This window comes from Ahaetulla prasina, chromosome 4, assembly GCF_028640845.1.
Source record: "Ahaetulla prasina isolate Xishuangbanna chromosome 4, ASM2864084v1, whole genome shotgun sequence".
Lineage (NCBI taxonomy): Eukaryota > Metazoa > Chordata > Lepidosauria > Squamata > Colubridae > Ahaetulla > Ahaetulla prasina.
Genome location: NC_080542.1, coordinates 42774260 through 42838512, shown reverse-complemented (window position 1 = coordinate 42838512; position 64253 = coordinate 42774260). Strand labels below are relative to the sequence as shown.

Sequence of the window (64253 nt, the reverse complement as noted above, 5' to 3'; positions counted from 1 at the left end):
GTTTTCCCAAAATGGATTTGTTATTGACGTAATCAACATACAACCATGTGATTTGTTCTGTATTTAGTTTAGCCTCAATATATTTCAGGGTTATTAACAAACTTTTACACCCTCTAAAATTCCTGTAGAACTTAAGAAGACTTTGCTTGTGACTTTATGTCATTTATGTTCAAAGGGAGACTTTTGCTGATGTTCAGATTTTGATTTCTTATCCTTTAATTATTTTCATTCAGAGCTGGACAGACTGAAGCCCCATGAACACATGTGGCCTTCAAAATACTTATGCCATCCAGAAATTGTCAAAAGTTGCTACCAAATTTTAAGATGGATGGTGATAGAAAGGGGAAATTATTAAATGCCTAAGTAAAGAATAAGTACATGAACTCAACTTAATTTTAATTAATTAGAAATATAAATGATATTATTTAATTTTTGTCTTTTACCAATCAAAGGACATATGAAGCCTTATGAAATGGCTACACTTTTGCTACATTATACTACATTTTGCACACAATGAAGTCCTTTGGGGCACACCAGGAAACTTCCTCTGACTGCCCTCTAATTTCTTAAAGTATTTGGGCAGAGGCCAAACATAGCTTCACGCTGAGAAGGAGGGGAGGCACCTACCAAGGGCTGAACTCTCGGTGACCTGAGGATGGGCTGCCTCTGATATTCCCAGGGATAAATCATTGTTTTGTTTTCAGCTCAGAATCTTTTGGGTGAGGAATGATCTGCATTCCTTCCACTTGAGTAGCTTCATCTTCTTCTCTGCATACCTCTCTGGCACAACCTGAAGCAACAGATTTCTGGGGGGAAAAAAACCAAATGCATTTAAGTGCTCAAAACACAATTCGTTGCTCTTGGAAACAAAATCAATGTCATCACAGTAGAGAAGAGTCTTTGCTTTCTCCTAAAATAAGATGCCCAACATTTTCTTATCCAAAAGACAAATTTGTTTTTGGAATAGCATAGCGTAATGGTCACTCTACAGCAAATCAGGGTAAGGCCAGGGCCAAAAATAAATATGTTCCAAATTCAATATAAAATAACAATTTCATCCTGATTTTTGTGTATTGTTTTCTGCTTCACTGCATTATAAATTAAAATTTAAGAGCAACCTTTGTAATAGCTGTTCCAAAGTAACAATAATTGGATTCACTCAGAGCTGCAGCAGCTTGAGTTTCAGCAACAATCTTTTCCCACCAAGTGTGGGGCAATATTGTAAACTGAAGCAATGGAGGCTCGTAATAACCTTCAAATAGATGCACAATGTCCCAAGTGGTTTTTATGCATCATTCAAAGGGTGCAAGATTATAGATGATAAATATGACTTCTGTAACAGAATCATCAGTGCTTGGAATACTTTATCTGATTCTGTGGTCTCTTCCCATAATCCTAAAAGCTTTAACCAAAAACTTTCAACTATGGACCTCACCCCATTCCTAAGAGGACCATAAGGGGCGTGCATAAGCCACAAACGTGCCTACCGTTCCTGTCCTGTTGTTTTTCTTTTCTTCTTCCTATATATACCTCCTTATACCTCCTAAATAAGTGTAGATGTTGCAAACCTGATGGGTGAAGCCCATTTCAAAATGTATTTTTCCTCAACAAGTGTGAAATATTTTATTAACTTTTATTAACTGGATAACAAATGAATGTACAACTGAACCAATCCATACTACACTATACAACACTGTTACAGACCTAGGTCTTGAACAACTAGTAACTAACAATACAAGACTCAACAACTGCCTTGACCTCATCTTTTGCAATAACACAAACTCAATTTATGGACTACAAATAAAAGAACACTTTTCCAACAGTGACCACTGCATGATAGACTTTTGTCTCAATATACACCCTCACATAAATCGTCATAATAATAGTACTCCTAACTACAATTTCAAAAAAGCCAACTATGACCTTATAAACAACAACCTCTCATATCTTGACTGGCAAAATCTATTCTCAACCTGTATCACTGCTGAAGACCACTACAGAGTTTTCCTACTTGAAATCAATAGAATCATCAAACAATACGTACCACAAATCACACCAAAATTAAAAAAAACACAAATTACCCATATCAATAAAGAAGCTTCAATCCAAAAAAAAAATCCCTCTAGAGAAGAAACAAAAAGGGCCATGTAGCAAACTTCAAAAACCGCTACAGAAATATTTGCAACCAAATAAAAACTGAATGCACCATTTACCACACAAAGCAAGAAGAAGATCTTCTGCGCACAAATTCCAATCGTGCTTTCTATAATTTTGTTAACAATAAACTTAAAGAATCAAGATCCATCCCACCACTAAGAGAATCTAACGGCAATGAATATAACGATGAAACAGTTAAAGCAAACCTCTTTAACACATTCTTTGGCTCAGTCTTTGTTAACAGTGATGGCTCATATCCGACATTCCCCAATCGTACTAACAATGATTACAACGACTTAACTCATATAGACTTCACAGAAGATTATGTTGAAAAAGCTCTTTGCAAACTGAAACCATCTTTATCTATTGGGCCTGATGGACTATGTGCATGCTTCTTAAAAAAAACTTTCCACTAATATAGCAGAACCCCTAAGCATAATCTTTGATAAAGCTTTCACGACTGGTTCCCTTCCCAAACTTTGGTCTCTAGCCACAGTCATCCCTATCTTCAAAAAAGGAGATCCCAGCCTAGTTGAAAATTACAGACCAATCTCTCTATGCTGCATCACCTGCAAAGTAATAGAATCTATCATCAACCAATCCATTACCCTCCACCTAGAAACAAACAACCTACTCTCTAATAAACAATTTGGTTTCAGGAAAAATTATCTGTAACTTACAACTTCTCCACTGCAAAAACATATGGGCTACTAATCTTGATCAAGGCAAAGCAATAGATGCAATCTACATAGACTTCTGCAAAGCTTTTGACTCAGTAGTACACGATAAACTTCTCCTAAAACTAAAATCCTATGGCATTTCAGGACCTCTTCACAATTGGATAACTGCTTTTCTGTCAAAAAGACAAGTGGTCAAAACTGTCAATGCTCTATCAAATCCGGTCCCTGTCAAAAGTGGTGTTCCTCAAGGTAGCGTTCTTGGACCAACGCTCTTCATACTATACATAAATGATCTCTGTGACCATATCTCAAGTTATTGTGTTCTCTTTGCTGATGATGTCAAACTATTTAACACCACCAACAATAGTACTATCCTTCACAAAGACCTTGATTTTGTATCCGATTGGTCTAAAACTTGGCAACTCCAAATCTCAACCAGCAAATGCTCAGTCTTACATATTGGAAAAAGGAACCCAAATACTAAGTAAAAGCTTAATGGACATTATCTTACAGATGACTCCCACCCTGTTAAGGACCTTGGAGTTTTCATATCAAATGATCTAAGTGCCAAAGCCCACTGCAACTATATAGCAAAAAAGGCTCTAAGAGTTGTAAACCTAATTCTGCATAGCTTCTTTTTCAAAAATTCTACACTACTAACCAGAGCATTCAAAACATTTGCCAGACCCATTCTTGAATACAGCTCATCTGTCTGGAACCCATACCACATGTCTGACATTAATACAATTGAACGAGTCCAAAAATATTTTAAAAGAAGAGTTCTCCACTCCTCTGTAAACAACAAAGTACGTTATTCCACCAGACTTGAAATCCTGGGATTAGAAAACTTAGAACTCTGCCGACTCCGACAAGACCTGTGTTTAACACACAGAATCATCTATTGCAATGTCCTTCTTCTTCAGCTTCAATAGCAATAGTACAAAAGCAAACAATAGATTCAAACTTAATGTCAATCACTTCAATCTTGATTGCAGAAAATATGACTTCAGTAACAGAGTTGTTAATGCTTGGAATACACTACCTGAGTCTGGTCTCCTCTCCAACTCCTAAAAGCTTTAACCAAAAACTGTCTACCATTGACCTCACCCCATTCCTAAAAGGACTATAAGGGGCGTGCATAAGTGCACAAAAGTGCCTACCGTTCCTGTCCTATTGTTTCCTTTCAATATATGTTCCTGTATATAATGTTGTGACAAAATAAAATAAATAAAAATAAATAAATAAAATAAAATATTGTAGTAAATGAAATCATCATTTCATATTTGTCAAGACCAATTCTACCACCGGGCAGAGTGAGGCAGTTATCTCAGATGTAGAAGCAGACATAAGATAATGATGGGCAGCATATACATTTAATAATAAATTAATAAGAATGTCCATACTTAGCTTTGTCCAACTATATGGCTAACCTGCTGCTTTCTGATGTCACAGTAGATCCTGCCAGTGTTAAAGAAAGATTTGCATACTAATATACTATGTTTTTACACTTGTAAGGGGAGAAATGTCATATTATTCATTGACACACATGAAAGGGAGGATATCTTTGATCTCCAGATCTTTAAAGCATCAACTATTCCTGATTTACAGTACATTTATTATATTAATTAGAAATAATAATTAGAAGGCAATACAGGCTTGAAACATGTGCAATGAAGGCATATCTATGGTGTTGAACTATTGAGGTATGTGTGCCTAGGCCACTCCATCTTCTTACTTTTCCTCCATTTATTCGCTTCTCAGCCCCATAATAATTTTGTTATCTTCAGGTGCAATTGAGCCCAATGTTATACACCAGAAATAAGATCTCAGTTTTCCTTTGAATCATAGAATGGAAAAAGGCATCATTTTACTGTCTTCTTGGAATGACCAAATGAGTCCAGTGAATCCTTGAAGCAAATTTTGGGAGCAAACTTTCCATACATGGAGCAAGCAGTGGGATTTTGTAGATACATGGCTGGAACATAAATTGGATTGTGGGGGCTTTTCATTATAACAGAATCCATAAGGCAGAGGCAGAATCATAACAACGGGTTCTGCTTCCAATCTCTACCTATTTTATGGAAGATGGGACTAAGACATCACACAGTACAACTGCAAAAAAAAATTCTATAGGTAATTCCAGATAACTAGCCTCTCCCACCCCCATTTCACAGTGAACTTGCTTTTTCAGATCACACATTTTCTACTTCATTTACTGATGATGAAGGAAAAGTCGCTTGAAGAGAAACCTGCATTAATTGTGTATGACTTCCCAGTTTAACCTAAGACTTTAGTATACCTGCTGGTCTCTCATTTAAGTAGTAGCCAATCTTGCTCAGCTTATACATCCAGATATGGTCAGCCATCTGCTGCCATCTGCTGCCACATCCTCTCTTTGTGACTGTGGAGGTATCTTCATTTATACATACGTAACTAAACAAATAGATTCAATATAATATAATATAATATAATATAATATAATATAATATAATATAATATAATATAATATAATATAATATAATATAATATAATATAATATAATATAATATAATATAATATAATATAATATAATATAATATAATATAATATAATATAATATAATATAATATAATATAATATAATACAATATAACAACAGAATTGGAAGGGACCTTGGAGGCCTTCTAGTCCAACCCCCTGCCCAGGCAGGAAACCCTACACCATCTCAGTCAGATGGTTATCCAACACTTTCTTAAAAATTTCCAGTGTTGGAGCATTCACAACTTCTGCAGGCAAGTCGTTCCACTTATTAATTGTTCTAATTGTCAGGAAATTTCTCCTTAGTTCTAAGTTGCTTCTTTCCTTGATCAGTTTCCACCCATTGCTTCTTGATTTTTTTTTCCCCTCCAGGAAAAGCCCAAGTCCAGGATGTTGTTCTTCATGCTGATGTGTTATTTGTCTGGCCTAGGGTGAAATATTGTTGTCTTCTGCTGGAATCTGGCTGGTATTTGTGATTTATAGTTTTATTTTTAAAAATGGCTGCCAATAGATGCGGACTGACAGTATTGTGTTTGCTGCACCACCTTGTGGTGCTGAGGGCTACATGCTGTCCTAAACCAGCACAAGATGTTGAATGACACATAAGAAGAGATGTTTTGAGGACCTGTATACTGCACGAATCAAGAAGAGGGCCGTGAAAATATTTGCAGATCCCTCGCATCCTGGACATAAAATGTTTCAACTCCTACCCTCAAAACGATGCTATAGAGCACTGCACAACAGAACAACTAGACACAAGAACAGTTTTTTCCCGAAGGCCATCACTCTGCTAAACAAATAATTCCCTCAACACTGTCAGACTATTTACTGAATCTGCACTACTATTAATCGTCTCATAGTTCCCATCACCAATCTCTTTCCACTTATGACTGTATGACTATAACTTGTTGCTGGCAATCCTTATGATTTATATTGATATATTGACCATCAATTGTTTTGTAAATGTTGTACCTTGATGAACGTATCTTTTCTTTTATGTACACTGAGAGCATATGCACCAAGACAAATTCCCTGTGTGTCCAATCACACTTGGCCAATAAAATTCTATTCTATTCTATTCTATTCTATTCTATTCTATTTTGTACCTTTTGCCTGGAAGGAAATATCTTTTATGACATCTCACAGGGCTTATGAGAGGCCTCATTCTCCATTTCCTGCAGGTGTCACTCTTGTATTTTCATACTAGATATCTAAGGGAAACTGCCAATGCAGTAGTCCATCAAGAATATGATTTACTCTGATTTAGATGATAATTCATATCAGTGTATCTGAAGCTTTAATCAAAATCAGATCAAAATATATTCTATTTTTACAATAGTTCCTTGGCTTCATCAGAATGGTTAATTCGACAATAATGTTGTGGTGAAACAATCTGGGATCAGATAATGGAAAAAATCAGGCCAATTTTTCAAAATACACTTGATTTGGAAGTGATAAAAATGAATTGTTTAAAGGAATTGTTTAAAATATTATAAAGCAGAAATACATAACTCTGGCCCAAAGCTCTCTAAAGTTTTGATTAACACTCCAAACCATTTTTTAATTGAGTCAGGAAGGAAATGTGATTTAATATCTGACAAATAATTACATCAGTTCAATTAATACCTTATTATTAATTTATGTTTATTATATTTAAATTCAATTGAATTTTGTTTTTGCCCTGATTCTTCTAAAAATCACCCCATGTAAAACTTAGATCATTAAAAAAATTTAGTCTTAAGATTTATTTGACATAGCTTGAAAAAGAAGTTGCTAGTTATATAGATTCCTGATCCTGAAAGTATTGTGTAGTGTGGGTCTGAAGTAAAACATCATTAGGATTCCCTTCACATTCTGAAGATGATTCTCAATGTTTAGCAGGGTTTTTCAGAATGAAGAGTGTGAAACTTGCAACTGGTCCACTGGTTCAGCAGGATACAAGGTGATTGTGACGCAGTGGTAGTGGAATAAAGTCATTTTGCATTTATGGAAAAGCACTAATCTCTCTTTCAGTCTCTACATTATATCATATTTTGTAAATTGAGCTATTGGGTCAGGAGCCTGAATTTTATAGGTGATTACACTTAAGTTCAGTGGTGTTCATTCACAACTAGAGGCTTTAGGCTAGAATTTGAACATGGCACAAAGTAAAAGAATAAATAAGAGGATGTCCTTTTCCTGGTTAGCTGGGCAGGTCTGAATTCCCTAAGTCACCAACTGATGGTCCATGGACCACTGCTGGTCCGCAAGAAAGCTTTGGTGGTGTGCAGAAATTTTTTTTGCATTTTTTATATTGCACTAAATCAGGGGTCCTCCAACTACAGCCCCTGGGCCAGATACATGCAATGAACATTTGTGTTGCTGCAGAGAGTCTCCCCCTTTGGGGTCTTTTTGTGAGGATCAGAGGGGGGGCAGAAATTCCGACTTGGGGTCTGCTTCAGCCTCCTGGTGCGGGGCTTTGGCCAAAGGCTGGAGGGAAGCACCGCTGATGGCGAATAGCCGGAGGGCTTTGTTCCAGTGGACTGTCTCATGGCCTGGAACTGGATGACTATCTCAGCCCGCTGAGCCTGCAGGTGCCAGAACCTGGCCTTGCACTCCCACAGGTCTTCCCTCTGCTTGGAAAGCCTCTGCTCCTAGTCCTCAGTGAGGTGCTTCTTCTGAGCCTCCTTCTCTGTCAGATCCAATTTGAACTGAGCCAGCTGTTTTGCCAACTCTTTCTCATGGTGGCTGCTTAGCTCTAACAACTGCTTCCTGTTGGGGCCCTAAGGAACCCAGGTGGAGAGGCAAGGAGTGGTTGGTAAGGGAGGGGTGAGTAGAGGCCGGCAAGGCGCTCCTCAATGTGAGTGACACTGAGTTTATTTATTTATTTATTTATTTATTATTCGAATTTATATACCGCCCTATCTCCCAAAGGACTCAGGGCGGTTTACAGGCATATAAAACATCAATATCAATATACAAATTAAAATAATCCTTAAAAAACTTATTCTAGCGCCCAAATTATTAAAAATAGAAATATAAATATCAAATATAAATATTAAAATCAATTTAAAACCCCTCTAAATTTAAAAATCTAAGCCAGTCCTGCACAGATGAATAAATGTGTCTTGAGCTCGCGACGGAAGGTTCGAAGGTCAGGAAGTTGACGGAGTCCTGGGGGGAGTTCGTTCCAGAGGGTGGGAGCCCCACAGAGAAGGCCCTTCCTGGGCGTCGCCAACCGACACTGCCTAGCTGACGGCACCCTGAGGAGTCCTCTCTGTGAGAGCGCACGGGTCGGTGAGAGGTATCTGGTCACAGTAGGCGGTCCCGTAGATAACCCGGCCCTATGCCATGGAGCGCTTTAAAGGTGGTCACCAAAACCTTGAAGCGCACCGGAAGGCCACAGGTAGCCAGTGCAGCCTGCGCAGGATGGGTGTTATGCGGGAGCCACGAGGGCTCCTCTATCACCCGCGCAGCCGCATTCTGAACTAACTGCAGCCTCCGGATGCCCTTCAAGGAAGCCCCATGTAGAGGCGTTGCAGTAATCCAGGCGAGGCGTCACAAGGCGTGAGTGACCGTGCAAAGGGCCTCCCGGTCCAGAAAGGGGCGCAACTGGCGCACCAGGCGAACCTGGTAGAACGCTCTCCTGGAGACGGCCGTCAAATGATCTTCTAGAGACAGCCGTTCATCCAGGAGGACGCCTAAGTTGCGCACCCTCTCCATCGGGGCCAATGACTCGCCACCGATGGTCAGCCGCGGATTTAGCTGACTGTACCGGGATGCCGGCATCCACAGCCACTCTGTCTTGGAGGGATTGAGCTTGAGCCTGTTTCTCCCCATCCAGACCCGTACGGCCTCCAGGCACCGGGACAGCACTTCGATAGCTTCGTTGGGGTGGTCCGGTGTGGAAAAGTACAGCTGGGTGTCATCCGCGTACAGCTGGTACCTCACACCGAACCCACTGATGATCTCACCCAGCGGCTTCATGTAGATGTTGAACAGAAGGGGCGAGAGGATCGATCCCTGCGGCACCCCACAAGTGAGGGGCCTCGGGGCCGACCTCTGCCCCCCTGTCAACACCGACTGCGACCGGTCGGAGAGATAGGAGGAGAACCACCGATAAACGGTGCCTCCACTCCCAATCCCTCCAACCGGCGCAGCAGGATACCATGGTCGATGGTATCGAAAGCCGCTGAGAGGTCTAATAGGACCAGGGCAGAGGAACAACCCCTATCCTGGCCTCCAGAGATCATCCACCAACGCGACCAAAGCCGTCTCCGTGCTGTAACCGGGCCGGAAACCGGACTGAACGGGTCTAGATAGACAGTTTCATCCAGGTGTAAGGAAACTGATATGCCACCATACTCTCAACAACCTTCGCATGAGCGGGTTGGAGACCGGACGATAATTACCTAAAACAGCGGGTCAGGAAGGCTTCTTGAGGAGGGCCTCACCACCGCCTCTTTCAAGGCGGCCGGAAAGACACCCTCCACCAAAGAAGCGCTCGTAATCGCCTGGAGCCAGCCTCGGGTCACCTCCTGCGTGGCCAGCACCAACCAGGAGGGGCACGGGTCCAGTAAACATGTGGTGGCATTCAGCCTCCCCAACAACCTGTCCATGTCCTCGGGAGCAACAGGGTCAAACTCATCCCATAAAATGTCACCAAGACCACCCTCAGCCGCCTCACCCGTATCACCGCAATCTTGGTCCAAACCATCCCGAAGCTGAACGATTTTATCGTATAGATAACCGTTAAACTCCTCAGCACGTCCCTGCAACGGGTCATCCCGCTCCCCCTGGTGTAGGAGGGAGCGGGTCACCCGAAACAGGGCGGCTGGGCGGTTATCTGCCGATGCAATGAGGGAGGAGGCGTAGCTACGCCTCGCTTCCCTCAATGCCACTAGGTAAGTCCTAGTATAGGACTTCACTAGTGTCCGATCAGCTTCTGAACGGCTAGACCTCCAGGAACTCTCTAAGCGCCTTCTCCGCGCTCATCCTCTCAGCTCCTCGGAGAACCAAGGAGCCGGTTGGGACCTGCGCCGGGTCAGAGGTCGCAAAGGCACGACACGGTCTAAGGCCCCGCCGCGCCCGTTCCCAGGCCGCAACAAGTTCCTCAACCGAGCCGTGAGCCAGACCCTCAGGAAATGGCCCAAGCTCCGTCCGAACCCATCCGGGTCCATCAGGCGCCTGGGACGGAACCAACGTATCGGCTCCGTCTCCCTGCGGTGGTGAATGGCGGTCAGAAAGTCCAGGCGAAGAAGAGAGTGATCTGACCATGACAAAGGTTCAATGACTATTTCCTTTAAGTCCAGATCTCTCAACCACTGACCAGAGACAAAAATCAGGTCCAGAGTGCCACCCCCAATGTGAGTAGGGCCATCAACTACTTGGGTCAGGTCCAAGGCCGTCATGGAAGCCATGAACTCCCGAGCTGCCGCCGATGACGAGCGGAAGATGGCAGTTAAAGTCCCCATGACTAAAAGTCTGGGGTCTCAACTGCCACCCCAGCCAGCACCTCCAGGAGCTCGGGCAGGCGGCTGTCACGCAGCAAGGAGCCAGGTACGTGACCAGCAAGCCCATCTGACACCTATGACCCCACCTCACAAAGAGGGATTCACACCCGGCAATCTGAGGTACAGTGGTCTCCCTCGGCTCTAGACTCTCTTTAATAACAACCGCCACCCACCACCCCTACCCTGGGCCTCGGCTGATGGAATGCACGGAAACCGGTGGGCACATCTCGACCAGGGCACGCCTTCAGTGCCCAACCAGGTCTCCGTAACGCCTATAATATCCGCGGCACCCCCCTGAATCTGATCATGTATTAGGGGGGCCTTATTGGCCACGGACCGTGTGTTGCATAACATCAGACGAAGGCCCAGGCTCTGAGGGTCTTGACCATCCGGGGGACGGGAGAAGGGAGGGGGATCGGGGCGCGCGATCGCCTGCAGACATCGAGCGCGCGCCCCCCCAAAACGATGCGGTCCCCCCCTTCCGCCATATCTGCCCCTCCCACTTACCGTGCAAATGGAACCACCCTCACCAAAAGGAACGTAATCCCCCTATAACCTCCGAACCCATTACTAAACCGCCACGAGCGCTGCAAGGACTGGCTCCCACCCGGCGGGCTACTCCCAATACCCGCCCTAACCCTCCCACCCCTCCCGACGGGTTCTCTCCCCACCCGTCGAATCCCTCCCCTCCCAACCCTTAAAATCCCCATTAAAACTCCCTTAAAAATTTCTTAAAACAACTAATTAAAAGCCCTAAGCCTCCTATTTTTAGCATGCCACCTCTCGGGGCTCCAAAGCCTGCCTCAAGGTGGGCCTCGATAGTATGGAGGGCCAAACCCGAGAGAGGGGCGCCTCGCAGGGCAAGAAGGTCAGCCGTCAGAAACGTCGCATCACCAAGAAAGTCCGGCAGGAGGCCCATCCTGGGCCGGTCAAGATGGTAGTAGATGATACAGTGACCACAACCGGTCTGTCAGTCAGTCCTGATGGGAAGCAGTCAATAGTGATCCTCGTGGGGTAGAAAACAAAACCACTCATTCAGTCAGTTCGCCACCCACCTATAAATAGTCAGGGGTGGACTAAGGAAGAAGGAGAGGGGGCGGACCGATGGTAGAGATGTTAAACAGCCCGCCCGCCACCTTGAAGCGCCGAGGTAGGCCGCCGCCACCGGCCACCTCCGCCCGGCCGTCGTCACCAAAGCGTCCCATCGCCGCCGCATGAGGCCACCGACATCCCCCCCCAACTAGGAAGGGACGCCAGTCACTCCACCGACGCCAGCGCCAGACGAAAAAGCCAGGCCGCCACCGCCGCCAGAAAACCAACAAAGGCCGACGGGGCCCGGTAGGCCCTCCAGATCTCCACTGGGCACAACCTCCTCCGGGCTCCGGGCTCCTCCCCTCACCCCTGAAGTCGCCCGTCCTCCATCTTCCTCCACGACTGAAGCCTCCTCCATCAGGGCGGGGGATCTAAGGGGGCCCAAGATGTCAAAGGCCCCCGCCGCCGCCGCCGCCGCCGCCGCCAGAGTGCCAAAAAGGGCCGGCGGCAGCCAGGCAAGCCGCAGGCCGCCCAGCAAGCCGCCCGGCTAGCTGCCAGGGCCGCCACTGCTTCCTCCCACGGGCGGGGTCCAAGGGGGCCTGGACATCAGTGACCCCCCGTCGCCGTCGCTGCCGCCGCCGCCGCCAGACCGCCGAAAAAGGCCGGCGGCAAGCCGCGACCGCCCGGCAAGCCGGCAAGCCGCCCGGCCAGCCGCCATGACCACCGCTGCAGCAGGACGCTCCGGGGCTCCTCCCAACGCCCCCCGGAGTCGTCCTGCGCCAAGTCACCCCTCCTCCGGGTGACTGGATGCTCCTCCATCAGGTCCGGGGGCCCAAGATGTCACCAAGGCCCCCCCCAGAACCGGACAGGGCCCGAAAAGGCCCACTGCCGCTCCCCCGATCAGCAGGGCGGCGCCATCTTGGACATGCTCAGTAGGTAGTCCTCAGTAGGTAGTTGGCCACGCCCATCTAGTCACATGGTCACCTAGCCACCCAGCCCACCCAGCCAGTCATTAGGCAGATCATATTAGTCTGTGGGATTTAAAATTATGAATTTAGTGGTCCCTGAGGTCTGAAAGGTTGGGGATCCCACCCTAAGCAATCCTCTTCTTCTTCTTTCTTGACAATCCCACTAGGTAAATGAAACCAAGAAATCAACTCCGCAAGAAGGCTAAAGCTACTTTTATTGAGATGGGGCATACCAATAAAAACTTGCAAGACTGATTGTCATATAGTTTCTCCATTGTTATAATTCAGTGAATTAGCAAGGATTCTGAGCTGCATCTGAAGAGATGAAAGTTCAGATTCTTGTCTGTTTCCATCAAGGTATTTTTTTTTTCTTATTCAGTATTCTGCTCCCCTTTTTAGCTGGGCCCTAGACTGTATTGCTGAGGTCTGTATTATCTATCTCAGGGATGTCAAACTCACAGGCTGGATGCGTCACACAATGGCCATGCCCACCTCTGATTTGGGGAAGGGGAAAAAAGTTGTGATACGTCACATGAGGACAATGTGACACTGTGAGTTTGACACCTCTGATCTATCTGCATTAAGGTAAAACACTAGAGAGAAACAGGTATACAGGTGGTCCTTGGTTTACTATCATAATGGATGCTGACCATCATGGTCATAAGTCATGTTGGTCATAAAATGGGTCAGTCACGTGATGACACAATTTTATGACCTTTTTGTGGTGGTTGTTAAATAAATCACCATGGCCATTAAGCAACTCCATGGTTGCTAAGCAAATGTCACAAAGTTATTAAGTAAATTAATAGTTTACTATGGGCTTGGTTTGAAACTTGAAGTAAGTGCCTTTTCTTTCTTTCTTTCTTTCTTTTTTTTTGCAAAACCATCATTAAACATGACCATGTGACTGCAGGGCACTGCAAATAGTCATAAATGTGGCCGTTTCCAAGCACCCAAAGTTTCAGTGACATGACCTCCGAGGGAATAGCGACTATTATAACTTTGAATCTGGGTCATAAGTAGCACTAAAGGTAGCCTATTGTAACTTCAAATGGTTGCTAAGCAACAAGCCATAATTTGAGGATTATCTGTATTTAAAATTTTATTTTTGCAAACATTATTAAGGATCATTGTTGCAGGTAGCCTAAATTGATTTAAGTAAAAGCAATAAAGAAAATCTTCAAAAAGAAAGAGTATGAAGATTTTTATTGTCTGATTTTTTTAAAAAAGTGACTATTGCACATAAGAGATATATAAGAAGAAAATGACTTCTCTTTACTTGAAAATGTAACTGAGAAATGGGAAGGCATTTTCAAATCAGCCATTCTAGAGAAGTGTACACGAAAAGCAGCAAAGCACCCAGGAGAGAAGTCAAAAAAAGGCATGATGTTGTTTATGTGTGTGATAAAAGCCCCACAATGTTGATATGGAAACAAGAGGGAGGGTATTTCCAGTCACAACTGCCATTTTTACTTTTTCACACCCAAATCTGCATCAGGATAACACATACTTAGATCCACAAAATATCTACAGGTAGTCCTCAACATACAACATACAACCATAATGGAGTCTACCCTACAATGTTGTGACCATTGTAAACTGGTTTTAGAATTGGTCATAATTTCGAACAGTCACTATGTGTATATGAATACCCATTGCTCTTAGCAATGGACCTTCATAGTGCTGGAAGTTTCCCAGGTTGCTGAAAGACTACAGTAGTAGTTCAAAACATGAATTAAATGAAAGGCCTAAAATGATGACAATGTCTGCATCATCATCATCAACAACAACAACAGTTACATTTTGTTCTGTTTTTCTCCCCCACCTCCACCCCCACAAGTTATGCCATGTCATGTACTCAAACTAGGCTAAGTGGGATCAGGCCTGATGAGTATTTGAATGGGAGGAAATGTCCAGGAAATCTCAGACTAGTGTCAAATAGCATCCCACAAGGAAGCAACAGCAAACTGTTGCCAAAAATCTTACATGGCTGCCCACGAAGTTCTCAAAAATGACGCTTTATCTATTTTTGAAGCATTTTATATATTAAAAACAAGAAGGGAAAATCTGCTTCTATGTGACTGGATTTAATAATAAATTAAAGAACCTTGATGGCGCAGTGGTTAGAGTGCAGTACTGCAGGCAATTTGGCAGTTCAAATCCCACCAGGCTCAAGGTTGACTCAGCCTTCCATCCTTCTGAGGTGGGTAAAATGAGGACCAAAATTGTTGGGGGCAATATGCTAACTCTGTAAACCACTTAGAGAGGGCTGTAAAGTATGTAAGTCTAAGTGCTATTGCTATTGCTAAAGGGCTGCACTGTTTTATGTATTAATAGTGTCTAGATCTTGTCTCTACCTTTCAGGTTTTAGGTTATTTTAATTACTATTAAGTATAATCATACTATCACTGTTGTGTTGTCTCCCCCCCACATAATGTACCACCAATAAAACTATCAACAACAATCAAGCAATGAGGTTGTAGACTTGATCTATTTCTTCTCAAAGAAATTGATACAGAACATCCCGTCTGGACTACTGCAATGCTCTCTACATGGGGCTCCCCTTGAGAAGCACCCGGAGGCTCCAGTTAGTTCAGAATGCGGCTGTGCGGGTGATAGAGGGAGCCCCTCGTGGCTCCCATGTGACACCCCTCCTGCGCAGACTGCACTGGCTACCTGTGGCTTTCCGGGTGCGCTTCAAGGTTTTGGTAACTATCTTCAAAGCGCTCCATGGCATAGGGCCGGGTTATTTACGGGACCACCTGCTACTACTGAATACCTCTCACCGACCCGTGCACTCTCACAGAGAGGGACTCCTCAGGGTGCCGTCAGCTAGGCAGTGCCGGCTGGCGACGCCCAGGGGAAGGGCCTTCTCTGTGGGGGCTTCCACCCTCTGGAACGAACTTCCCCCAGGACTTCGTCAGCTTCCTGACCTCCGAACCTTCCGCCACGAGCTTAAAACACATCTATTTATCTGCGCAGGACTGGATTAGATTTTAAAATTTAAATTGGTTTTAAATGGGTTTTATTATGTATATTGTTATTTTTAATTATTCGGCCATTTCTAATAAGTTTTTTAACTGATGTTTTATTTTGTATTTATATGTATATTTTTTATTTGGCTGTAAACCGCCCTGAGTCCCTAGGGAGATAGGGCGGTATAAAAATACGAAAAATAAATAAAATAAATAAATAAATAAGTGGCAGAGACAGAGGTCAGTACAGTACAGTGCAGTACAGTGCGACTTCAATATTCAGAATCACAGTGGACAAGACTTATGGTCCATTTTATGTTGTCAAAGTATATATTATTGAGAATTATCTCGTCCCTAAATGGAGACACAATTTCAGATTTTTGTAAAGTAATTTTTACTATTGGTAGAAAATCAGCAATATCTTTTTCCTCTGTAAAAAATAATAAAAGCCCTGAGTTGCTTGAGATGAGTAGTATATAAGCTTAATAAAATAAACAAAATACAGGTCTGTTCCTTCAGATAGAAATAGGAATTGTAAAAAAATGCAATCCTTAATTACACATAAACAGTCATAACATCCAACCACACATATTTTGTTGATGCACATCTTGCCAATGTCTCATTTCAAATATAAGCTTGCCTTTTGTAATAGTTGCTTTAATTCTAATATAGCCTCTAGCAGAGTTTCATATTGTCAGTAGAAAGATATGTTGGATTGTTTTAAAAAGAATATTAATTCCCTCTGTGAGTGGAAATTTGCAAAGCCATTTGCAAAGTCTGGACCACTTCTATAGACTAGTTACAGTAATTAAATGCTTGCATGGCAAAAATAACAAGAGACACAATTTTTTTTTGATTGCAACAAGCAGCAACAGAGATTTATTGGACGATTTTCATCAGTATCAAAAGCCAAAGGACAGTCACAAATGAACTGAAGAAAGAGAAAGCATATCCTCCAAGAATGTGCTTTAAAGAGTGGATGATACAACAATTAAGGGGAAACAGAGAAATCTTTTGTGATGGTCATTGACATAGAAATGGAAGAGCAGAGACCTAACTATTATGAGGATTTATGCAGAGAATTTGAGCAGATGTGATCTCTTTTGATCATATAAATTCTTGGAGGAATTTGGAAGTATCAGTCACAAGATTTTCTTCCGAGTCCTGTTGAAAAAGACAAAGAGGGAAAAATGAATCTATGGGAAAACTGGCAATACGAATAAGAAGAACTGAGAGGTAAAACTCATGGGTTTTTGGTAGTCAAATATATTTTCTAAAGACCAGGACAAATTATAATAATAATAATTTAATAATTTAATTTTTATAATAATAATAATTTAATTTTTATACCGCCCTTCTCCCGAAGGACTCAGGGCAGTGAACAGGCAGATAAAATAATACAATATATTACAATAAAAACACTCTTTAAAAAACTTATTCAATATGGCCTAAAATTTAAAATACAATACAAAATATAAAATAAACCCCAATAAAATCCATATTTAAAAACCCTAAATTATGTTCCCTGCAGAGACTCTCTTTATCGCAATAAAATGAAATAAACAACCAACAAACCCTTTGAGATTATGGGTTTTATATTACTTTTAGATATTAAAAAAAAACTACTGAAAGAGAAAAGCATTTCAGATACTGAATAGCAGCAAACTTTATAAATTCATTGAAATTAAAGCCTCTTGTAACTTTCTGGAAAAATAGGCAAGCTGCCTTAGGGAGTTTTTAATTTTTTTTTTAGAACTAATCTAAATGAACAAAACAATATTTTTTCAATTTAACATCGTCTTTCAGATGATATAATTCCATGTTCTTTGTTTCATCTCAAAGGTAATCTATCTTTGCCCAGACTGATGGCAAAGGTGTCTGCACAGGGTGACAGAAAATGAAGATGAGTAGAAGAAGGGATAACAGAACCTGGGATGGAGTTAGAAGAGGAATCTCTATGTAGCGACAAGTGGACTAACTCCAGTCTCCCTTGAATTCCATTGGCCCTATCTAAGTCCAAGCAAGTGTTAAGCGTTAGTTAAGAAAATTCCTGTGCATAGGCTGTTTAGCAATAAAAAGACCTTCACATGTGGACCTGGTCTGACAGTTATGACCAGTGGTGGGATTCAAATAATTTAACAACCGGTTCTCTGCCTTAATGATTTCTTCCAACAACCAGTTTGCCAAACTGCTCAGAATGTTAACAACCGGTTCTCCTGAAGTGGTGCAAACTGGCTGAATCCCACCACTGGTTATGACCCATGTGATTAAAACTCTATCCCTTGTTTAGGTGCACTGTGGGCACTGCTGATAAGGGATATCTGTGCCTTTGAGTAGACCATCAAAGGCATTCCTCCAGAAAGGAGTGAGACTCCAGGACCAAAAAGTATGTATTGGGAGGAAAGTGTTTTTTTTTAAAAAAAACTTTAAAAGTAAATGTTGAGAAAACTTGATAACTTTTTGTAAAAATGTTTGCAGATGAAATAAAGTACCTCACAAAATTTCAAAAGATACAGGAGAAGACTGGGACGGTAACACGTAGCTGTTATGTTGGGCTAAACCCCATTTAAATAATCCAGTTGAGATGAGACAAAGAAAATGGAAGGATTTCTTACATAGAGTCCTGAGAATCTAAGGTTTAAGTCAAAAACCAAAATTAAGGAGGTGCCTGGAATCAGATGTGTTCAGGGTTTAGAGGTACTGTCTTTGACACTGAAGGATCAAAAGAAATGCTAAATTTTGCCTCACCCCCCAAACAGCAATCTATATGAAGCCTCCAGTTTGGTTGCCATTTGTACAAATATTACATTGCCTATCTTTTGTCCTTCTGCCAAGCCAACAAAGTGATGTCCTCTACCTGTTATAGATTCCAGCCTCAAATTTAGCTCTGGTTCCTACTACTAACCCGAGAAACTCTGAACTCTGCGAAATGTAGCCTCCACCACTAATTCCAAAATTTGTGGGCAACCTTAGTTGAACAAATGGCTGGAACCGAGCTCTCTATTTAGGATAGTAGACACAGAGGCCATATTATTTGTAAACTAAATGATACATAATTCCTTAGCATGCCAAACAGCTGTATAGATAATGGCCAGATGCAGCATGGTAATTTTCCAGCATTCCTATTTCTGATTTTCCATAGTTAATCAGATTCTACATACTTTCCCCATTAAAAAGATTTCCATTGTTATAAAAAGAAATATGCCACATTTAAAGTCACCTTTACTGATTAATATTATTCTTTCCCGCAAGCAGAAAAAACAAACAAACCATGGTCGTCATGGTAATCCTCACCTGTTTTGCACGCCTGGGAATGGGAAGACGTAGGATAAGACTGAGGATGTGAAGAAATTCCTCCTCCAATATGTCCTCCGCCAATGCCTCCTCCTACACAGACGCCTCCTCCGCCAATGCTTCCTCCACTGACACCACTGCCTACACAGACGCCTCCTCCGCCAATGCTTCCTCCACTGACACCTCCTCCTACGCAAACACCTCCTCCACTGATGCTTCCTCCACCTCTTCTACTACCTCCATATCCTCCGCCATGTACTCCTGAGCCACTGGAAGAAGAAAAATATAATCTCTTATAATATAATATATTTCTAAAATAAGGATAATCCATCCATCCATCAACCAACCAATAATAGAAACTCTTACCCAGGAGAAGAATTCCCGTCTTTCAAATAAAGTAAATATTATGACTTTAGCATCAAGCTCAGTAATATAACTGTAATTTAAGCTGGGAAACAATTCTACCTGAATTCTGGGAGATCAGCTCCTAGCTGGTTTTGTCAATACTTTTTTACGTGGACTAGTAGTCTGAGTCAGTTCAAGGCAATATTGTAGCTTTGTTCACTACAGTTATTCATCACCTCTTTCCTTCTTAATTCGCAGACCTTCTTTAGGCATTATACATGTAGAGTTCCCATCTTCTAAGTAGATTGCATAACTTCTGTTTCTAGTCTTGTTTTTTGAATTTCAGTTCACAGGGAAAGCAACAAGACTGGAGTTTGAGTACAACTGGATTCTACTGTTCTTGGCTTCCACATTAACTGAAATTCTGCAGTATTACTTTACTCTAGAGGCAATGGTAATAAAAAATGTCACTGAAGCAATGTCAGTAAGATTTGTATTAAGGTTATGTAGAATGTTCACAAGTTAAGTATAATATGACACCCTAAAATGGCTAGAACCTTTCAGGAGATGCTTGTGATTTAATGATAAATGATTATCAACAAGCTTTGTACAAGAGCACAGAGCTTAACTCCTGTCTGGAAAGCTATCAGTTCACATTTTGTACATTTCCTAGTCAACATACATTTCTTGCTGCCCTTCCTCAAGCAAACGGCGGTATTGACAGATTTCCTGTTCCAGACGAGTTTTGATGCTAAGGAGCAACTGATATTCTTGAGTCTGTCTTTCAATATCAAGCCGGATGTTAGCCAATTCTTCTTCTATAGGTTCAATCATAGCCTGAATCTGTTGTAGTTGCATGTTGTAGCGACGTTCTGTATCCTCCAGATTGGTTTGCAGAGACTGAACCTGAAAACAGAAAGGCAACACATAGGACCTGATCTTCAAGAAAATGCTGAGGTTCTTTTAGCAAAAGGGAAGGGAGAATAGAAATATTTAGGTACTAGACAACCATTTGATGATTGCTGACTGTAATAATTTCCACATGCTGTCACATACCATGCTTATTTGAGACTGGAGCTCAATCTCAAGGGTTTGGTACTCTCGTCTCAGTTCTGAAAGTTGATGGTTGCTTGAAGTTATCTCCTGATCACTTGAACTCACTTGTTGGCGAACTTCTTCCATCTAAAAGATACAAAGGAATAAAAAATGAGAAAAAATAAGAAGGTAATGTAGGTGGCATGGGAAAATTGGGAGGAGTGGCAGTGGAATTAGATCATGTTAAGAAGTCTTCTGAAAATACCTGATGTCTTCTTCTGAAAATACCTGATTCATCCTAACAGGCTAGTCCATTTCTTTCTTTCTCCAAAGCCCTTCTCCTTCCACAGCTCCTCTTTCATAGCCTCTAATCCATTGCACTGCTCTAGCTGCACATCCCTTCAATGGGATTGATTGCATGTTTTGCTTGAGGGAAGGGATGGGAAAGGGGTTATTGTTGGTGTTTTTCTCCTTATTTCTGGGTTTCCCTGAATTGAGCTATTACTATCAATGAACTGTTGATCTGATCCTTACAAGCTGTTCTTATGTTAAGAACTATGCTAATCACTTCTTTCTCACCACCTGCAATTTCAGACATTTTTTATGGGACTCTGACTCCAATATTTCCTGCTTTTCAGCTCCCAGTTCCCCAACCTTATTCAGATTGCTTCTAGGATGTTTTGGGGATGTGAAATAGATATTTAGCTATTTCTTTCAACCTGCATATTGGGCTTCTCTTAGGGTCTTGCCATCAAAGCCCACAAAATATTTCTATATATTGCTGGTGATGAAAAGAGTTTGCATTTTCTGATCACTGGAAGATTAACAGACTGCTTAAATATATTTCACTTGCCTTGGTTTCATACCAGGTTTCAACCTCTTTTCGATTTTGTTCAATGATGCTTTCATATTCACACCGGAGCTGATCTAAACGTTGTTTCAAGTCTTGTCCAGGGGCAGCATTCACTTCAACACTGACATCACCATGGCCTCTTTGGCTTCGGAGTCCTCTCAGTGTCTATAGCAATGGGAATGAAGAAATGAATCATAAGAAACTGATATTAAAAAGCATTTTATCGGCAGAATGACCTGATTTGTAGTGTAAAACAGACTCCCAAAACAGAGTAGAAGGATGTTTTGCATTTTCTCCTCATGAAAAAAAAAAGTTTTTATGACAGCTCAATGCCTGGCATACATTTATTTTGTAATCCAGGTCTATCTATGGACAACATAACTTCTTATACATCCATGATTTCTTCAATCTTCTCCCTTCCCTCTCTCTGAGTTCTGACATGAAATGCAGAAGGACTTAACATGCCTTTGGATACTATGTAAAATATATTCTTAAAAAACAAATTACTGGATGGTTATTCCCAGCAAAGATAATCATGGGTAGCAGTAGCCAATATTTTTATTTTCTCTTGTATGGGCCCTTTGGGTTGCTTAGACTCATTGTGGCAACAGTTTTGTAAATGTTCAAGCCACAATCTGCTCCCCAAACTCTTAATTTTCCTACTGAACCAAAAGACCAGTTGACTTCATTGTTTATCTTTTCCATTGGTCTCATGATATTTTACCAAATCATCCCATTCTAATTTATTTCAAACAGCTGGCTACTGTTGCCTTTACTACTGTATACAGAGCCAAAAGACCAGGGATTTTTCCAAGCCTCTTTGTGTGTATGCATAATATTTATTTATAGCCCATCTTTATTAAGTTTATCCATCTTCCCCTATGGAAAAAAATAAAAGCGGAAGTAGGACTATAAAATGTGGAAATATGAGATTTGGTGAGAAGGTAGATTGCTACATCTTCACAAAATGAAAGTCAAGGTGCCACTTGAAAGGCATTGTTTCCTGGGTGCTGTTTGGTTGGGAATTATGCCACTGACTCTTTACTACAGAAGTATTGCCTGGCCCAAGATACATCAAGGAACAGCAGTGAAATATTTTTGAGTGTCATTCAATTCATTCTTTGAATTTTGTTCCCAAACAAACTGGGGGTGGTGGTGTAGATGGCCTATTATCCGAAAAGTAAGGGTCAGAAGCTCTGAATGTTAGAGTTCTATTCACTGGTGCTCTTACCTCCTCATGATTCTTCTTCATATTTATCAGGTCTTCTTTGAGGGATTCAAATTGCATTTCCAGATCTGACTTGGCAAGAGTGAGTTGATCCAAGATTGGACGTAATCCATTAATGTCAGCTTCCACATTCTGACGGAGACCAGCTTCAGTGTTATATCTATTCCACAGGAAAGTTTACAGGAGGTATCATGATTACCACTTTTGCACAAAGTGTACCAAAAACAAATTGTCTTGGGAAAAAAGTCAACAATCCCCCAAAATATAATGAAGAGTGAAGATGCTCAGAGTTTATTGAAGGTTGGCTGTTTATTTAAGGCGTAAAAAGAACACATGGAAAAACAGGGAAGAAAGGGGATGAAATGGAGAGTCTTCCCCCCAAAAAATACTTTAAGCCGGATAAATTCTGAAAAGGCACACTTCACACTACGTGATTGTATGAAGCCTCCCACCTTTGAGTTGTACTATTAGTAGCTACTTGGAGTTTGTAATCCAGAAAGTGGTGTATCCCTTTCTCAGGTAAAATCACTGAGTGCAGCAGGATTAGAAGCAAGCGAGAAGTGAATCATACTCACTTCAGCTTAAAATCTTCAGCAGTCATCCTGGTGTTATCTATATTCAGCAGAATTTTGTTATAATCATCTGTTTCAGCAACCAGCTGAAAAATAAATAAATAATAGAGATGTTTATGACACAGTAATAAGTAAACTGCTGTGATTGTTTTGACTGCTTGGTACAACCGATGTTGGAATACGTGGTTTTGATTTGTCTGTAAGATTACACTTTAAGAAATGCGAAATCTGAAAAGGTAATACTTCTTTTTCTTCTTCTGTCTTTCTTCTCCTACTATTTTTTGATTTGATATTAGTTCTACTTTTCAGACCTGATTTTATGGATATCTGTTGTGTTTTGCTTATATTTGAAGGCATGACCTCTTGCATCTATGCATCAACATTATTTAGTTTTTCTGGCTGCTGAGTTTGTGACAGTTCCCACTGAAAACCATTTTACTTGAAAAAGAAGAATCACTGACTGACAACCACATCTATAGCCATTTGGTGTTCCAAGTATGAACTAGTGAACACACATACTTGAATCAATGCCTAGATGGCAAATTCTGTGCACTATACATGGAATCACCTGTGCTTCCTGCCCTCTTTCATTATGGAAAATATGGACTTGAATCTACTTCCCAAATATTCTACCAATGTCTACCAATATTCTACCTTGCTAGATACCTTGCTAGAAAAGATACCAAGAAATCCTAAAACACAGAGAATGAAAGTAAAAGTAACATTTCCCATTTTAAAGTAAATAAAATGTGTGTGCTTCATAGCTTATTATCACTACAGGATTTCTTTCCTTCCAGGGGTTCCATTTTTGCCTAATATCTCTCTGTTGATCATTGATATATTTCTTCTTTTTTGTTTCATCTCTAAACAAATACTTCTAAATAATTCAGTCTTGTTATATATGATGTTCTCGGTAAATCTATATGAAGAAAATAACATCTCTGCTAAAATATACCTCTTGGAAATCCTGCTGACATCAACCTGTTTGTATGTATGTATGTATGTATGTATGTATGTATGTATGTATGTGTGTGTGTATGTATGTATACACAAACACACACACACATACACATACACACACACACAAACACTATATAGTTGCTCTGTATTAAATACAGACTGAATGATCAAATGATGCATTTAGAGAATTAAGAATATTTAAAGTTAATAACTTTTAAATTAATAACTAATCTTTAAGTTATCACTATCATTATTAATCACAATCTAACAAGAACGAAGCATAGGAGCCTCAGTTTCTACAGCACCTGCTTAAAATCTCACAATGTGGTAGATTTATTTGTCTCAAATGACCTCATTTAGTCAAAAGTTTATTTTGGAGATAAAAAAATATCTGTGAAATAATCCAGATTCTAAGGGCAAATGTAATTTGATGTATGCATGTCACCTCTGATAAGAATATCTCCTTCCAAGACTTCTATGGCAACCTTTCTAATTTGCAGCACAATCTTGAAAAAAGACAAGTTTGGTCTTAGGTGTTGTCAACTCAAAATTCAAACTTCAGAGAATCATTACACAGTCCTAATAAATACTTTAAAAGGTTGCTGCCATCAGCACCACGCAAAAGAACAAATTCTTATAGTGATGATGTCTTTTTTTTCCCATTAGCTTTTTTTCTGTATAGTAATGTAGAAAAGGGGCAGGAATATGGTCAATTTTCATTTTCATTAATTTAGTGAAGTTGCAGATTATGAAGGATTAAATTAACATTAGTGTGCAAGGAACAACTAATGTAGGATGCTTATTTACAAAAGTATTGTTTCTGTCTCATCTCATGTCCTACAATACTGATCTCTCTTTTCTCTTCTTGCCATTTCTCCTTCCAAATTCTCTTTCATTTCTATGGGCCTTCCCACTTGGCCTTTTACATGGATGGCATTAAAAGCAGCAATCTTCCTTAAGAACACAGATTGTATACATACCTCATTGTAGAGTTGGTCAATTTCTTGGTAATAGTGGCTATAGTCCTTGTCTGGTCCAATATCACCATGCTTCTGATACCATTCTTTGATCCAGATCTCAAGCTGACAATTTTCATCTTCCAGTCTTTTCACCTGGTCCAGATAATTAGCCAGGCGATCATTAAGATTCTGCATGGTTGCCTTTTCATTGCTGGAGAGGAGACCGCCATCACCACCACCAAAACTACCACTGCTGAATGGGTAGCTGGTACCGCCACCATAGGTGCCACTACCATAACTGCCACCACCATAGCTGCCACCGCCATAGCAAACACCACCATATCCACTTCCCCCATAGCCACCATAACTTCCACCACCATAGCTGCCACCACCATAGCAGCTACCTCCGTAGCTTATTCTCCCTCTACTAATTCTCCCACAGCTACCGCTGCTGAAGCCACCTCCTCCATATCCACTCCGGGATCCTCCATAACTTCTTCCAGAAAGTCCTCTTGAGGACCCTGAGGATGTAATCTTGATGCTGCCTCCACCACTGATCCTGCCACCACCAACACTGCTTCCGCCACCCTTAGTGCCACAACTCATAGTGATTTAGATTTGGAATCCAAATATTAGAAAAGCCCCACTGTAGCTGCACAGCCTAGTACTGGGATTCCAGCTGTAATCCTTCATCCCAGTTGTCCTTATTTATATCTCCTGTGGAGGGAGTTGCCACAAAGGCTGTTCCTGGTCCCTCCCATGGTATTTGCCAATCCCTTTGTTTATGCCAAGATTTATCTCCCAATGGGAGAGGTTTTTTTAAAAGTTATCAAAGGCAATCTAATACGTAGCTGGCTTTGTCACTCCCACAGAAATTTTAAGTGATGATAAAGAAATAGCTGCCTATTCAGCCTTATACTTTGCTAATTTCTCCTGTATGCTTCAACTTTTGTCTGCCAGCACATCATCATCTTTGGCAGGGAAGGAAAAGGCCTTCATAAGCCTTCATAAGTAAGAAAGGAAAAGGGTGAATTTGTTTTCTGCTGGTCATCCTTGAACAGATTAGTTATGCTTAGTGATGATCCATTGAAATCAATGGGACATGGTGGTGTAACTAATGTTGTTCTTCATTTTACATGTATGTGTGTATGTATGTATGTATTTATTTATTTTCATCAAGCATGTATTTTATGACATACAAGTGTAAACATAATTATAAACACATGTAAAGGGTATGAATAAAAGAAAGCATTAGGACAGGGATGGTAGGCACGCTGGTGTACTTATGCACGCCCCTTCTTCTACATTCTAGGATATGCCAATAAGAAACAAATGTGGTTTGTTAATACTGCTCAGTATCATCACTGTAGTTTTATGGAACAGATATTATTTATATTTCCTTTTGCAGAATTCTTTTGCAATCAAATTTACAAAACAAATATAAAAAATGTTCCTTTTAAAATCCAAGTATCCAGTCAAGATTATTATAATTTCATAATCTATTACTGAAAATGGAAATTAATCATCAGACAGAGAAGGACCAAAAGAGAAGTTGACATCAATTCTTAATTGCCACATTGACTCTTAGCAACAACAGTTGTTGGACATTGTAAATTAATACAAATAAGATTCTGGGGAGGATGATCTTAGCACTTTAATACATTTTTAATTAATATAAATAGCTTTGTGGTTTACATGTCTTGTTTTGGTGCTAGGTAAAATACACACAATTAAATAAATTGCATAGATTATTTTCATAATAGAGTCTGAGAGAGTAATTTTTGATCACTAAAGAGAATTATTTTTAAAATTTGGAAGAATGGCCAAATCACTACATGGGAGGGGCAATAGTATGTTAATATAATAAAAAAGTGAAATTAAGATTTTTAGCCTGATTTTTATTTTTCTGGATTTGAGATTCTCAATATTTTTTCCCAATGTTTATACCTTGTGATGTAGTGGCAACAACATTTAATTCTAATTTCTTATCAAGAATCCCTTTCAATAGAAGACTTTGAAAACTAAGGAGTTAAACATAAATAGATTTCCAGTCTAATTAAATTCTTTACTTAGATACCTTTATAATATTACTTATTTACATGGTTCCTCTGGGTGGTTCTTTTTCACTTAGCACAACATGGAACCCTCATTGAAAACCTGTGCACTGCTGGCAGTTTTCCAAATCTTCACTCACAATGTTCTTGTATCATTCAATAAATTGGTATTTAGCTGAATTTTTAAAATATTTACCTGGTATTGCTGAACCATTTTCATAACCTAGCTGACTAGTAATGAATATAGAACTGGGGAAGGTGGTGGGAAGTCTGAGGTGCACCAGGGTTTACCATATTTAATTCACTGACCATGCTTTGATAGCTTATTATATTTCACTTTTTCACATTAGTGTTGTTTTCATGCAGATAATATTGATGTCCAAATCAACAAATTCAGCAGATGCTTCTGTTCTATTCAATCTTTCATTATGATGTACCAGTTCAGACCAATATGTTTTTCATAGTTCATCTCTCCATTCTGTAGGAGGTTGTCCAAGTCGGCATACATATTACCATAATATTTAGGTTGCAAAAATCTGGATGACTACTAGATATAGACCACCTAGTACTTTTTTCAGATCTTCCTTTGGTGTGCTTAGTATACAATAGTATACAAAGCAATTACATTGTACTCCAGTGAACTGATGTAATTGGAAATTATTGTATACATATGAATGTTTGTACATATCTCAAAAAGTGTATTTGACTGTGCTATGATTTAAAGACTTTGGTGGTGAATGACCATGAGTAGATCCTCTTTGAATGCTTCAAAAAGTTACTATGATAGTAGTTAAATGAATGGGGTTCAGGCTAGACAGTTATACTAAATTAGTAGATTTTCATTTAAATGTTCCTCTCTCTCTCTCTCTCTCTCTCTCTCTCTCTCTCTCCCCTCCCTCTCTCCACACGTGCATGGTTTTATTTTATATTGCAAACTGAAGAGAAAAGAACATGAATGCAATAAGCAGTAGGAAAAAATGTAGAAGAAAAGGGATGAAATGCACCACAACCATCTCTTCTTATTGGTATCATATTCATGCTGTTTGGCCCAGTCTATTCTCCAAAGCAGGGGTGTCAAACTCTATTTCATTGTGGGCTGCATCAGGGTTGTGTTTGACCTCGAAGGGGCTGGGGTGGGCATAGCCAGAGTGAGTGTGGCCAGTTTGACATCAGTCATGCTGGAGGCACCTGTGGTGGTCTGAGCACTCTGTCAGCGAAAATAGTTTTAGGCTGCGACAGTTTCATGCAACCCTCTGCCAGCAAAGATAGAATTTGGGAGGGCTGCCCGCGGCTCTCCCAAGCTCTATTTGTGCTGGCAAAGACACCACGGGCTGGTCCTTCGCTGTTTCCAGGGCAGCCTTGCGGGCCAGATCTAAGCAGCCCGTGAGTTTGACACCCTGCTCTAAAGTCAAAAGGCCAACATCAGAATTTTCTTTTCCCAATTAGATTTGTTCCTTTCTGAAATGTTGCAATTAGAAATTTTGGTAAGATGCAGCTTGCTGTAATTATAGCAGCCAAATCAGGTTCAGCAACATCCATCTGCTACCTGTTAACTAGTTTAGGAAGAGGAGAAAAAAATAAAACAAAACAGAAAGCTGTTCCAACCCTCTTTTGTTCCCTGGGCTGTGCTGCTATGGCTCAGATTTAAACACTTGATAAAAGAAGTATTTTCATCCTATGTGCAACTCACAATGATCACACCCAGAGTTTCTTCATCGATTACCTTTCCTTACTAAGCATCTCATACTAAGCAAACATCTCATTTAATAATTCTTCTCTAAACTGTCTAAACTATGCAGATGTGATTTTGCTAATACCATCTACACATATTCCAGCGATGTGCTTACTTCGGTTCTACTTTTCCCTTTACTCATTCTTTAAACAAAGTTAGCAAAGGTGAGGTTCTAAGTCTTTTCTCTTTCAGTTTCTCTTTTTTTCTTTGTTCTAGCCAACCTATACAACTTCATACAAGTAGACATTGACTTACAACAGTTTATTCAGTGACTGTTTGAAGTTACAATAGCACTGAAAAATGTGACTTATGACTGTTTTTCACACTTATGAGCATTGCAGCATCCCCAGGGTCACATGATCAAAATTCAGGTGTTTGGGAACTGACTCATATTTATGACGGTTACAGTGTCCTGGGGTCACCTTTTGACAAGCAAAGTCAATGGGGAAGCCAGATTCACTTAACAACCATGTCACTAACTTAACAACTACAGTGATTCACTTAACAACTGTGGCAAGAAAGGTCATAAAAGGGATAAAACTCACTTATCAAATGTTTTACTTTACAACAGAAATGTTGGACTCAGGTGTGGCTGTACGTTGAGGACAACCTGTAAACCATTTTCTGTTTGAGCTCAGTTTAGTTTGTCTCAGAAGGTATCCTCTTTGAAAGAATGAAGACATGGATTTACAAGCATTTGTTTTTTTGCGAAATTGTGTCTGACCCATCATGACCCCATGGACAACGTTCCTCCAGGCCTTCCTACCCTCTACCATCCTCTGGAGTCCATTTAAGCTCATGCCTACTGCTTCAGTGACTCCATCCAGCTACCTCGTTCTCTGCCGTCCCCTTCTTCTTCTGCCCTCAATCTTTCCCAGCATTAGGCTCTTCTCCAGTGAGCCCTTCCTTCTCATTAGGTGGCCAAAGTATTTCAGTTTCATCATCAGGATCTGGCCTTCTAAAGAGCAGTCAGGGTTGATCTCCTCTAGGACTGACATGGAAGGCAGTCCTTCAGGAGACATGGAAGCATGAGTACAGCATCTCTTTGACGTGAACAGATGTGTCTGTTTTAACAGTCACTTTTTAAACCCAACTCTAATCCAATTCTGTTCATTGTTGGTAACCATTAATACACCCATTCCAACTTTTTGTCCATTAATCGGGGGGGGGGGGAGGATTAAAGCCCACATGAAAATTTGCACTTGAATATGGAGCTACTTTTTTCTTTTTAAAATGTATTTTTCTCAAAACCTGTGTTTCTAAAGATTCCCCTACACAAACACCTCAAAATGCTTCAAATGCATTCCTGTGTGTGTTTTGAATATGGACTGCATTGGAATATGTGAAAATTCATTTACATGTTTACATTTACACATTAACATTTATATATCAGTGCAGAATATGAAATCAAGTTAGTCCAGATAAAATAATTCATCACAATCAAATACTCTGAATTTCCATACGGTTTGGTTCTTATAAGACTGTAGAACTTGTAGTACATAATGAAATACATATCAAAGAGATCTGAGAAATTAATATCAGCACAATGATTCTTGCTATTTGTTTCTCTTACTTTCTAAATCCAAAACAGTTGTGATTTCAGGTATTTCTAGGAAACTATATCAATCTAAATAGAACTGGAAGGGACCCCGGAGGTCTTTTAGTCCAGCTCCCTTCTCAAGCAGGAGGTCCTATACTATTTCAGAATGGTGGCTGTCCAGTCTTTTCTTAAAAACCTTCAGTTACGAAGTCCCTAAGTCTTCTGAAGGCAAGATGTTCCACTAGTTAATTGTCTTCACTGTTAGAAGTTTCTTCTAATTCCTGGTTGCTTCACTCCTTAATTAGTTTTCATCCATTGTTTCTTGCCTTGCTTTCTGGTGCTTTGGAAAATAAATTGATCCCGTTTTCTTTGTGGCAGCCTCTCAAATACTGGAATACTGCAATCATGTCATCTCTAGTTGTTCTTTTCTCCAGACTGGCCATACCCAATTTCTGCAACCATTCTTCATATGTTTTTGTCTGTAGGCCTTTAATTGTCTTAGTTGCTCTTCTTTGGACTTTTTCCAAAGCCTCAACATCTTTTTTGTAATGTGGTGACAAAACTGGACGCAGTATTCCTGGTGTAGCCTTACTAAGACTTTATAGAGTGGTACTAATACTTTTGATTCTATGCCTCTGTTTATACAAGCAAGGATTGTATTAGCATTTTTGGCTGCAGCTGCACACTGCTGGCTCATGTTTAAGTGATTGTCAACTAGCACTCCAATATCTCTTTCACAGTTACTGTTTTTGAGCCAGGTTTGCCTACTCTACTTATACCTAAGTATAAAACCTTGCTTTTCTCCACATTAAATTCCATGTTGTTGGATAGGACCCATTGTTCAAGTCTGTCAAGATCTTGTTGGATCCTGAGCTTGTCTTCTAGGGTGTTGGCTATTCCTGCCAGTTTAGTGTCATCTGCAAATTCAGTGAGTTCCCCTTCTGTTCCCTCATCTAAGTCATTTATGAAGATATTGAAGAGTACCAGCCCTAAGACAGAACCTTGTGGTATCCCACTACTTACTTCCCTCCATGTAAATGCAATACCATTAAGTATTGAGTATGGTTTATCAGCCAGTTACAAATCCATCTGATGGTAATGCTGTCTATCCCACTTTTTTTTAGTTTGCCAAGTAAGTTGTGGTCTATTTTGTTGCATGCCTTGCTGAAGAGTAAGTACTATGTCCACAGTATTTTGCTGATCTACTGATTTAGTCACTTTGTCAAGGAATGAAATAAGGTTGGTTTAGAATGATCTGTTTTTATTTATTTATTTTTATTATTATTTATTTATTTATTTATTTATTTTATTTATTTATTATTTAAATTTTTATACCGCCCTTCTCCCGAAGGACTCAGGGCGGTTCACAGCCAATTAAAATACACAATGATACAATAAATACAATTAAAATACAGTTAAAAAACTTATTGAATTGGCCAAGATTAAAATTTAGAATAAAAACCCATTAAAAAACCCATAAATTTAAAACTAACCCAGTCCAGCGCAGATGAATAAGTGAGTTTTAAGCTCGCGACGAAAGGTTCGGAGGTCCGGAAGTTGACGGAGTCCTGGGGGGAGTTCGTTCCAGAGGGCGGAGCCCCACAGAGAAGGCCCTTCCTGGGCGCCGCCAGACGACACTGTCGCTACCGACGGTACCCTGAGGAGTCCCTCTCTGTGAGAGCGCACGGGTCGGTGAGAGGTATTCGGTAGCAGCAGGCGGTCCCGTAAATAGCCCGGCCCTATGCCATGGAGCGCTTTAAAGACGTTCACCAACACCTTGAAGCGCACCCGGAAGGCCACAGGTAGCCAGTGCAGCCTGCGCAGGATAGGTGTCACACGGGAGCCACGAGGGGCTCCCTCTATCACCCGCGCAGCTGCATTCTGGACTAACTGAAGCCTCCGGATGCCCCTCAAGGGGAGCCCCATGTAGAGAGCATTGCAGTAATCCAGACGAGACGTCACAAGGGCGTGAGTGACTGTGCACAAAGCATCCCGGTCTAGAAAGGGGCGCAACTGGCGCACCAGGCGAACCTGGTGGAAAGCTCTCCTGGAGACGGCCGTCAGGTGGTCCTCAAAAGACAGCCGGACATCCAGGAGAACGCCCAAGTTGCGCACCCTCTCCATCGGGGCCAATGACTCGCTCCCAACAGTCAGCCGTGGACTCAGCTGACTGTACCGGGATGCCGGCATCCACAGCCACTCCGTCTTGGAGGGATTGAGCTTGAGCCTGTTTCTCCCCATCCAGACCCGTACGGCTTCCAAGCACCGGGACAGCACTTCGATAGCTTCATTGGGGTGGCCCGGTGTGGAAAAGTACAGCTGGGTGTCATCAGCGTACAGCTGGTACCTCACACCGAAGCCACTGATGATCTCACCCAGCGGCTTCATATAGATGTTGAACAGAAGGCGAGAGAATCGACCGCGGCACCCCACAAGTGAGGCGCCGGGGTGACCTCTGCCCCCGCCAACACCGTCTGCGACGGTCGGAGAGATAGGAGGAGAACCACCGATAAACGGTGCCTCCCACTCCCAATCCCTCCAACCGGCGCAGCAGGATACCATGGTCGATGGTATCGAAAGCCGCTGAGAGGTCTAATAGGACCAGGGCAGAGGAACAACCCCTATCCCTGGCCCTCCAGAGATCATCCACCAACGCGACCAAAGCCGCCTCAGTGCTGTAACCGGGCCGGAAGCCGGACTGGAACGGGTCTAGATAGACAGTTTCCTCCAGCTGCAGGGGAAACTGATATGCCACCATACTCTCTACAACCTTCGCCGCGAAGCGAGGGTTGGAGACCGGACGATAATTACCTAAAACAGCCGGGTCCAGGAAGGCTTCTTGAGGAGGGCCTCACCACCGCCTCTTTCAAGGCGGCCGGAAAGACTCCCTCCAACAAGGAAGCGCTCGTAATCCCCTGGAGCCAGCCTCGTGTCACCTCCTGAGTGGCCAGCACCAGCCAGGAGGGGCACGGGTCCAGTAAACACGTGGTGGCATTCAATCTACCCAGCAACCTGTCCATGTCCTCGGGAGCCACAGGGTCAAATTCATCCCAGACAATATCACCAAGACCGCCCTCAGCCGTCCCGTCCGAATCGCCACAATTCTGGTCCAGACCGTCTCGAAGCTGAACGATTTTATCGTATAGATAACCGTTAAACTCCTCAGCACGTCCCTGCAGCGGGTCATCCCGCCCCCCCTGGTGAAGGAGGGAGCGGGTCACCCGAAACAGGGCAGCTGGGCGGTTATCTGCCGACGCAATGAGGGAGGAGGCGTAGCAACGCCTCGCTTCCCTCAGTGCCACTAGGTAGGTCCTAGTATAGGATCTAACTAGTGTCCGATCAGCCTCTGAACGGCTGGACCTCCAAGAACTCTCTAGGCGTCTTCTCCGGCGTTTCATCCCCCTCAGCTCCTCGGAGAACCAAGGAGCCGGTTGGGATCTGCGCCGGGGCAGAGGGCGCAGAGGCACGACACGGTCTAAAGCCCCAGCCGCAGCCCGTTCCCAGGCTGCGGCTAGTTCCTCTGCCGTGCCGTGAGCCAGATCCTCAGGGAATGGCCCAAGCTCCGTCCGAAACCTCTCTGGGTCCATCAGGCGCCTGGGACGGTACCAACGTAGTGGTTCCGTCTCCCTGCGGTGTTGGGTAGCGGTCAGAAAGTCCAGGCGAAGGAGGGAGTGATCTGACCATGACAAAGGTTCTGTGACTATATCTCTCAAGTCCAGATCCTTCAACCACTGACCAGAGATGAAAATCAGGTCCAGTGTGCCTCCCCCAACGTGAGTAGGGCCATCAACTACTTGAGTCAGGTCCAGGGCTGTCATGGAGGCCATGAACTCCCGAGCTACTGTCGATGACGAGCCAGCAGATGGCTTTTAGTAAACCCAAGCTGGCTACAGTTATAACTTTATTTGTTTCTAGATGTTCACAGATGTTTTTAATTATTTCTTTCCAGAATCTTCCCAGGTATTGATATTAGGCTGTTTAGACTGTTTTTCCCTGTCTTTTTTGAAGATGGAAACCACATCAGCTCTTTTCCCATTCTCTGATAGTTCCCCGGTGTTCCAGGATTATTTTTTTTAAGATATCATACAATGATTCTGAGGTAACTTCAGAACTCCAGGATGTAATCCATCAGGTCCCAGTGATTTATATTCATCAAGATCAGACAGATGTTCATCTTCTTCATGAAGAAAGAGTAATATTACAATATAGATTAATGGAATATGCTATAAGGGTGAGGGGTTTGAAGCAAAATAGGAAGGAAAATTTAAAAGAGATTTTTACGCAAGCTTTTGCTCAGATAAAGGGTGTGGAGCCAGAAGATTTTGAGATTAATATTGAAAGAATTTATCGTGTTAATTCTTGGTGGGCAAGACAAAATAGAGTACCGAGGGATGTGGTTATTTATTTTACAACTAAAAAGGTTAGGTATGAAATTTTGCAAGCCTTTTATAAAAATAAATTTCAAATATTGGGACAAGATATAAAAATGATGAAGGAAATTCCTCCTAAAATGTTAAGAAAGAGAAGAGAATTTGCTTTTTTAGTGGATGAGTTTAAGAAACATCAGATATATTTTAGATGGGAAGTTCCAATGGGTTTGTCAGTGAATTTTAGAGGCAGAAAGTATTTTCTTAATTCAGTTATGAAAGCGAGACATTTTTATATTAATGTTTTAAAGAGTGGGAATCCTTTGTTGTTAGATGCTAAGTTAACTGGTTTGGAAATGATGGAAAATAGAATGGGAGAGGGGAGGAATGTTTAAGATGTGAATATGATGATTATGGTTAATTTTTGGAATTGATTTGTTTAGGATATAAATTATAGGATTTTTGTTATTTGCTATTTGTATGGTATAAATCTATGGGATGATATTATTTAATTGTGAAGGATGGAAAGTGAAATTTATGAATTTAGATAATGTGGATGTAATGATTTTAATTGTTTACTGTTATATTGTGGATGTAGTTTAAATGATTATTTGTTTTAATTGACACGTTTATAGATAGTAAAAGTTATGAAGTTAAGCTGGAAATATTATATTTGAGAGATTTTATTCGAAATGATATTTGATTGGGAGTAGTATTGGAAGATTGGATATTAAATGTTATGACAATTGAAGAAATATATAAGTGATAAAAATTTGAATTTGAGAAGCTGGATTGTAATTTAAGAAATGGACTTATGAAATTTGAAGGAATATACAAGTGGGTGAAAAAAATTTGAATTTTAGAAGATGGACTAATTTTTAAAATGGACTGTAAGAAGAAGTAATATGTGAAGTTGGTATTGCTTCTTTTCTTTTTTTCTTTTTATTATTCTTTCCTATTTCTTTATTTTTATTGTGAGGGGATCTAAAGTTTCAAATTTTTAAAGGTGGGAGGTTATGTATATTTTGTATACTTTAGCGTGTGATTGTTGGTCATAATACCCGGTATTTCCTCTGGGAAGTCTGAGGGGGGGGGAAGGGGAGGAGGGGGAAGGGGGAAATGATACATGGATTGATTATTAATGTACAGTAATTTTTGAAGATATGAAATTAAAATTTAAAATGATATTGGGGATGCTCGACTGCCATTTCAGAAAGAAAAGGAGAGAGGAGTAGAAGGAGGGAAGAAAGTAGGTAAGAAAGAGTAGAGAAGGAGGAGGGGAATAAGAAGGTTAGATAGGGTGGAAGAAGGGAGGAGTGGAGAAGAAGGAGAGGAGAGGAGTGGAGAAGAAGGAGAGGAAGTAAAGTGAAGGAGATGAAGGATGGGAAAGTAGTAGAGAGTAGAGAGGGAGGTTGTGAAGAAAGGAAGTGGCAATCGGGCAGGCCTGAATTAGTAATAAATAAAAATTAATGATTAATGATGGATAATAGTTTGTACATAAATATGATGTTGGAAAATGGAAATAATTTTTTTCTGGAATAGCCTTCCAAAAATTAAATATCTATAAAGGTAAAGGTTCCCCTCGCACATATGTGCTAGTTGTTCCTGACTCTGGGGGGTGGTGCTCATCTCTGTTTCAAAGCCAAAGAACCAGCGCTGTCCAAAGATGTCTCCATGGTCATGTGGTAGGCATGACTAAATGGCAAAGGCACACGGAACACTGTTACCTTCCCACCAAAGGTGATTCCTATTTTTCTACTTGCATTTTTTACGTGCTTTCGAACTGCTAGGTTGGCAGAAGCTAGGGCAAGTAACAGGAGCTCACCCCGTTACGTGGCATTAGGGATTTGAACCACTAAACTGCTGATCTGTTTATCGACAACCTCAGCATCTTAGCCACTGAGCCACCGCGTCCCATTGTTTATGGAGATTCTCAATCATCCAGGTCATGGTTGTCTCAAATGTGTTTTTTTTTTCCAAAAAGCAGCTGATGTATGCTTTTTCCTTGAAGAAGACTTTTCACTTCTCATCCAAGAAGCTTCATCAGTTCTGACTGGACAGTGGAGTCTGGGGTTAGAAGGTTTAGTTCTGACAGGATGGGGGAAATGGAAGGATCTTATTTCTTTGCAGTCATCTGGTTGTTAGCACTCTTTATCAAAGCCATCGAGGCCACTTTATCTGTGCCCCTAGGGTCACCTGAATCAGAGTGCAAGAGCGTGTGAAATCTTTTTGGAACTTCTGAAAGGACTGTGTTGAAGACAGGAGATATGTGGTGTCTTATCCCTCTCCTTCTGTTGAGGGAAGGCTGTTCAGTTTTAACATAGATGGCCTCTTTGACCCCATTTTCAAACCTTTCAAATTCACACTCTCTTCCAGAAGCAATTGGGGTTAATAGATGTTTGTGTTTGCTGGTTACCGCTCTGCTTTGTTCTTTAACTTCCAATTATTTACTGTGGGTCTTTGTGCTTTTGTATTGTCTGATCATAGTCGTTTATCTTGTGGAATTCTTATAAACACAAATAAATTCTTCAACTGTATGGAAAAACAATGCTTCACTTGCTATCTTGATTTGTTTGTGATGATGATGATTGATATAGGTGTTTATGGGTGTAGCAGGAACAGAGTTCTGAATATCAGTTGGAAGGCATTGTTGCCTAAGAAGATGCCTACTCAAAACTATGACTGGTGAAGGCTTGGCAAATATCCACCCAGGTGGAGTTATCATGATGCTCAAAGAAGAGAGTATGCCTCAAGTTATTAAGATGACTGAAGAGGATGAGTAACGGTGGTGGGTTTCTAGGACAGATCTCCTCTAGGGGGAGGGTTTGCCTCTCTAAATTTTAATGTGCTTCTCTAAATTTTTTTCAAGCATTTTTTACTGAGTTATAGAGTATTTTAAAATACAAAAATAAATAAAAGAGCAGCGAGGAAGGAAGGGGGAAGAGAAGTGAGGAAAGATAGGTGGGGGAAGAAAAAGAAGCATTGACTTCTGACTCTCTCTGTTGCAGAAAAATAAGGCATTAACATCAAATCACAACTTTTTGCTTTTCCATAATGGTATAAACAAGCCATTTCTATAAAGAGCTATCAGTCTAATCTGTAAAACCCAAAGTCAGAGTTCTTCTCCACATCAAGCATGCAGTTCAGAAGCAGTCTCCATGTGGAAACAAAAGTACTTATGTTCCTTTCTTTAATTAAAGTAGTCGGTTTGGCCATTTCAGCCAACTTCATCAAATTCTTCCTTAGTAGGAATCGAAGTGTCTGGGTTTCTCTAGATTTTAACTTATCTTAAAAGAGCAAGATTAAATGCTTACTTCTTGTTTTTTGGTATGTATCTGGCAGAAGCTTTACCTCAACAGAGTGAATAACAAAATTCCTAAATATTTGAAGCTGACTAATTTCTTGAAGAAACTGACTGTAGATGGCTTAGGAATGGCCTTAAAGGACACGAGAAAGAGGCCCTAGCAAGGGAATGGTTAGATAAGTGGGGCTTGAGCCCAGCCCAAGAAAATAACTCAAGAAAATTATCATTTTCCCTTTAGTTCTTATGAAGATACAGAAACCACATTCAGACTTCAAGATTCTCTTATTACAACTGTTACAATAAAAATAGTCCATGACTGTGGCATTGGTTTCTTAGTCTGGTCCAGTGGTGGGATTCAGCCAGTTCGCACCTATTCGAGAGAACCGGTTGTTAATTTCCTAAGCAATTCAGAGAACTGGTTGTTGGAAGAAAACTTATTTTGTTTTTTTCCACTTTACAGGGCTAATCCTGTAAGGAAGGCAACATTCTGGTGGTATTTCTAGCCTACTTTTTATTACCCTGCTTCTTACAGAAACAGCCTCTCTAGTTAACCCTTATTACATTGTAACAGCTAAGGCGAAGCACCCACCAACATATGTAACATTGAGTTGGCCACACCCACACAGTCACATGACCACCGATCCATGCCTACTGAGCTGATCATTAGGGCAGAGAACCGGTTGTTAAATTATTTGAATCCCACCACTGGTCTGGTCTATCTTGTAAGGATAACACTGACACAATGCTATCTATCAACATGAAAGTTTCCCATTGTATAATTAAGTCCAAAGTGTAATATCCAATGTAAGTATTTTCCCATTGTCAAAGAGAAAATCAGATATGGTGTGTTACACACAAAAGGTCTACTTGTTATCACACATAAAGCTTATTTAGGATTATGCACTGCTACTTCATGAGATGGGGCAATTCAGTGGCTCCATAGTTAAGATGCTGGGCTTGTTGCCTGGAAAGCCAGCAGCTCAGGTTTGAGATCCATGCGCTATGCAATGGGTTGAGCTCCCATCCTTGCTCTAGCTCCTGCCAACCTAGCAGTTTGAAAGCATGCAGATGTGAGTAGATAAATGGGTATCATTGTGGTGGAAAGGTAACAGTGCTCCATGATGTCATGCTGGCCATATGACCATGGGAATATTTGCAGACAGCACTGGCTCAATAACCTTGAAACGGAGATAAGCGGTATACCCGATAATGACTAACAGAGTAAAATCCATAGGGACTCCTTTAATTTTTATTCATGAGATATCTAAAATTCATAACTTAGTTTTTCATTTGAAAGTGGTTACAGTGAAAGAACATGTTAGCACCCATTTCATAATCATACCTTCTATTATCTGGAATTCCCTTACTCTTACTGGAAAGTGTAGTTGTTATAAAGCATGATGCTCAGAGAAGAGTGTGAAAACTGAAAAGAAATCCCTCTCTTTGAATGTTAATGCCAAAATATTCTATGCACTATGGATGCAAATGCTATGGATTGCACTACCGAAAGCTTGTGCATAATTCACAACATTGTTTAAAAGATACTACTGATTTATAACTTAATATGATGAAATAGGGCAGTTATTCAATGCGTAGAATATGTCCTGAGAAATGAATTTATATTAAAGTTAAATCTCAATGAAATCAAATAAAACTTAGTTCTGGTTTCCAGCTTACTAATCAAATATCCAATGCATCTCTCAGACTGAAAAAAATATATATGCATCTTTGCTCAACACATTTGAATATTGGTTGGGTGTTTCTTTTTTAAAATTTGATATTTATCAAACAAAAAAGACCTACTATTGGGATCTGTCATGGTCAGTAAATGCTGAGATTTTAAGGTTGAAATAGGCAAGAGGGGAGCCATAAACATGTGATCAAAACGACAACCAAGTGTGTTGTATTATGCTGGGAAAGACTTTGCCATAGGGTCATGCATACTATCTTGATTATTTTTTGATTATTTTTTATTCCTGTAGATGACCTTGCTCTATGCTTTCGAATAAGGATGCTCCTTTAAGATAGTTTACATTTCTTTTCCTCGAAAACAGTATGTAGTTTTTCATGTTATCCAAGAGTATATAAAATCAGACAACCATTGGTATTACAATGTAATTGATCCTGGCATATCACATTTGGACTCCCAAATGTGGGGTTCTTTTTTTTTCCTTTTTTATTTTTTAGAAACCACAAAAAGGGGGAATTTAGAAAGACAGAAATATGATATGGCATACAGATTTTCATGCTGTTTTTATATCCCTGTTCATGCTACAAATATGCTGAGGGGAAAAAAATCAAAATATTTTTGTAACAATTGGATTTTAACATAGGCTGATGAGTGCAATAAATAACTAAGCATTTACATCAATGGAGTTTCACTTGGTTCTACTTGTTCTTCTGCCCTACTCACATAAAAAAGCTGTATGATAAACCACTTGATTTATCATACAGATTAATTAAATTATTAAAACAGTGATGCAATTACAAGGATTCGTCTGCTATGGAATATTATAAATCTGGATGGATTTGGATGTCATTCATCAGATGTGAAAGAACAACTACACAGTTATAGAGAGATACAGGCAACTTCCTTCCTTCCTTCCTTCCTTCCTTCCTTCCTTCCTTCCTTCTTTCCTTTCCTTCCTTCCTTCCTTCCTTCCCCTAACTTCTCCTCCTCTCTTCCTGATTCTTCCCAGCCAGTCTGTTAAGGGTTTGAACTAATTAGAGTAAAAGCCTTTTAAAAGTAAGCCAAACGCAGTGGCTTCCCCTCCCTGATCTAGAGATTAACTTAAGTCTGTTGATACATCTGTCTTTCTAACATCAATTGTATTTACTTATGAAATAGATTAACAGATTTTTTATTAATGGATTGCTTTATAACAGCTTATTCACTATGGTAAATGGTAATAGTTTTGACAAGAAATGAATGGCGCAATGTTCATTAGTGTGGGTAAGCTATTTTGCAAAGTGCCTGTCAGAAGAGTTGTTGTTCATATCTATGTTCAGATTTCAGGTTGACATGTTTATGCCATTACCTAACTCCATGATAGGCATGAGAAATCTATGCAATACTGGATGCGTCACACAAATTAATCCAAATTTTAAGAGAAGATACAGAAGAAGCCGTCCCCACTCTAAACGCAACAGTATGCAGGGAGAGATGCAATGTTTGTTTCCATTTTCTCTGCCTCCTTCATGATTCCATTGATGGTCCTGCCAAGAGACTATTCTGCAAACTGTTGTGATCCATACTGATAACTTTATGCAAAGTGTTCCCATTTTGGCTTCTTTGCACTTCTGCACACACTGGAGAACCAGTCAGAGAGGCTCATGAAATTAACAAGTTCTATTTAAATAAGTATCAGCTTCTTGAATACAAACATTCCAGGAATTGGGATGAAGTCTATCAAATCAGGATGGAATGAAGATGGAATATCACTGCCCATTTCCATAGGAAGGCAGAATCTGTTGAATTAAAGCTGAAGCTTGACAAAATAAAAAAATTGCTATTCCTGCAGACTGACCTAGTAGATATTTGTTCTAATGTAGTTGAAAAACCTACCCTTTGTATAGAAAGAGTGGGAGTGGATCATAACTTGAAGAGATGAGGGTGAATAGTTTGGCTTTATTTTAATATTCCAAAGTCCTGAATGAGCAATGTATCAAAATTTCTGATTTGGGAGAAAGTTGAACAAAGAGGACACAGAGAGGTAGATAGCCTCACCCATTATGACCAAAAAAAAATCCTTAACACCATTATAAAATAACCTTCAATGTATTAGAAGCCACAAAAGTTTATACTATAATATACTTACTAATCCATAAGATACAGTTAGATATATTGTTATTTCATATGAAATTTTTCATAGTGAAACAGATTTTTTCCTGGGCTGTCTATTATAATCAATGCAGAAATTTATTTCCCTTTTCAGAATAATCCAAAATAGCTTTCAACATATATTCTTATCCTTATATTAAAAATGCTATATACAATCTCACCAAATGTCTTTTTTCTGCTGATTGTCCACATGACTAAAAAATTATTTCCACTGATTATTAGTTGTTCTGCAATGTATTTGTATGTTGTATAATTCTACATCATAATGTAACATTGAACACATATAAGTAGATTGTTTTTCTATTTAACATTACATTTATAAACTACTTAATGGATGAAAAAACATAATTGAGACATTAGTTGTATTGCTCTAAGATAAGTTCTTAGAATCATAACAGAGGGACACTAAAGGTAAAGGTTACCCTCACACATATGTGCTAGTTGTTCCTGACTCCAGGGGGTGGTGCTCATTTCTGTTTCAAAGCTGAAGAGCCAGCACTGTCCAAAGAAGTCTCCATGGTCATGTGGCCAGCATGTCTCAACGCCAAAGGCATACTTTCCCACCGTCCCTATTTTTCTACTTGCATTTTTTACGTGCTTTCAAACTGCTAAGTTGGCAGAAGCTGGGACAAGTAAGGGGAGTTCACCCCGTTATGCAGCCCTAGGGATTCGAACCGCTGAACTGCCAACCTTTTTGATCGACAAGCTCAGTGTCTTAGCCACTGAGCCACCATGTCCCTGTAGAGGGACCCTACAGGGCTGTTAAAAACTTCAAGGCAGGATTTTCTACAGTTATATAGAAGCTGAAGTCTAGCAATGATCGTTCATCAAGTTGCTTCAGAAAAGTTAGATAACTAGGGAAGAATTGATGCTGCAGATTAAATATGAGTGGTCTATTGTCTCTCATAAGCCTAGCTTGCCGAGGAAAGTTTGCTTATTAATGTCTGAAATGGCTTTTCCTTTCCTCATCATTAACCCCGAGCTGAGGAGTAGAAAGTATGGCTGAGAAGAAAAAATAGAGGACTTTAACTTGAAAAATGCCTCCCCAATATATGGTCCCTTTCTGTTAAAGTAGGATTCTGTGGTTTTTTTCCAAATGCTTTGCAACAGGGAGAAAGGGAAAATTAGTGTACTTGAACTAGAACAGGAAAGCAAAAACCAATTGTGATTATGAAGATAAAGGAGGAGTCAATTAGGGAGGAATAAAGGAAAGATTTTGCAGATGGAGCTGCATGTTATTAACATTAGGAAGATAAGCTTAATTGCAAAATGAAATGCCACTGTGCTCCACACCCACAACTGATGAGACATACATATATATATTAACTTAGGGCATAATTGTATTAAAGAGAAAATTGGTGTACTGCTTCTTCCTATAAAGTTTAGGCCAGGGATCTGCAAACTTAAACACTCCAAGAGCCATTTGGACCCATTTCCTGCAGAAAAGAAAACACTGGGAGCTACAAAACCCTTCCGGTACATTTCTTGAGCGGCCACAAAACTAGCATATGTAGTTGAATTAAACATTCTGTTTTCTTCTGAAGTTTTTCTTTTCTCGGATTTATCCATGGTTGGCCTACCAGGGGTTGAAAAGCTCAATAAATCGTGTGCCAGCAAGTGTCACACATTGGCTGTTGTGACACATATTTTGAGTGACAGGAAGCCACAGCAGAGGGTTGAAAGAGCCACATGTGGCTACAGAGCTGCAGATTGCTGACCCCTGGTCTAGGCTTAAGAATTAGAAGATGATTAAAGCACTCCATCCTCCTCCCCCATGCCCTCTTATTTTTGAACTGCAGATTTTAACATACCTCACTGATCTTAGTATGGCCCTTGGAACAACTGAAAATGTACATTCTTGCTACAAAAGTTTTTTTGTATATATAAAGCTAACATTTCAGGGGAAATGAGCTTGCCTGCTATCCTGTGTTTTATACTAGTAGTCCTTAATTTACCAGCATTTGTTTAGTGACTTTTTAAAGTTACAACAGCACTGAAAAAAGTAACTTACAGTTGTTTTTCACGCTTAACAACCGTTGCAGCATCCCCATAGTCATGTGATTAAAATTCAGACGCTTGGCAACTGGCATATATTATGACAGTTGCAAAGTCTCAGGGTCATGGGATCCCCTTTTGCAAGTTTCTGACAAAGTCAGTGGGGAAGCCAGATTTCACTTGACAACTGCAGTGATTCACAATTTAGATATACTTACAAGCAAGTTGATAGGTAACTACAAATTTAGGTTTATTACCTCATTGAAAATTAAATCTGTTGGCAATAAAAAGAATGTTGTAATGAGGAGACAATTAAGGTTGCTATTCTCTCCCCCAGATAGAGGCTTCTGGGCCTTTACCATGAACCAAGAGATTTATCTTCAAAATAGATCCAACCACTAGTTTTTTGCTCTGAGTGGAAAGATCCAGTTTCAGCCTCTCAAAAGCAGCCAGGCTGGGAGAAATTTAGAGAGGACAGAATGAAAGTTTCTTGTGCTGGTTTTAGGTCCACTAGATTTACAACTTTCCTAACAGAGATAGCCTTCAAACTACAGCCATTGGTTTATGACCATTTGAAGTTACAAATGGCATTGAAAAAGGTACTTATGGCCACTCCTCATATTTATGACCCTCAGAACATCCCCATGATCACATGATCAAATTTCAACTGCTTGGCAGCTGGCATATATTTAAGATAGATGAGCATCCCAGAGCATGTAATCCACAAACTCCATAGGGTAAACCGGATTCACTTAAAGAGCACATGATTCACTTAACAACTGGAATAATTCGCTTAACAACCATCGTGGCAAAAAAGGTCATAAAATCAAGGGTGACTTACTTAACAACTGCATTGCTTTTCAGTGGATGTTCTGGTTCCAACTGAGGTCATCAGTCAAGGACTATATCGGGGGTGGTTCCAAATTTTTTTACTACCGGTTCTATGGGCATGGCTTGTTTGGTAGGTGTGGCTTGGTGGTCATGTGACTGGGTGGGTGTGGCTTGGTGGTCATGTGACTGGGTGGGTGTGGCCAACTTGACGACACTCACCTCTAGGGTTAGGGTGCCTGGCCTCTCCTTGCCTCAAAGGTCTCAACGAGATACAATTTCCCTATCTATTTATTTACTACTACTGAACATCCAAAATATACTATTTAATCCTATGTATATGTGCCATATGTGTACATATTTATTACATAGCATAGTGTGTATAGGCACACAATAAGATACATTATCTACTATATATACTGTATGTGTATGTATATACATACACAAACCCCTCTTCTAAAACTATACACATTCAACCTCACTTATTACATTTGGAAAAACACACCGAGTCCACTTTTTGGCACACTATAACTTCTGAACATTTAGAACATTACACACACCTTCAGATGTTCTTCCCTAGCTTGCATATGACGGTTAGAGCTAGGAGGGATCAGGGATTTATTTATTTATTTATTTATTTATTTATTTATTTATTTATTTATTTATTTATTTATTTATTTATTTATTTATTTATTTATTTATTTATTTATTTATTTATTTATTTATTTATTTATTTATTTATTTATTTATAATTTAATTTCTATACCGCCCTTCTCCCGGAGGACTCAGGGCGGTTTACAGCCATGTTAAAAACCATCACAAAGTACAAACAACAAATTTAAAAGCAAAATTTAAACCAAATATTTACAATAGGCCGAATCAAACTAAAACGGTCATAGACCAACATAAAACCCATTAAAATTTCCATTTAAAATTTTGCTTAGGCCAGCCCCGCACAATGAAATAATAAAGTCTTAAGTTCGCGTTTGAAGGTCCAGAGGTCAGGGAGTTGGCGCAACGCCGGAGGCAGCTCATTCCAAAGGGCTGGTGCCACCACAGAGAAGGCTCTCCCCCTGGGGGCCGCCGACCGACATTGTTTGGTCGACGGCACCCTGAGAAGGCCCACCCTGTGGAAGCGCACAGGTTGATGGGAGGCTATCGGTGGCAGCAGGCGGTCTCGTAAATAGCCCGGTCCTAAGCCATGGAGCACTTTAAAGGTGATAACCAGCACCTTGAATTGCACCCGGAAGGCTACCGGCAGCCAGTGCAGGCCGCACAGGATAGGTGTTATATCACCCATGCAGCCGCATTCTGGACTAGCTGGAGCCTCCTGGTGCTCTTCAAGGGGAGCCCCATGTAGAGAGGATTGAGTAAAATGTGGTAAAACTCATTTAACAACACTCTTGCTTATCAACCAAAATTTTGGCTCAATTGTGGTCGTAAATCAAGGACTATCTCTGCCTTCCTCTGCATGGCAGCCTTGTTCTAGTAAACTCCTTCTCCTTTCTGGCAATTTTCCTCTCTGTTAGAGGCACCAAAATAATCCAGACAATATAGTTTCTTGCTGGAGGATTGTGTTTGACTAGATGGCCTCCAAGGTCCCTTCCAGCCCTAGATTCAGTGGTGGGATTCTGCCAGTTCTAGGCGGTTCGGCCGAACCGTTTGTTAAATTGCCGGTTTGCCCCGTCCCTTGCCCCTCCCCTCCCACCATTACTTACTGGTGTTTGTCGGCGGCCGCGTGGCGCTTGGATCTGGTGGGCAGCAAGTCCACCGACCGAAGCAGGCCTCCATCCAAGTGTCTCTCCCACCCCCCGATCTATGCACCTCTGCCCTCCCAATCTGAGCGCCACGCAACTGCTTGCCGAAGCCTGCCTGCATCCAAGTATCTCTCTAGCCAGCCCATTGAAGCACCTCGCTGGATAGTTTTATTCAGGTGACACTTGACTCCCTACAGCTATTTTTTCACCTTCTGCCCAAAATCCAGTTCTCTGCAAAAGATTGAATGTTTTAGCCTTGTTCTCACTGGCTCTGTCACTTAATACGATGGCTGTACTAATAAACTAGCATCTAAAGTTGCAATAAAGGGGCTGCAAGACAGAAGGCCTGCCAACAGACCTTGCAGACTTTGGATCCTGGTTTATTAATATAGCCCCTGAAAACAGAAATGAAACCAGCCTCTGCGATATATCCTAAATAAATGGACACCTTGTTGAGCTTTATCCAAAATATCACTGGGCATCGTATTGATAATATCTATCTATCTATCTATCTATCTATCTATCTATCTATCTATCTATCTATCTATCTATCTATCTATCTATCTATCTATCTATCTATCTATCTCTATAGATAGATAGCTAGGTAGGTAGATAGATAGATAGATAGATAGGTAGGTAGGTAGGTAGGTAGGTAGGTAGGTAGGTAGGTAGATAGATAGATAGATAGATAGATATGTACACTGAGAGCATATGCACCAAGACAAATTCCTTGTGTGTCCAATCACACTTGGCCAATAAAATTCTATTCTATTCTATTCTATTCTATTCTATTCTATTCTATTCTATTCTATTCTATTCTATTCTATTCTATCTATCTATCATCTATTTAGCTATCTATCTATTTAGCTATCTATCATCTATCTATCTGTATCTATCTACCTATTTATCATATATTTATCTATCATCTATCTATCATCTATTTAGCTATCTATCATCTATCTTTCTATCTATCTATCTATCCATCCATCCATATTTCTATTTTTCTATCATATTGAGCTGAATAAAATTGCTCATAGTGCCATCCTTTCTGTGTCAAAGTTGACACAGCTCATTCTCAAAATGCCTATAGTGCACTCCTAATTTTGAGTTCATTTGCTCAACTGTTTTAAGTATGTATCAAAAATATACTGCTCTTTTCCAATTCCCATTCATACCATGGCTAAATGAAAAGAAAAAAATCTTGAAGACAATCTTTTCCCCCAAAACAAAGAATAGAATTACCATATTGCCAGCAAATGTAAGATAGGACATGCAACCTCTCGTCCTCCAATTTTAAAGAGAATTTTTTTCAGGAGCAGCATAGATTTCTTTTGGTTATAATGCAGCCATAACTCTGAGATATGTTTTTATACCCAAGAGCTAATGGCTAATTTACCAATTACTGCAAAGACAACAAAGCACAAATCAGTATGATAACTCTATCCCAATTGTGGAAGAACTGAGATGACTCTCTGGGCAGGTATAATTGACAATTACTGTGATGCATTTTAAATAAGAAATCATACATAACTGCTTGATTGGGAAAACAGTGTCATTTTATGAGACTCCACAACAGGATTCATATACAGGAAGTTCTCAGGCAAGAAATGTTAGAATACCAGGGCAGGGCCAGCCTACCCTACCCCATTTGGAGAAAGAGTAATGGAGAAAAAAAGGGGGGCAAAAAATGATGAAGGAGAGAAAGAGAGATGAAGGATAAAAGGGGGAGAAAGATGAAGGAGAGAAAGGAGAGAAAGGTAGACTGATGGCCCTACACACATTGGGGGAGGCGCACTAGACTTGATTTTTATCTCTGGACAGTGGGTTAATGATCTAGAATTAGGAGATCTAGTGATGGAACCGGTGTCATGGTCAGATCATTTTCTCCTTCGCCTAGACTTTCGGACCGCCGCCCACCACTGCAGGGAGACGGAACCAATGCGTTGGTTCCGTCCCAGGTGCCTGATGGACCCGGAGAGGTTCCGGACGGAGCTTGGGCCGTTCCCTGAAGATCTTGCCCACGGCACGACTGAAGAACTAGTTGCAGCCTGGGAACGGGCCGCGGCTGGGGCTTTGGACCGTGTGGTGCCTTTGCGGCCTCTGACCCGGCGTAGATCTCAATTGGCTCCCTGGTTTTCCGAGGAGCTGAGAGAGATGAAATGCCGGAGAAGACGCCTAGAGAGCACTTGGAGGTCTAGCCGTTCCGAGGCTGATCGGACACTAGTGAGGTCTTTTACTAAGACCTACCTAGTGGCAATGAGGGAGGCAAAACATTCTTACGTTTCCACCCTCATTGCATCGGCAGATCACCGCCTGGCCGCCTTGTTTCGGGTGACCCGTTCCCTCCTTCATCAGGAGGGACGGGATGACCCTTTTCAAGGACGTGCTGAGGAGTTTAACGGTTATCTATATGATGAAATCGTTCAGCTTCGGGATAGTTTGGACCAAAATTGCGATGATCCAACCGAGATGACGGAGACGTGTCTTGTTGAGCTTATTTGGGATGAGTTTGATTCTGTGGCTCTCGAGGACGTGGACAGGTTGCTGGGGAGGTTGCATGCAACTACATGTTTACTGGACCCGTGTCCCTCCTGGTTAGTATTGGCTACTCAGGAGGTGACACGAGGCTGGCTCCGGGGGATTATAAATGCTTCTTTGTTGGAAGTGGTTTTCCCCGCCGCCTTGAAAGAGGCAGTGGTGAGACCCCTCCTCAAGAAGCCTTCCCTGGACCCAGCTATTTTGGGGAATTACCGTCCAGTCTCCAACCTTCGCTTTGTGGCGAAGGTTGTAGAGAGTGTGGTTGCATGGCAGCTCACCCGGTACCTGGATGAAGCTGTCTATCTAGACCCGTTCCAGTCCGGCTTCCGACCCGGTTATAGTACAGAGACGGCTTTGGTCGCGTTGGTGGATGACCTCTGGAGGGCCAGGGACAGGGGTTGCTCCTCTGCCCTGGTCCTATTAGATCTCTCAGCGGCTTTTGATACCATCGACCATGGTATCCTGCTGCGCCGGTTGGAGGAATTGGGAGTGGGAGGCACCGTTTATCGGTGGTTCTCCTCCTATCTCTCTGACCGGTCGCAGACAGTGTTGACAGGGGGGCAGAGGTCGTCCGCGAGGCGCCTCACTTGTGGGGTGCCTCAGGGGTCGATTCTCTCGCCTCTCCTGTTCAACATCTATATGAAGCCGCTGGGGGAGGTCATCAGTCGAAGTCAATGTTAATAGGTGGAGAGAAATCCAGCCCATGGCCATTCTTTTTTGGCACACACACCACTGGGCGTGAGTGTTCTCTCCATGTCTCTGGACAGTAGCTGAATGATCTGGAATTAGGAGACTTAATTATTGAAACTTTGTCATGGTCAGATCATTCGCTTCTTTGTCTGGACTTTCGGACTGCCACCCAACACCGCAGGGAGACGGGGCCAATACGTTGGTTCCATCCCAGGTGCCTGATGGACCCAGAGCGGTTCCTGATGGAGCTTGGGCCATTCCCTGAGGACCTAGCCCACGGCTCGGCCGAGGAACTAGTCATGGCCTGGGAACGGGCTGCGGCTGGAGCTTTGGACCGTGTTGTGCCTTTGCGGCCTCTGACCCGGCATAGATCTCAACTGGCTCCTTGGTTTTCTGAGGAGCTGAGGGAGATGAAGCACCAGAAAAGACGCCTAGAGAGTGTATGGAGGTCCAGCCATTCGGAAGCTGACCGAACACTAGTTAGGTCATATATTCAGATCTACCTAGTGGCATTAAGGGTGGCTAAGCGTGATTACGTCTCCACCCTTATTGCATCGGCAGATAACCGCCCAGCCGCCCTGTTTAGGGTGACCCGCTCTCTTTTGCACCAGGAGGCGCGGGACGATCCCTTGCAAGGGCGTGCTGAGGATTTTGGAAAGTATCTGCACAACAAAACCGCTCAGCTTCGGGACGGATTGGACCAAAATTGGGTAGATTCAGGCGAAATGGCGGAGGCAAGTCTTGGTGATACCATCTGGGATGAGTTTGATACTGTGACACCCAAGGACATGGACAGGATGCTGGGAAAGCTGAATGCCACCACATGTTTTCTGGACCCGTGTCCCTCCTGGTTGGTGCTGGCCACACAGGAGGTTACATGAGGCTGGCAATTGTCAACGCTTCTTTGATGGAGGGTGTTGTTCCTTACGCCCTGAAAGAGGTGGTGGTGAAGCCCCTCCTCAAGAAGCCTTCCCTGGACCCAGCTACTGTCCTGTCTCCAACCTTCGCTTTGTGGCGAAGGTTGTTGAGAGTGTGGTGGCATGACAAGTTACCTGAATGAAACTGTCTATCTAGACGCATTCCAGTCCGGCTTCTGGCCTGGGTACAGCACGGAGACAGCTTTGGTCGCGTTGGTTGATGATCGCTGGAGGGCTCGGGACAAGGGTTATTCCTCTGCCCTGGTCCTTTTGGATCTCTCAGCGGCTTTTGATACCATCGACCATGGTATCCTGCTGCGACAGTTGGGGAATTTAGGAGTGGGGGGCACCGTTTTTCGATGGTTCTCCTCCTATTTCTCTGACTGGTCGCAGACGGTGTTGGCAGGGGGGCAGAGATCAACTGTAAGGCACCTCATGTGTGGGGTGCCACAGGGGTTGGTTCTCTCACCTCCCCTGTTCAACATCTATATGAAGCCGCTGGGGGAGGTCATCAGTGGTTTCGGGGTGAGTTATCATCTGTACGCTGACGATACTCAGCTGTACTTTTCCACCCCGGACCACCACAACGAAGCCATCGAAGTACTGTCCCGGTGCCTGGAAGCCGTACGGGTCTGGATGGGGAGAAACAGACTCAAGCTCAATCCCTCCAAGACGGAGTGGCTGTGGATGCCGGCACCCCAGTACAGTCAGCTGCACCCACAGCTAACTGTTGGGGGCGAGTTACTGGCCCCAAAGGAGGTGGTACGCAACTTGGGCCTTTTACCAAGTTCGCTTGGTTCGCCAGTTGCGTCCCTTCCTTGACCGGGATGCCTTATGCACGGTCACTCACGCTCTGGTCACGTCTCGGTTGGATTATTGCAATGCTCTCTACATGGGGCTGCCCTTGAGGTGCACCCGGAGGCTGCAGTTAGTCCAGAATGCGGCTGCGCGAGTAGTAACGGGAGCCACTCGTGGCTCCCACGTAACATCACTGCTGCATAGTCTGCACTGGCTTCCTGTGGTCTTTCGGGTGTGCTTCAAGATTTTGGTTACCACCTTTAAAGCGCTCCATGGCTTAGGACCCGGGTACTTACGAGACCGCCTGCTGTTACCCTATGCTCTCACAGAGAGGGTCTCCTCAGGGTGCCGTCCGCCAAACAGTGTCGGCTGGCAGCCCCCAGGAGCAGGGCCTTCTCTGTTGGAGCACCGACGCTCTGGAACGAACTTCCCCCTGGCTTACGCCAAGTGCCTGATCTTCGGACCTTTCGCCGTGAGCTAAAAACACACTTATTTATTCAAGCGGGACTGGCATAATAGCTTTACTATTTTAAATTGGGTTTTTTATTGTTTTAGGGTTTTGAATTTTTAAATTTTAAATTTAAATTTTAATTGTTGGCCTTATTTGTAATTTGCTTTGTTTTAATTTCTGGTTTTAATTGTATATATATTGAGTTTTATCCTTGGCTGTACACCGGCCTGAGTCCTTTGGGAGAAGGGCGGTATAAAAATTTAATAAATAAATAATAAATAAATAAATAAATAAATAAGATGGAGAGAAAGAGGGAGGGAGAATGGATTTGTTCTGGTAATTGGTTTAGCAAGCATGGCACTGAAAAAGTGACTTATGACCGTTTTTCACACTTACGAACATTGCAGCAAACTGTCATTAGGGCAAAGAAGTTATGTTACATGACCACCTGGCCTCGCCCACCCGGTCACATGAAGCACCGCAGTTGTGACATGAGTGACATGGTTATTAAAAATGCTACAACAGGCATAAATGATGACCGGTTGTAAGTGTGAGGACTGGTCAAAAGTGTGAGAACCTATCAGAAATCACTTTTTTCAGTCCTCTGGGTAGTCCTTATGTGCATAGGGACTACCGAGAGGGCTGAAAAAAGTGATTTCTGATAGGTTCTGACACTTTTGAACAGACCTCGCATTTATGACCATTTTCACATTTATGCCCATTGCAGCATTCTTAACCGTGTCACTCATTTCACAACTGCTTCTCTTCACTACGGTTACAAGATAGGGTGCAAAACGTAAAATGTGAGGACAGTCGTAAGTGCGAGGACTGGTCAGAAGTGCAAGGACAGGTCAAAAATAACTTTTTCAGCCCTCTGAGTAGTCCCTTGAACATAGGGACTACCCAGAGGGTTGAAAAAAGTGATTTCTGACAGGTTCTCACACTTTTGACCAGTCCTCACACTTATGACCGATCATCATTTATGCCTGTTTGCAGCATTTTGTGCATAGGGACTACTCAGAGGGCTGAAAAAGTTATTTTTGACCTGTCCTCACACTTTTGACCGGTCCTCACACCTACGACTGTCCTCACATTTTACATTTTGCGCCCTATCTTGTAACCGTGGTGAAGAGAAGCAGTTGTGAAATGAGTGACATGGTTGCTAAAAATGCTGCAATGGACATTAATGTGAGGATGGTCATAAGTGTGAGGACCGGTCAAAAGTGCGAGGACTGGTCAAAAATGCGAGGACTGGCCAGAAATGACTTTTTTAGCCCTCTGAGTAGTTTCTATGCCCGTAGCCATGGCCACCCGGTCACATGACCAGCTAGCCACACCTACCCGGTCACATGACCAGCCAGCCACGCCCACCTGGTCACATGACCAGCCAGCCACGCCCACCCGGTCACATGACCAGCCAGCCACACCCACTCGGCCACATGACCAGCTAGCCGCACCCCAAAATAAGCCACGCCCACAGAACCAGTTATTAAAAAAATTGAATCCCACCACTGCCTAGATTGCTAACCTGTTTCAAAGAGTCTTCTGAAGCCACATCTAGTGCCAGGATTTGTGGTCCTTCTTTCTTCTTTTTTTCTCTCTCCCTTCCTTCCTCTTCCTCTTCTTCTTCCTCTTTGTTTCTTTCTCTTCCTTTCCTCCCTCCCTCCCTCCCTTCCTTCTATATTTCTTTTCTCTCTCTCACACACATACATTTTAGGAATCATATCTAAAGGACCTCTAGAAGCCTTGTTCAAAACTGATTGTACTCCATGACAAAAGCTTTAGCTCAGATTTGCTAACTTGACTATAAATGATCCCATTTAGAGAATTTAGTTGGTTTTTTTTTTAAGAATGTGGAAATGAACAAAACAATATAGTAGAGAAAGGAAGGAAGGAAGGAAGGAAGGAAGGAAGAAAGAAAGAAAGAAAGGTGTTCAGTTCTTAATATTTGAATGTATCTTCTTAATAAACATACTAGTAATAATGTATTAAAATATTTTCTTTCTCCTTCCCTTCCTAAAAGTTATTTGAGGATAGATGCTATTCTTCCTTCCTCCCTCCCTCCCTCCACTCTCCTTCCCCTCTCCTTCCATCCATCTCATTTCCAGCTCCTTTCTTCCTTCTTCCCCTTTTCCCTCATTCCCATCTCCTTCCTTCCATCTATCCTTCTATTTCATTCCCAGCTCCTTCCCTCCTTCCTTCCTTCCTCCCCTCCCCTCCCCACTCATTCCCTATTGCAGTATATTATGTTGGAAGTCAGTAGTGTGTTTCAAATTTTTTTACTAACAGTTCTATGGGTGTGGCTTGGTGGGTGTGGCATGTCTTGGTGGGCGTGGCTTGGTGGGCATGGCAGGGGAAGGTTACTGCAAAAATCCCCATTTCCTCCTGATCAGCTGGGACTTGGGAGGCAGAGAATAGATGGGGGTGGGGCTAGTCGGAATGTTTACTACCGGTTCTCCGAACTACTCAAAATTTCTGCTACTGGTTCTCCAGAACTGGTCAGAACCTGCTGAAACCCACCTTTGTTGGAAGTTATGATTCACTCTTCTCCTAGGAAAAGAAAAAGAAATTTAAAAAATATTAAAAGGGGCAGGAAAATTCCCCTAAAAGAAAATAGAAGCAGAAACTCAGGCAGAGATTCAGCCGGCATCTTTGTCAATGGGCCATTAAGAAGCTGAAGCCACTCTATTTTTCACAACAAAGGAAGGACAAAATTACAGTGGCCTGCAACATCCAAACAGGCATGGGACACAGAAAAAAGCCTACAAAAATTAGCTAAGAGCCCCACCCTCAGAAAGTAAATAGATGGCAAAACTATAAACTTGTGGGGAGAAAAAAAGCAAACACCCAAAAAGAAAAAGAAATCAAGCCAAAGTAATTAGAACACATGAGAAAAGGAGATATTCACTAAAACACAGTAATAGAAAACTGATTAATTATAGGGAATGAACAACTACAAATGGGGAGGGGGTGTGGTTGCAACCCCCGGCAACTTCAGGAGATGCTAGCCCAGTGGGGAAGGGGTGGCGTCCTGGAAAAACTTATCAGGCCACACACCCCCCACCCGCTGCTTGGAGCTCCAAGCAGCGAGATGGCCTGGCAGTGGCAGTGGGAGAAAGGTGAGCTTTCGCTCCAGGCGGGTGAGCTCCAAGCAGCAGGCAGGGGGGTGCAGCTGCAATCCCAGCAGCTTTGGGAAACACTAGCCCAGAGGGGAAGGGGGTTGTGGCCCAGCAAGCTTTCTAGCCACATGGCTGCTGCAAAGCTTACTAGGGTGCCCCGTCCGCCATCCCCACCGTGGCTGCGAAGGCAGTGGGTGACTTCAGGAGGTGCTAGGTGGCAGAAAGGGGACTGGCTGGCCTGGAAAACTTTCTAGCCATACAGCTGCTGAGAAGCTTACTGAGCTGCCCCCACATCGCGGCTGCAAAGGCAGTGGGTAACTTCTGGAGCTCTTAGATGGCAGGAAAGGGACTGGCCATCCCAGCAAGCTTTAGCCACATGGCATTATCCAAGGCCGAGTGCGCAGGCCCAAAAGACGAGTGAGCCTTGCTATGTCCCCCTGAGACAGCTCTTCGGCCAAGCGCAGCAGGTCTCTCTCCCCCAGCGCCAGCGTCAGCCTTACCTTCTAGATCTTCCATGTGTCTCTGAAGGAAAGGCGGTGGTGGTGGCAGGAGCGGCCTCAGCAGGAAAGAGCAGTGACAGGGGGGGAGAGCAAAGCTGGCAGCCCGGCAAGCTGACCCACCCCTCCCCACTGTGGCTGCAACGGTGGCGGATTCAGGAGCTGCTGGCAGGCAGGGAGGGGGCCACCCAGTCTGGCAAGATTCACAGCCATAAGGAAATGTGCTGCCATTGCAGCCATGTTCTTCACGCATGTGCATCCCATTGGACTTGCAAAGCAATGGGATATGCATGCGTGAAGAACATGGTGGCCGGGGAGAGCGCGAGCGGCAATGGGGGAGTGGTCAGCCAGCAATTACTAACGGTTCTCCGAACTAGCCGAAATTACCGCTACCGGTCCTCTCGAACCGGTGCGAACCAGTAGCAACCCACCACTGGATTATATGTATTTAACCATGCCGTCCCAGGGGTGAAATGCTCCCAGTTCAGACTGGATTGTCCGATCCGGTAGCGATGGCAGCAGGTGGTTCGGAGAACTGGTAGCAAAAATCCCTGCTCCTGTGCCCCAGCTGAGTCGTGCGATCATCAGATGTTTTTTTTTTTTTTTTACTTTTAAAAGCATTTTTTCTTTGGCTGAAAAAATGCTTTTAAAACTAAAAAAAAAAGCTTCTGATGATCATGCGGCTCACCTGGGATCATCAGAACCCTTTAAAAGCATTTTTTTCTACAACCTCTTTGCCCGAAGAGACTGTAAAAAAAAAAGCTTTTAAAAGGCTCCTCTGGTGATCCCAGCTGAGTTGCCTAATTTCCAGAACCTTTTAAAAGCATTTTTTATAACCTCTTCAGCCAAAAAGGTTGTAGAAAAAATGCTTTTAAAAGTAAAAAAAAAAGCTTCTGATGATCATGCGGCTCACCTGGGATCATCAGAACCCTTTAAAAGCATTTTTTTCTACAACCTCTTTGCCCGAAGAGACTGTAAAAAAAAAAGCTTTTAAAAGGCTCCTCTGGTGATCCCAGCTGAGTTGCCTAATTTCCAGAACCTTTTAAAAGCATTTTTTATAACCTCTTCAGCCAAAAAGGTTGTAGAAAAAATGCTTTTAAAAGTAAAAAAAAAAAGTTGGCCACACCCACCCAGTCACATTACCCTCCCCCACCACCAAGCCAGATCCACAGAACCAGTAGTAACAAATTTTACATTTCATCCCTGCCCCTGCTGGCTGAGGAACTCTGGGAGTTGAAGTCCACAAGTCTTAAAAGAGCCAAGTTTGCAGACCCCTAATCTAGTTCAAATGAAGATGCTACAGGCCAAAGATATAAAGTTGTTTCCATGGCTGACTGGTCCACTGACTTAGAAGAATATGCTTTCCCCCTTCACTTTAATTTTGGTATTTAATTGCATTGGTAATGCAGCATTGAAGCTACCCAAAATGCATTGTTTTATATCCTATGGTGATTTAGCACTAAAGCTGATAATAACTCCAGCAAGAGTTGGGTGATGCTATATAAATCGTAGAGTCTTTGGTGGTTCCTTACCTTAGTGGCTTGCTTGTAGATGTTTCATTACTCAACTAGGTGACATCTTTGTGCAGAAATTTATTAGATGAAAAGGTTTAGCAAAGTTTCTATGAGATGTTTAGAACATAAAAAGCAAGTAACAAAGAGGCAGAAATCTATCTGCATACCTTCATTATTGCAGTCCTAAACTCATTTACGCCAAGAACAAGTTCTATATAACTTAATGAGGTTCTCAGGATTGAATTTAAATGAACAGGAGTAAAAATGTTTTTTTAATACCATGCTTACTTTGCTGCATTTCAGACTTTTAGAAATGCTAAGCAAAGACAATTTCAAAATTTTGAATTTATAGAGTATTTATATAGAATTCCTTAAAATTAATTCAATCATTAGATTTTAAGTGTCTCTCAAAAGTCAATTTTCAAAATTAAATTATGAAGTATTTGAAATCCAGAATAGATTCTAATTCTCAAATTCTATTGAATTTTTATTACACACACAATTCCTTTTCAGTGCAATGCTGAACTCAGATGTCTTTGTTTATGATGTTTATATTCTACCTTATCTTTGGGTGCTCAAAGTTATACCAAAGTGTTTTGGGGCATTTTTTCCATAACCATATCCCCATTAACAGCCTTATGATTAAATTGAGAAGTAATGAATAGCATGAGATCACTATGTGAACCCCATGGTTGAGTAGGGATTTGAAATAGGTGTCCCTGACTGGCATTTTAGCAACAATCCATTTTAGTGAGCATATTAGTTTCTGTCATTTAGTAATTTGTGGATAATCCCAGAGTATAATCTCATTATTACTGCCTTTGTAGCAGAAAATGCATCTTTGACCTTTATTTTTATTTTTGTGTTTTTGTTTTAAATAATATTGGCTAAGAAAAGTTGACATCATTCTTCCTGCATTAGTAATTAGACCTAAAACTACATTTTATCAAAATCAAGTTTTTTTTCATTTTTCAACATCATATTTATGTACAAACTATTATCCATCATTAATCATTAATTTTTATTTATTACTGATTCAGGCCTGCTCGACTGCCACTTCCTTACTACACAACCTCCCCCTCTACCCTCTACTACTTTCCCATCCTTCATCTCCTTCACTTTACTACTTCCTCTCCTCCTTCTCCACTCCTCCCTTCTTCTACCCTATCTAACCCTCTTATTCCCTTCCTCCTTCTCTACACTTTCCTACCTACTTTCTTCCCTCCTTCTACTCCTCTCTCCTTTTCTTCCTGAAATGGCAGTCGAGCATCCCCAATATCATTTTAAATTTTTTAATTTCATATCTTCAAAAATTACTGTACATTAATAATCAATCCATGTATCACTTGTTGATTCATTTCCCCTTCCCCCTCTCCCCTTCCCCCTCTCCCCTTCCCCCAGACTTCCCAGAGCAAATACCAGGTATTATGACCAACAATCACAAGCTAAAGTATACAAAATATACATAACCTCCCACCTTAAAAAATTTAAAACTATAGATCCCCTCACAATAAAAATAAAAAGATAGGAAAGAATAATAAAAAGAAAAGAAAAGAAAAGAAAAGAAACAATACCAACTTCACATATTATTTCTTCTTAGTCCATTTTTAAAATTAATCCATCTTCTCAAATTCAATTTTTTTCCCCACTTGTATATTACTTCAAATTTCATAAGTCCATTTCTCAAGTTACAGTCCATCTTCTCGAACTCAAATTTTTATCACTTATATATTTCTTCAATTGCCATAACATTTAATGTCCATTCTTCTTACAGTCCATTTTAAAAATTAGTCCATCTTCTAAAGTTCAAATTTTTTTCCCCGCCCACTTATATATTCCTTCAAATTTCATAAGTCCATTTCTTAAATTACAATCCAGCTTCTCAAATTCAAATTTTCATCACTTATATATTTCTTCAATTGTCATAAGATTTAATATTCAATCTTCCAATACTACTCCATCAATCAAATATCAAGCAAATAATCATTTAGACTACATCCACAATAACAGTAAACAGTTAAAATCATTACATCCACATTATCTAAATTCATAAATTTCACTTTCCATCCTTCACAATTGAGTAATATCATCCCATAGATTTATACCATACAAATAGCAAATAACAAAATCCTATAATTTATATCCTATGGTGATTTAGCACTAAAGCTGATAATAACTCCAGCAAGAGTTGGGTGATGCTATATAAATCGTAGAGTCTTTGGTGGTTCCTTACCTTAGTGGCTTGCTTGTAGATGTTTCATTACTCAACTAGGTGACATCTTTGTGCAGAAATTTATTAGATGAAAAGGTTTAGCAAAGTTTCTATGAGATGTTTAGAACATAAAAAGCAAGTAACAAAGAGGCAGAAATCTATCTGCATACCTTCATTATTGCAGTCCTAAACTCATTTACGCCAAGAACAAGTTCTATATAACTTAATGAGGTTCTCAGGATTGAATTTAAATGAACAGGAGTAAAAATGTTTTTTTAATACCATGCTTACTTTGCTGCATTTCAGACTTTTAGAAATGCTAAGCAAAGACAATTTCAAAATTTTGAATTTATAGAGTATTTATATAGAATTCCTTAAAATTAATTCAATCATTAGATTTTAAGTGTCTCTCAAAAGTCAATTTTCAAAATTAAATTATGAAGTATTTGAAATCCAGAATAGATTCTAATTCTCAAATTCTATTGAATTTTTATTACACACACAATTCCTTTTCAGTGCAATGCTGAACTCAGATGTCTTTGTTTATGATGTTTATATTCTACCTTATCTTTGGGTGCTCAAAGTTATACCAAAGTGTTTTGGGGCATTTTTTCCATAACCATTTCTCAAATTACAGTCCATTTTAAAATTAGTCCATCTTCTAAAGTTCAAATTTTTTCCTGCCCACTTGTATATTCCTTCAAATTTCATAAGTCCATTTCTTAAATTACAATCCAGCTTCTCAAATTCAAATTTTCATCACTTATATATTTCTTCAATTGCCATAACATTTAATGTCCATTCTTCTTACAGTCCATCTTCTCAAATTCAAATTTTCATCACTTATATATTTCTTCAATTGCCATAACATTTAATGTCCATTCTTCTTACAGTCCATTTTAAAATTAGTCCATCTTCTAAAGTTCAAATTTTTTCCTGCCCACTTGTATATTCCTTCAAATTTCATAAGTCCATTTCTCAAATTACAGTCCATCTTCTCAAATTCAAATTTTTTCCTGCCCACTTGTATATTCCTTCAAATTTCATAAGTCCATTTCTCAAATTACAGTCCATCTTCTCGAACTCAAATTTTTATCACTTATATATTTCTTCAATTGTCATAAGATTTAATATTCAATCTTCCAATACTACTCCATCAATCAAATATCAAGCAAATAATCATTTAGACTACATCCACAATAACAGTAAACAGTTAAAATCATTACATCCACATTATCTAAATTCATAAATTTCACTTTCCATCCTTCATCTCCTTCACTTTACTACTTCCTCTCCTCCTTCTCCACTCCTCCTTCTCTACACTTTCCTACCTACTTTCTTCCTCCTTCTCTACACTTTCCTACCTACTTTCTTCCTCCTTCTACTCCTCTCTCCTTTTCTTCCTGAAATGGCAGTCGAGCATCCCCAATATCATTTTAAATTTTTAATTTCATATCTTCAAAATTACTGTACATTAATAATCAATCCATGTATCACTTGTTGATTCATTTCCCCTTCCCCCTCTCCCCTTCCCCCAGACTTCCCAGAGCAAATACCAGGTATTATGACCAACAATCACAAGCTAAAGTATACAAAATATACATAACCTCCCACCTTAAAAAATTTAAAACTATAGATCCCCTCACAATAAAAATAAAAAGATAGGAAAGAATAATAAAAAGAAAAGAAAAGAAAAGAAACAATACCAACTTCACATATTATTTCTTCTTAGTCCATTTTTAAAATTAATCCATCTTCTCAAATTCAATTTTTTTCCCCACTTGTATATTACTTCAAATTTCATAAGTCCATTTCTCAAGTTACAGTCCATCTTCTCGAACTCAAATTTTTATCACTTATATATTTCTTCAATTGCCATAACATTTAATGTCCATTCTTCTTACAGTCCATTTTAAAAATTAATTCATCTTCTAAAGTTCAAATTTTTTTCCCTGCCCACTTGTATATTCCTTCAAATTTCATAAGTCCATTTCTTAAATTACAATCCAGCTTCTCAAATTCAAATTTTCATCACTTATATATTTCTTCAATTGTCATAAGATTTAATATTCAGTCTTCCAATACTACTCCATCAATCAAATATCAAGCAAATAATCATTTAGACTACATCCACAATAACAGTAAACAGTTAAAATCATTACATCCACATTATCTAAATTCATAAATTTCACTTTCCATCCTTCACAATTGAGTAATATCATCCCATAGATTTATACCATACAAATAGCAAATAACAAAAATCCTATAATTTATATCCTAAACAAATCAATTCCAAAAATTAACCATAATCATCATATTCACATCTTAAACATTCCTCCCCTCTCCCATTCTATTTTCCATCATTTCCAAACCAGTTAACTTAGCATCTAACAACAAAGGATTCCCACTCTTTAAAACATTAATATAAAAATGTCTCGCTTTCATAACTGAATTAAGAAAATACTTTCTACCTCTAAAATTCACTGACAAACCCATTGGGACTTCCCATCTAAAATATATCTGATATTTCTTAAACTCATCCACCAAAAAAGCAAATTCTCTTCTGTTTCTTAACATTTTAGGAGGAATTTCCTTCATCATTTTTATATCTTGTCCCAATATCTGAAATTTATTTTTATAAAAGGCTTGCAAAATTTCATACCTAACCTTTTTAGTTGTAAAATAAATAACCACATCCCTAGGTACTCTATTTTGTCTTGCCCACCAAGAATTAACACGATAAATTCTTTCAATATTAGTCTCAAAATCTTCTGACTCCACACCCTTTATCTGAGCAAAGGCTTGTGTAAAAATCTCCTTTAAATTTTCCTTCCTATTTTGTTTCAACCCCCTCACCCTTATAGCATATTCCATTAATCTATATTGTAATATTACTCTTTCTTCATCTGCCCTATCTACCTTTGCCTTTATATCTTCCATCTTATTATCTAAGTTCCAATTGTTTTGATTTTTTTGAATTTCTTCTATTTTCCTTTGCAACTCTAAATTAGCTTTATTAATTTCTGCAAGATCATCCTGCTTCTCAAAATCAAGTTTTTAAAGTGAAACATAGGCTGGCTTCAAAGAACACAATAAAGCCCCAATCTGGGTTCATAGAGTGGCTATGTTCACCTAACAAAGTTTGTTACATTATGGCTGCATGTAATGATGTTCTGGTTCACAGAATCCAATACATTAGCTGGATCATAATCACCTCTAATTTGCTGTTAGTAAAATACCAAAGAATTGCATAGATTATATTTGCTGCAACTTGTGGTTCAGCAAAAATCTGAAGTAAGCCAGGAATCAAAAGCAACAGTTTTTCAAGTCCTTGCTCCTTTGTTCAGTCCCAATTATTATTCTAAACTTAGTCCATTACTTAGTACATAGCTATTTGATTTTATGGCTTCTTTGTCTCAACTGATCTTTCATGACGTGACTCTGAGAGAAAGCAGGCTGCCTAGAAAATTGTCAGCACCTGTGGTAGCTTTCGGCTCTGTAAACCCGCCCCCTGCATCAGCCAATTAGCTACACTATAAATACTGCGCTGTGAAACAGGCAACGGCCTTATGGGAAAGGGGTGTGGAGGGAAATAAAGCAGCGAAAAAGAAGTGCTGCGGAGGGAAATAAAGCAGATGAAAGGAACGGCTGTGGAGGGAAATAAAGCCACCTAAAAGAAAGAGAAAAAAAGTTTTTCTTTAGCAGTACACAGGAGTAGCATTGGGAAGAGTGGAGCTAGTGAATAATGAGTCGTATTATGTGGGAGTGTGTTTTGTAGGGTCCTGAGTGCTTAGTAGCTGTGTTATCTTAAGCCGAGCAAATTGGATATAGTTTGAAAGAAAACAACCCTTTCCTCCTTGCTGTATTCTAGTCCTTTTGATAGATAAAAACGCATTTTAGTAGAACAGCAAAACTTTACTAACCTTGATATATCAGCTTTCATACGTTAAAATAGTTAACTGGCATTTTATTGCTTTCAAAATTTCTACTCGTGGCAGGGTGCGTCCCTTCCTCAAGCCGCTGGTGGGTTTCCTGACCCAGCTGTTTCTTGATAGCAAGGAGTATCTTGGTTTTGACTCTGAATCTCACATTTGATACAAACTAGCTTTCCTTTTAATGTCTATCACATTCATGAAGTGTTGTACAAACATGTTATAGCTTACTTCGGTAGTGTTCAAGTTGTTTTGCAAAGATATGTTTTTACAATACAGAGGCCAAGTTATCAAGAGCTTGAACAAATGAAGAACTAGTTTTAATTCAAACAAACACACATATACACAGACCCAAATTATTCTGCTTGGTTAACTGAATTGTGAAAGGGAGCTAAATATCTAAGGTACTATTTTTCTGTATATTAAGGGGAAAATGCTGGTAAATTTGATAAGGACCATCTTCCCCTTTTCTGCAACCTATATAATGGATGAAAAAATAGTGTAGGTTTTTCTCAGTTCATTTCCTCAATTGTAACCTTGTTTGAGATTATTTTTATATTCACTGACATTTTTTTGCAAACAATTTTCTTATAGAAACCTTTTTCCTTTAATACATATATCTTAGCAAATTTCTGAAAACTGAAGATATACAAATGCTTCATATGCAGCAAAAGTAGCAAGAGAACACATGTTTTTCAAATCAAGCAGCCACATTTGGTCTTTGAGGGGCACACACCATGTTTCTTTACAAAATGTGGGAAAACATTAAATAAAAGCTAATTTTGATTTGATTGCATTTTAAATCTGATTGTTCTCCATTATTTTTGCTTTCTCTTTAAATTTGATGAGATTCTGAGAACTACAAGACTTAAGGGGACACAGATGTTCCTGAGGCCTTAATTTGTTCACTCACAGCATATAGGTTTGGGTGATGCAAATTATCCTTACATTAACTTTCATGTCAAACATATCTCATCACTCCCAAGATCAGCCATAGATTATGCATATTATCTCTTATTCAGTCTAGACCAAAAATATAACATTCAGAGAAAACTATAATAATTTGGTTCACCCTTTAACTCAATAGAAACAGCAAGAGGT

The 64253-nt window shown here is 40.8% G+C and overlaps 1 protein-coding gene across 1 annotated transcript; it reads right to left on the bottom strand.

Annotated features, from left to right (window-relative positions):
* Positions 1-16661: 16661 nt before the first annotated feature.
* Positions 16662-25756, bottom strand: LOC131196828 (keratin, type I cytoskeletal 19-like). The gene is made up of 8 exons (XM_058180216.1): positions 25088-25756; positions 23151-23233; positions 22579-22735; positions 21348-21512; positions 20516-20641; positions 20142-20365; positions 19115-19383; positions 16662-16984 (listed from the first exon to the last, which is right to left on the bottom strand). Exons 1-8 carry the CDS (start codon positions 25670-25672, stop codon positions 16959-16961), a joined length of 1635 nt encoding a protein of 544 aa, XP_058036199.1. The 5' UTR covers positions 25673-25756; the 3' UTR covers positions 16662-16958.
* Positions 25757-64253: the final 38497 nt, after the last annotated feature.

What these genes read in the sequence shown, in the direction of transcription:
- LOC131196828 (XM_058180216.1), bottom strand. Translation starts at nt 25,672, where the DNA reads ATGAGTTGTGGCACTAAGGGTGGCGGAAGCAGTGTTGGTGGTGGCAGG. An exon ending in AAACCTGGTATGAAACCAAG is followed by an intron (nt 20,642 to 21,347) that starts GCAAGTGAAATA and finishes TGTATCTTTTAG; the next exon opens with ATGGAAGAAGTTCGCCAACA. An exon ending in GAGGAAGGGCAGCAAGAAAT is followed by an intron (nt 19,384 to 20,141) that starts GTATGTTGACTA and finishes TTCTTCTTCCAG; the next exon opens with TGGCTCAGGAGTACATGGCG.